The sequence below is a fragment of the Miscanthus floridulus genome, chromosome 16 (genome assembly GCF_019320115.1).
Source record: "Miscanthus floridulus cultivar M001 chromosome 16, ASM1932011v1, whole genome shotgun sequence".
Taxonomy (NCBI): Eukaryota; Viridiplantae; Streptophyta; class Magnoliopsida; order Poales; family Poaceae; genus Miscanthus; species Miscanthus floridulus.
In genome coordinates, this window is record NC_089595.1 from 17776563 (window position 1) to 17848651 (window position 72089).

Consider the following 72089-nt stretch of genomic DNA (forward strand, 5'->3'; position numbering starts at 1 on the left):
GTGCCCTGTCAGGGCGGCACTCGGCAAATATTTTTTTAAAAAAAAAACTTTGCCGAGTGCCAGGGTCAGGGCACTCGGCAAAGAGGCTAATTTTTTTGATTCTATATTCACAAACACAGCATATAAGAGATATATATAACATCTGTGACATCACAAACACAATATAGCACATATATATCACATCTATCTCATCACAAAGGTAATACCACATATATATCACATGTCGATCACATAAATATCTCACATACACGACATCACAATCATAATAGGTCCAATATCCATCGAAACAAGTCGATAGTTGATCACAGTGCATCACATGTCCATCAAACGGTGAAAAAGAGATACAAACTACCGGTGGGGAGGAAACTGATATGTGGAGATGTCTGGCTTTTAGGCATCCGACGTCACAACTTGCTCCAAACTTTCTCAATTTTTTACCACGGCCTCCACATGCAATAACAAGACACCTCGACAAGTTTCATGATTTTCGGACTTCGTTTGGATTTTATATAATTTAAATACACTTTTCCCACAAGTACATCGTCATGTTACGACAACAAGATGCTCATAATTTCATGCGAGTTCCTGGATACGGCCTCAACATACGCCAAACATCATGAATACTATTTTTTGAATGACCAAATTCCATTATTTCATGTACATGCAGTTCAAATTTGAAATAGTCGGAAAAATTCAACGAAAAAAAATAATTAAGAAAATATAGTAAAAAACTCAAAATTGTCCCAAATTTTGAAATTGAGTTTTAATTACTGTAGCAAGGCCCCAGAAAAATAGGGTGAAAAAAACAAAAAAAATTAATTTGCCGAGTGCCAACCTTCGCACTCGGAGGTCACAGGGCACTCGGCAAAGAATTTTTGCCGACGGCTAAAGTTTGTCGAGTGTCTGGTTCTCGGCAAAGGCAGATTTGCCGATGGCCTATCTTTGCCGAGTGCCTCTGGGTCCGGCTCTCGGCAAAGATTGCCTTTGCCGAGTGCCCGATAGAAAGCACTCGGCAAAGCTTTTTGCACTCGGCAAATCAGCCGTGTTTGGTAGTGCTTGTATGTCTAGGATTGTTGTTTAGGCCCTTTTGTTGTTTCGTAGGTTGGAGCACTAAAATGTTGTAGGTTAAACCAGAAACTTCTTTCGAAAGTAGCCTAGTATGGCCACTATCAGTGTTGTTTTTAGAAATTATAAAAAGGTAGGATGAATTAGAAATTAGAAAAGAAATTAGAAAGTGATAGAAATAGACTTTTTTAGAGAAGATTGAGAGGTAGTAGGATGTCTATAGAGGTGATATGACTTTTTTTAGAAATTAGAAAAGGATAAACCATGAATTATTTGCTTTCTTATGAGCTATATGTGGTTGTCAGCCATCGTGCCGTTCTATTGGTGTGGATGTGGTTGTCGGCCATCGTGCCGTTATATTTGATGCAGGTTTTGGAAACCTCCCCGTTCAGGGGAGGTGCTGCCAAAATTTTGACTTGACGCTACTATGTTCATTTTCTTGCAGGAGAGACTCACAAGGACCGTCCTTGACTCGTCACTTTGCCGGATAGCAAGGTGAGGCATCATACACGTCTCTTTTCGTTTGATGTTCGTATATCACGTAACCTAGTTAGGTGTCTCCAGTTCGAAAGAGATACGGTTGGAAATATGTGAATTTTTGCATATCTATAACCGTATCTGTTTCGAATTGTCCATGTTTTTTGGATAGCCTGAGGATGTTTAGCGGATTTAGTTTCCATGGTCAACTCCAATCCGAGATAGAGTTTCGGTAGCACCTCCCTGTTGTTCTCCGAATACACAATCTCCCTTTCGGGACGTGTATTTGGAGAACAACGGGGAGGTGCTGCCAAAATTCTATCTCAGATCGGAGTAGAGCATGGAAACTAAACCCACTACACATCCTCGGGTGGGATTATGACCTATCTTTACCTAATAGACATTATAGGAATGTGTAGATGCAACGTGATTTTATATATTACTCGCTGATATGCTAGAGGATGGGTGACCGTGAGTGAATGTACATGGGCCGCTCTAGTCAGAATTCGTTGACCAATGAATGGATTGACAAGACATATGCTTTCTTGGAATAGGCGTTTGCAATTGTCAAAGGAGCTAGATCGACTTGGTGTCCGTGTAGCAAATGTGGAAACATGCGTCGGCAAACCAAGCTAGACATGGGCAAACATCTTGTGAAGAACAGATTTACGTCAGACTACACCAGGTGGATCTACCATGGTGAAGCCGATCATGGGAGAGATGAGGTCTTGAGACAACGCATCGAGGAATATGATGATAATGCCGGGGTGGGAGACATGTTAAATGACTACCATGGAGAACACTTCGATGAAGCAAGTTGGGAGGAGGGGCCAGAGGCTACCGCAAAGGCGTATTTCGACATGTTGTCTGCGACACAGCAACCCCTTCACAGGCATACCAAGGTTTCTCAACTGGATGCCATTGCACGCCTAATGGCCGTGAAGTCTCAATTTACCTTGAGTCAAGACGCCTTCGATATTATGCTGGTAGTTTTTGGCAGCCTGCTCCCAGATGGTCACATCTTGCCAAAGAGCATGTATGAGGCACAAAAACTCCTTCGTGCACTTAAGATGCCATACGAGCAGATACATGCTTGTCCAAAGGGATGCATCTTATTTAGGAAAGAGTATGCGGAAGAAAAGTACTGTGTGAAGTGTGAATCGTCTAGGTTCCTAGAGGTAGACTCTGGTGATGGTCAGAAGAGACAGCTCGCAATCCCTATGAAGATCCTACGGTACCTTCCTTTCATATCGAGGATCCAACGTCTTTACATGACTGAGAAATCCACAAAACAGATGACATGACTAATAATTTATATTAATCACTTGTGTAGGAGTTGGATTAAGCTCAGTGGGGGTGATCACAACCGCAAGGTCAACGACATCCTTGGCCTTTTGTGTAGGGAACACTTCCCTGGCTTGGTGGCGTACGTCGGACAACAGTAGCCGGCCTACATGTGGGACCACTACGTCGCCGCCCCTGACGTCCCTGATCGTGATCGTAGGAGATTCACCAACATAGCGGAGCGGGTGAAGGGCGAGCCGTGGATAAGTATTCCTCGCACTACATTGCTCAATACATTACCTTCACTGGACATTCTTGAAATAATAACTTTATACATTGCCTCTATATGCAGGACTTCTATAGATGCCAGGAGGGATTCGAGGCCAAGGCGAAGTCCGTCTCTGAACAAGCCGCCAAGAAGCTCATGAAGGACATGCACTACGAGGTGCGCGTCTAGGCCATCATCGAGTTCTACGCTCAATACAGAACCATGAAGGTTAAAAAAGAGGAGGCAAGGACAATGAACCTGACCAAGGACCAATTCATGAGTGTAAGCAAAGAACGTTGATACCTACTTTATTTAAGATTAATTACGCTTAATTTCTTTTTTCATAAGTCACATGCTTGATGATGTAGGTGCCTCCATGGTGGTGCCGAGTGCATATCCGGTGCTAGGAAAAGATGGTGGATGAGTGGTTGCAGCCCGGGTGGTTGGAGCACCACCTTGCTTGTCGGGAGCGGCGTTTGTAGATGCCAGGTGCATCACACCATCAAGGCAGCCTGAGCCTTGATGAATATAGGGAAAAATGGGTACGCAACTTCATTTCTTTATTCTAATGCTCAATTCTGCATAATTTCTAATCATTTTGCATTTTTGCCATAGTCATTGTCACATGATGGCCAGTCTTGCTCCCAGCTCAAGGCATGGGTTCTATCCAAAAAGGGCAAGGCGACGGCCGACAGCGACTTCAACCCGGAGGACCCGCTTGAGGTGTACAACCATCCAAGCATCCACAGCCATGTCACCCAGTATACAGCGATGGCAAGGGAGATTCATGGGCCAGAGTTTGATCCAAGCTCCTAGGATATTGACGGAGAAATCATGATGATGGTGGGAGGAGGCAAGAAGCATGGTCGGTATTGGATTGGCGACAGCGTAATCGACATGGCCTCTACTCCTACTCTCTCCCAGGTCTGAGCAAGGAGCACGGACTTGAGCCCAGTGATACGTCCATGGCCGACCACTACACAGTTCCAGATAGAGGCTCTCTAGGTTCTTTCTCTTCCATTCATCATTTGTTGGTTCTTACATACTTTAGCTTTGCATTGTAACATTGCGATGAAATATTTTAGGCCTAGGTGGAAGTAGAAAAGAAGCAACGGGAGGAGATGGAGGCGAGGGTGGAGCGGTTAGAGGCTGAGCGGTAGAGGATGGAGGAAGAAAATCAGATGAGGATGGACCAGATGTTCCAATACATGTAGAATTTTGCTTTGAGCATGGGTCAATCTTTTCCACCGCCACAGATGCTATTCCCTTCACGTTAGCCACCCACAACTACTCCTGTGAGTCACTTGACACATTAGATTGAATACTTTAACTTAGACAAGTTCCTTAGTTAGCTCAAATGATATCAATATTGTCTCACACATGTCTTCTCCTATGTGTAGAATCAATCGGTGGCTTCGAATACTCAACCACAAGACCCGGATCAGCCGGGGATGCGACACGAGCGGGTGATGTACTGCTGACTTGGCTGCTTGCTTCCCTCGCTGGCGCATGGGTCACCTCGCTAGTTGTTTCGTTGCGCCCTGACACCGACTGAGCGCTGCCACACCATGTCCTGCCCCGCTTGGCTAGAGGCGCACCGGGTCACGCGCTGCACGCCACTAGCGGCCAAGCCCGACACTACGCCGTTGACTCCACTTGGCTGCTTGCGTGAAGGACGACAGCCTGACTCCACCATCACCTCCGTGTCACCCGCCCTGCGTTCCTTGTCTGGCGCCGCCCGCTGCGTCCGTCATGCCAAGCCTCGTCGGCTTGCTGCCGCGGCCGTGCAGACAGTCGTCTGGGGCATGTCCCGTTGTCCCCTTCGTGGTGTGTGTTGGCTTATTGCGTTGACTACCGCAGCAGGACCAAGCCAAGCCATGCTAGGCCCCCCTGCCTCCGCTGTCTCCATGGCTGTTGGGGTGGCTCCTCCTAATTCGCCGTGGCAGCAGTGCCTCATTTCAAATTGAGCACGTTTTCGACTTCGCTAGGTAGCCTGCAATCGTACCAACCCCACATCGTTGCCTGTAGCTCCATCATGTGCTCCAATTTTGAATCGCCGCTCGCCAGGTCCTTAAGACCGCACGAACGTGCGCTGTTGGCTAACCACATAGTCAGGGCATCCCAGGCCAATTCAGTGCACCCTCAGCTTAGCCGTACCCTCCTGAGCATCCCGCGCACCTTAGCCGTAGCTTTATAGCAGGCCAACCACCACCGTAGTGGCCATGCCATCATCGGGCGCTGTCGCCTTGTCGGTGCGCACATGGCCAGCTCAACTAGGGCCTTCTCTGGCCAGACCGTCACCTCTAGGACCTCTGTGGGTAGTACCTCGAGCTCGCTGGTTATTGAGTTTGCTTTGTTTGTGTGGTAACTCATGGGAACATATCCGCCATTGTAGGTCTGAGCTCACCACCAGGGAGGGAACTTGGGACTACGCCTCCGCTCGCCGTATCACCCCCTGTCGCCGCGCGTTGTCTTCAAGGTACTCATCGGCCCCTTAGCTAGGCCTGGGAGGCTCGGGTGGTGCCGGCGTAGTCGCTCGGTGCCCGCGTCGTCACGCCAGCGCGCACACGGCTGTCGAGGACTTCACCGCGGGGAAGAATGAGAAAGGGGAGTGTGCAGCTGTAAAACCGTAGACTGGTGAAATAGTGTCCTAGAGCTTGCTGCGAATTCATAGTAGTTCAGGGGTGTCCGTGCAATTCTACCATCGCGCGCGGGCCTTCCTTTGTTGTGGGCCGTTGGCCGGCTGGGCCACGCTCACACATGGGCCGTGCTGTGGTCTGCTGGCGCGCGTGGGCGGGAAGGCGGAGTGGGCCGAGCCAGCGCGTGTTGGGCTAGGAGTAGAATTCGGTTTTCTTAATTCCAGTAAATAAGAAATGTTTAATTATTTTAGTTATGAATTGAACTTTGATAAATCATAGTAAATTGCATAGTTGTCCAAAAATAGTGAAACTAATTTTGTTAGGTTCGCAAAAATATCATCTACTAGATAGTCCAGTTGGATTACAGTTAGGTGTGGCGAGTATTGGGTGATAAATTTAAAACTAGGGTACTAATATTAGGTGGATTAATACTTGTAGGAATATTTGTGGTTAATTGGTGATAGCTATGGACATGAAAATTTTACAGTAGACTTATTAGGTCATTAGGTACTTGCTGTAAATTTTGCAGCCATAGACTAGGATGTTAAATAAAATAGCTATTACTCTTGTTTTATCGTACCTCGATTAAATCGGTATTAGGAGTAGCAATACCTGTAGTTGCTATAAGAATGTAGGTTATGCTTCATACTTGTTAGTAGTGATGGTACGTAGCTTAGCCGTTTGTAGGTAGACCCCACTTAGTAGTTTAATAGATGTACTTTTGGGTTAAGAATTGCTGTTGTCATATTGTTAAACATTGCATCATCATTTCATGTAGAGCACGAACTGGTAGACTTCGTGCTCGTTGGCGAGCCGAAGATCGACGAGGTGATCGAGGAGTACGAGGAGGAGATCTTCGCACAGAAGGAAGCCCAGGAGCCTATTAGTGTTGATCCTGCTGACCCGGCGCTTGCCCAAGGCAAGCCTCGGCGCATAACCCCTATTTTTAATAATCACTGAATATATATATGATGTGCATTTACGTTACAGGAATTTTATGGAAACTACATGCATAAATATATTTACCTATGAGTCCTACTAGTACAGGTCGAGTAGCTACTATGCTCAAGATATCGGTAGCGTGAGTAACCTACCGTTACTCGCACGTAGGTGATAAAATGTGATCACTCATAATAAAATGATGGAAAGGTAAATGGTGACCGGGTAGGGAAATGGTTTGAGTATTGGTGGGTGTAAAGGGTTGTGTCCTGTGGCCAATAGGGCATAGCTCGGTTACACTTTGTCCCTGTCCATGTCGATTAAGGACCGGTTGTTGCATATGACTCTAGACAAGTCACAGATTTATTGTCCCGAGCGCATACTTGGGTATGGGTGCAGGGAAGACTTGTTGCTCTCTTGTCGTGGATCCGGCTCTTTCCGGACCGACTGATTGGAGGCAGAGATGATAGAGGTCCTTGCACCACACTAAGTTTAGGACTCAGGGGTGGGGGCTTGGAGTCCAAGTTTGGATGGGGACCTGGACACCCAGGACAGGAGAGTGGTGGGTTAGTCCTGCTTGTGCCTAGGGTACAAGTGGGGCGTGTGTTTTCGGGGCACCTAGCTGGGCATATTGATTCGCGAATCGTCGGACGATCTGGTATGGCTTGTCTGCGGTTTAGCACCGTAGTAAGAACTGAAAGTGGAAAAGGAGAAGAAACAGAACTGATTGCTCAACCCTTGCTTGAAAGTAGAACATGTGCTTATATAGATTGGCTAGATGAAAACTTAATACGGCTGATAATAATAATACATAAATAAGGACTCACTATTAGTATTGCTTTTTGCTAAAGAAAACCAGTAACCCATAAAGCCTATCATATCCCTTGGAGTCGGTAAATTGTGTACTCAGGGTTATTTACCCCTGTTGCAGGTAATGCTTGAAGAGTACCGTTGTGTGGAGGATCCTTCTGGTGGGCTCAGACGGAATCCTTGCCCCTACCGCTAGATGTTATTTTTAAATTCCGCTGCTTATCATCCCGCACTCTGGTATTTGGTATTGTAATAATGTACTTTTTAAGAAACTCAGATGTATGAAATGGACTTGTATTGTAACTCGTTCTCATTATTGGATCCTTAGGAAAAATGTGGATCTTTCGGGTTCTCCCTCGAGGTGTGCCCAACGAACACCGCTCGCTGTAGCTCGCTTTCGGGGTGCTTAGTGTCTGGTGGAAGACGAGCGCTCTGTAAGTATGCTATTTCGGGCGGTTCTGCCATAGTTGGTACCAGAGCCAATAATGGTTACGTGTTTCATCACTCTTTTTCAAAACTTAAAAATTTGACCAACAAAAGCTTTGTGAAAAGTAAGATGCGATTACATTATGTAAATAAGTATAAGCCCTAGCAATATGGTATATCTAGGATAGCGGCATTGGTTTTATCTAATCAATTTTCTCTAGGTACACTGACTTACGTTGTGTAAGAAACTGTTTAGTATACGGAAAGTGAGTGTGCGATGTGTCGAAATTTTTACGAAGGCCGCTATATTTCGGCTAGAGTGAACGTATAGGTCGAGCATGCATCATTAATGGCATCTTACTTGAACTAAAATCCCCCTTCATGTATAAGTGAGTAGTAAATTGGTAGGACTAACTAAATGAATGCTTTAATAATTGTGCTGCCATCTCTCTAATCCCTTGATTCTGATCGGGAGGGTGTTCTAATGGATGGTTCCTATCCATTATAGATGAACCTAAGGTTTGGACACGGGAGCACCAGTTTGGGGGCGGCTCACGAGGGCTAAGGTGACAGTGGCCGGGCCATTGAGCGCGGCAATGGGGGAGGTCAGGAGGTTCCACCTCTGGCTCCTCATCCTTTCTCGCCACCGCCACCGCCTCTGCCATTGAGTCCCACAGAGATTATGGTGGAGCTGTTGGCTGCTTGGTGGGAGTCAGCTGTTGCTCGCCAGGAAACAACCCGTGCCATGGACATTATGGCGCAGGCTGTCGCGGGACTCGCCCGCGGAGGCCACGGGGGTCACGGTGGGAACGAGGGTGGTGCCCGCCACCCTAAGGGACAGTCCTCTTATCAAGACTTCCTCAAGACTCACCCACCCACCTTTACCCCATCTGATGAGCCTCTAGAGGCGAAGCATTGGCTTCGCACTATGGAGCAGAAGTTTCGGCTGCTCAGAGTGACCGACGAGCAGAAGGTGTACTTTGTGGCGCAGCAACTTTTGGGGTCCGCAGGTGCTTGGTGGGAAACCTTCTAGGCCATGGAGCTGCCGGATCATTCGGCAACATGGCAGGAGTTCTCCACCACCTTCTGAGAGTTCTTTATCCCTACTGGTGTCATCAACCAGAAGGTGACGGAGTTTCTGGAGCTACGCCAGGGGAACAGCACAGTAATGGAATATGTGACCAAGTTTAATCACTTGGCTCAGTATGCTGGCAGTCAGGTGGATACTGATGATAGGAAGAGGGAACGTTTCTTTCATGGTCTAGCTCCCCTCCTTCAGGAAAAGCTCTACACGACGAACTATCAGACCTTTGGGGCTCTGATGAACGCCGCCATTGCTATTGAGGGTTTTCAGCGGGCATCTTAGGCTGATTGGAAGAGGAAGCGGGTGGCGGCTAGATCCTCCAGCCACCCTCACACACAGAAGATACAGGTTGTCTAGCGAGGGCCCTATCAACCATTCGGTGGACCTTTGTTCTAGTCACCCTAGCAGACATCGCAGACTTCCTCTACAACAGGGGCAGCCTCAGTAGTCTCTGGGATAGCAGGTCCCACCTCGTTAGGGGTTCAGGAACAAGCTTGGTGCTTGTTTCAAGTGTGGCAAGGATGGCCACTATGCCAGGGAGTGTCCCCAACATCAGCCAGTTCAGTCATCTCAGCCGTCCGCAAATTCCAGGCTTATCAAGAGGACCATCATCAAGAAGAAGGTGCCCAGCAGATCCGGCCAGGTGCACTTCACGGATGCTCAGCAGGTTGTGCAACAGGAGGTAGTTATGGCTGGTATGTTTACCATCGACTCCCATCTATCTTTGGTGTTGTTCGATTCTGGTGCATCGCATTCCTTTATGAGCATGGGGTTTGTAGAGCGGCACAACCTATCACTTATGGCTATACCGTATGCCTATAAGATCCGTACTATGGGTTCGCAAATGTTCATCAATACCCGCATGGATACAGTAAGTTTGGTATTAGCCACCCACACTTACCGTCTACAGTTCATGATAATGCCTGGGCAAGGCATTGATGCTATTCTTGGAATGAACTGGTTGCGGGTGTATGGGGTAGTATTGGATATACAAAGGAGAAGTGTGGAGTTCCGGCTTCCTTCTTCTGAGGATAGGATGTCTCTTATTGTACCCTCAGATCCAGTCTTACCTGTTGCTGCCCATGCTGAGGCCTCTCCTGATCTTACCTCCATCCCTGTGGTTTGTGAGTTCTCAGATGTTTTCCCTGAAGATCTTCTAGGGTTGCCACCAGACAGAGAGGTAGAATTCTCCATTGAGCTTGAGCCTGGTACTACCCCTATCTCTAGACACCCGTACCGCATAGCTCCAAGGGAACTAGCAGAAATGAAGAAGCAACTGGAAGAGTTGATGGACAAAGGTTTCATCCGCTCGAGTTCTTCACCATGGGGTTGCCCGGCTATTTTAGTAAAGAAGAAGGATGGTACCTTGTGGATGTGTGTGGATTACCGCTCTCTTAATGCGGTAACAGTTAAGAACAAGTATCCCTTGCCCCGTATAGATACTTTGTTTGATCAATTAGCTGGTGCCAAGGTGTTCTCGAAGATAGATCTCCGATCGGGCTATCATCAGATCAAGATCAGGCCACGTGATATACCAAAGACAGCTTTCTCTACTAGGTATAGGCTGTATGAGTACCTAGTAATGTCTTTTGGTCTCACCAATGCTCCTGCCTTCTTCATGTACCTGATGAATTTAGTTTTCATGCCGGAGCTGGATAAGTTTGTGGTGGTTTTCACTGATGACATCTTGATCTATTCCAAGAATGATGAAGAGTATACCCGACACCTCCGGATAGTACTAACTTGACTAAGGGAAGCTGTATGCTAAATTCAGCAAGTGCGAGTTTTGGTTAGATCGAGTGTAGTTTTTGGGGCATGTGTTGACCCCTAAAGGCGTTTCTGTAGATCCCAGCAAGATGCGAGATGTATTGGATTTGAAGTCTCCTAAGTCTATGCATCAGATTCATTAGTTCCTTGGTCTAGCTGGCTACTATTGATGTTTCATTCCTGATTTCTCCAAGATAGCCTAGCCCATGACCAAGCTGCTCTAGAAAGAAGCTAAGTTTGATTGGAACCCAGCTTGTGAAGAAGCTTTTCAATCTCTAAAGACTTTTCTAACCACTGCTCCTGTGTTGGCTCAACCAGATATTGATAGGCCCTTTGATGTATACTGTGATGCCTCGAAGATGGGGTTGGGGTGTGTGCTGATGCAAGATGGGCGTGTGATTGCTTATGCTTCACGCCAATCAAAGAAGCACGAGGTGAACTACCCCACTCATGACTTAGAGCTGGCTGTTGTGGTCCACGCTCTGAAGATTTGGAGGCATTATCTGTTGGGCAACAAAGTGCATATCTTTACAGACCATAAGAGCCTCAAGTATATTTTCACTCAGTCTGAGCTGAACATAAGGCAAAGGAGATGGTTAGAGGTGATAAAGGATTATAATTTAGAAGTCCATTATCACCCAGGAAAGGCCAATATTGTAGCTGATGCTTTGAGCCGTAAGTCACATCAGGTTGAGGAAATACCCTTGTCTCTCAACCACACAAAGGTGCTAGCCCATATTGCATTGACCTCGGAATTGCTAGAGCAGATTATTCGAGAATAGAAGGAAGACCCCGAAGAGATTCCTCACATCAGGAAGTTGATGACAGAAGGGTGTGGCCCTCATTTTAGCATTGATGAGCAGGGGGTCGTGAGATACAAGGATAGACTGGTGGTTCCGTCCAATGAAGAGCTGAAAAGAAAGATTTTGAATGAAGCCCATCATTCAAAGCTGTCTATCCATCCTGGCAGCAACAAGATATACCATGATCTACGCCAATTGTACTGGTGGTCCTACATGAAGCAAGATATCACCCAGTTTGTTGCGGAGTGTGACACTTGTGGTAGAGTCAAGGTAGATCATATGCGTGCTCCTGGATATCTACAGCCCTTGCCCATTCCTGTTTGGAAATGAGAGGATATTTCCCTGGATTTCATTGTGGGTTTACTCCGCACCTCCACGGGCTTTGATTCTATTTGGGTCATTGTGGACCGTCTTACCAAGTCTGCCCAATTTCTTCCAGTGGATACTAAATACACTGCCAGGAAGTATGCAGAGATATACTTTGATCAGATTGTGACCCTACATGGAGTTCCTCTTACTATCATCTCTGATATAGGGTCGGTCTTTGTCTCTCATTTCTAGGAGCAACTCCAGGAATGTCTGGGTACTTGTCTTCTCAGAAGCTCAGCATACCACCCACAAATTGATGGTCAAACTAAAAGGGTGAACCAGGTGCTCGAGGATATGTTGAGGGCTTGCACCATTTCTTTTCCTGAGAAGTGGGATAAGTGTTTGAAGTTAGCTGAATTTTCATATAATAATAGCTACCAAGAGAGTATCCGCATGGCACCATTTGAAGCTTTATATGGGCAGAAGTGTAGAACGCCACTGAACTGGGTTGAAGTAGGAGACCGTGGGTACTTCAGGCCTGATTTCATAAAGGAGGCTCGAGAGAAAGTAAGTATTATTCGTAGCCACTTGAAGGCAACTCAGAGTCGACAAAAGGCTTACGTAGACAAGCGAAGAAGGCCCTTGGAGTTTGCAGCTGGGGATTATGTGTATCTCAAAGTATCCCCTATGAGAGGGGTGTATCGGTTTGGTGTCCATGGCAAGTTAGCCCCTCGGTATGTGGGTCCATACAAGGTGTTGCAGTCGTGTGGCCCCGTTGCTTATCGTCTCCAGCTTCCTAAAATTCTCTTAGCGGTTCATAATGTGTTTCACGTATCACAATTGAAGAAATGCCTGCGGGTTCCTGAAGAAGCTAAGGAAATTGAAGAGCTTCTGCTCCAACCTGATCTGTCTTATGTTGAGCATCCTGTGAAAGTCTTGGATGAGAAGGAGAGAGTGACCAGGAACAGTGTGATAAAATTTTTCAAGGTGCAATGGCAAAATCATTCTGAGGCGGAAGCCACTTGGGAACAGGAGAGCTACATACTAAAGCATTACCCCCACCTCCTCTCTAGTTCTGTTAATTAGTTGCTGCGTCAAAATGTGTTCCCTGTCTCTTTCTCACACTAGGCACATGAAATCTCAGGTCGAGATTTTGTTTTAGGGGGGTAGATTTGTAACACCCTCGGTGTTACATTGCACTATTTTGCTAAACATCGCATGAGCATCATGGTTTTGTGCATATGTGTATAACATGAATGATAAAGCAATGTTCGGTCCTTGAAACATTTATATGAAACGAGAAAGCAAGTGTTATGTTTCGTGTCACATAACGTTGTTTATTATCCTAATCAAATTCTTGTTAAAACAAAAAGGGCTATAGAATGTTTTGTGAACGGCGATAAAACATGTGCGGTCGAGGACAGGGACAACTCACTAGTACATCCCGTAGGTCGGATTTGGAATTCGACGTGAAATCGTTCGATTCGACGTCGTTCGCGTAAGTTTCAGAAGAGGTCGACGAAGCCACTTTAGGTGAGCTTTGTGGAGCGATTGGCTTAGGAGGTAGTGCATTGTCTTGACTGCGGTTGATAGCTTGATGTACCCTCTTGCGCATCGAACCATTAGTTTAGCATTTGGAGCATTGCGTACAAGTTTTCTAACGGCTTTAGAAAGCATGCATGACACATGGCTTAGCCCTGGGCATGGTCACGACCACTGCTGGCTTGCCAGCGCCCACTGCCGCCACGCCGGTTACACCAACCGCCGTGCCTGTGCTCGCGCGTGGCCCTTGCGCTGTGCGCCAAGGCCGTCTGCCTCCACTGCTGGCCACGACCACCGCTGCTGCTCGCCTATCGCCGCGACTGGCTCACCCAGCACGCCAAGGCCTAGGCCACTCCTTCATGTCACTAGGGATGCGACCTGAGCGGGCGCTGTACTGCTGACTTGGTTGCTTGCTGCCCTCGTTGGCGTGCGGGTCACCTCGCCGGTTGTTTCGTTGTGCCCTGACGCCGACCGAGCGCTATCGTGCCATGTCCTGCCCCACTTGGCTGGAGGCGCACCGGGTCACGCGTTGCATGCTGCCAGCGGCCAAGCCCGGTAGTGCGTCGTTGACTCCACTTGGCTGCTTGCGCGAAGGACGATAGCCTGACTCCACCATCACCTCCACATCACCCACCTTGCGTTCCTTGTCTGGCACTACCCGCTGCGTCCGCCGTGCCAAGCCTCATCGGCTTGCAGCCACGGCCGTGCGGACAGTCGTCCAGGGCACGTCCCGCTGTCCCCTTTGTGGTGTGTGTTGGCTTATTGCGTTGACCACCACAGCAGGACCAAGCCAAGCCACACCAGGCCCCCTACCTCCACTGTCTCCATGGCCGCCGGGGTGGCTCCTCCAAATTCACCGTGGCAGCAGTGCCTCGTTTCAAATTGACCACGTTTTTGACTCCGCTAGGTAGCCTGCAATCGTACCGACCCCACATCGTCGCCTATAGCTCCGCCCTATGCTCCAATTTTGAATCGCCGCTTGCCAGGTCCTTAAGACCGCACAGACGCACGTCGTCGGCTAACCGCACAGTCAGGGCATCCCAGGCCAATTCAGTGCACCCTCAGCTTAGCAGTACCCTCCTAAGCATCCCGCGCACCTCAGCCGTAGCTTTACAGCAGGCCAACCACCATCGTCGCGGCCATGCCATCATCGGGTGCTGTCGCCTCGTCGGTGCGCACGTGGCCAGCTCAACTCGGGCCTTCTCTATCCAGACCGTCACCTCCAGGACCTCCGTGGGTAGTACCTCGAGCTCGCTGGCTATTGGGTTTGCTTCGTTTGTGTTGTAGCTCATGGGAACATATCCGCCATTGTAGGTCCGAGCTCACCGCCGAGGAAGGAACTTGGGACTGCGCCTCCGCTCGCCATATCACCCCCTGTCGCTGCGCGTTGTCTTCAAGGTACTTATCGGCCCCTTAGCTAGGCCTGGGAGGCTCGGGTGGCGCCGGCGTAGTCGCTCGGTGCCCGCGCTGTCGTGCCAGCGCGCGCATGGCTGCCGGGGACTTCATCGCCGGGAAGAATAAGAAAGGGGAGGGTGCAGCTGTAAAATCGTAGACTGGTGAAATAGTGTCCTAGAGCTCGCAGTGAATTCATAGTAGTTCGGGGGTGTCCGTGCAATTCTGCCATCGCGCGCGGGCCGTTGGCCGGCTGGGCCGCGCTCCCGCGTGGGCCGCGCTGTGGTCTACTGGCGCTCGCGGGCGGGAAGGCGGAGTGGGCCGAGCCAGCGCGTGTTGGGCCAGGAGTAGAATTCGGTTTTCTTAATTCCAGTAAATAAGAAATGTTTAATTATTTTAGTTATGAATTGAACTTCGATAAATCGTAGTAAATTGCGTAGTTATCCAAAAATAGTGAAACTAATTTTGTTAGTTTCGCAAAAATATCATCTACTAGATAGTCCAGTTGGATTACAGTTAGCTATGGCGAGTATTGGGTGATAAATTTAAAACTAGGGTACTAATATTAGGTGGATTAATACTTGTAGGAATATTTGTGGTTAATTGGTGATAGCTATGGACATGAAAATTTTACAGTAGACTTGTTAGGTCATTAGGTACTTGCTGTAAATTTTGCAGCCATAGACTAGGATGTTAAATAAAATAGCTATTACTCTTGTTTTATCGTACCTCGATTAAATCGGTATTAGGAGTAGCAATACCTGTAGTTGCTATAAGAATGTAGGTTATGCTTCATACTTGTTAGTAGTGACGGTACGTAGCTTAGCCTTTAGTTGGTAGACCCCACTTAGTAGTTTAACAGATGTACTTTTGGGTTAAGAATTGATGTTGTCATATTGTTAAACATTGCATTATCATTTCATATAGAGCATGAACTAGTAGACTTCGTGCCCGTCGGCGAGCCAGAGTACGACGAGGTGATCGAGGAGTACGAGGAGGAGATCTCCGCACAGGAGGAAGCCCAGGAGCCTGTTGGTGCTGACCCTGCTGACCCGGTGCCTGCCCAAGGCAAGCCCCGGCGTATAACCCCTATTTTTAATAATCACTGAATATATATATGATGTGCATTTATGTTACAGGCATTTTATGAAAACTACATGCATAAATATATTTATCTATGAGTCCTACTAGTACAGGTCGAGTAGCTGCTATGCTCAGGATATCGGTAGCGTGAGTAACCTGCCGTTACTCGCACGTAGGTGATAAAATGTGATCACTCATAATAAAATGATGGAAAGGTAAATGGTGACTGGGCAGGAAAATGGTTTGGGTATTGGTGGGTGTAAAGGATTGTGTCCTGCGGCCAACAGGGCATAGCTCGGTTATACTTTGTCCCTGTCCGTGTTGATTAAGGACCGGTCGTTGCATATGACTCTAGACAAGTCACAGATTTATTGTCCCGAGCGCATACTTGGGTATAGGCGCAGGGAAGACTTGTTGCTCTCTTGTCGTGGATCTGGCTCTTTCCGGACCGACTGATTGGAGGCGGAGATGGTGGAGGTCCTTGCACCACACTAAGTCCGGGACTCGGGGGTGGGGGCTTGGAGTCCAAGTTTGGACGGGGACCTGGACACCCGTGACAGGAGAGTGGTGGGTTAGTCCTGCTTGTGCCTGGGGTACAAGCAGGGCGTGTGTTTTCGGAGCACCCAGCTAGGCATATTGATTCGCGAATCGCCGAGCGATCCGGTACGGCTTGTCTGCGGTTTAGCACCGTAGTAAGAACTGAAAGTGGAAAAGGAGAAGAAACAGAACTGATTGCTCAACCCTTGCTTGAAAGTAGAACATGTGCTTATATAGATTGGCTAGATGAAAACTTAATACGGCTGATAATAATAATACATAAATAAAGACTCACTATTAGTATTGCTTTCTGCTAAAGAAAACCAGCAACCCATAAAGCCTATCATATCCCTTGGAGTCGGGAAAGTATTCCCACTAGTCGGGTAAATCTTGCGAGTACATTATGTACTCAGGGTTATTTACCCCTGTTGCAGGTAATACTTGAAGAGTACCGTTGTATGGAGGATCCTTCTGGTGGGCTCAGACGGAATCCTCGCCCCTACCGCTAGATGTTATTTTTAAATTCCGCTGCTTATCATCCCGCACTCTGGTATTTTATATTGTAATAATGTACTTTTTAAGAAACTCGTTCTCATTATTGGATCCTTGGAAAAAATGTGGATCTTTCGGGTTCTCCCTCGGGGTGTGCCCGACGTACACCGCTCACTGTAGCTCGCTTTCGGGGTGCTTAGTGTCTGGTGGAAGACGAGCGCTCCGTAAGTACGCTATTTCAGACGGTTCTGCCATAGTTATACTCGGCAAAGTCTTTGTCGAGTGTATTTGGAGCTTCGCCGAGTGTCTGGGGCACTCGGTAAAGTAACTGTTTCCCGTAGTGCTGGATAGTTAAAGGCGCATGCATGTTTTGTGGATCTACTCGTAACCAACGACGACTGGTAATCTCTGGAAGGTCCTAGTAGCTGCCTTTGACGATCGTCCATTCAGAGTGCTACTGCTTACTCCTAGTACACTGCATCACTGCATGCATATGCGGCGGTGCCGGCGCGCATGCTGCATGGGTGACCACAATAATGATGGCTCATGCATGTGTGCTGCTGCCCGCGGTTAGCTCTTGAAATCTTGATGCCATTGCCGAGCGGAGTGGTGATGAGGCTGATGGATCATGGATGGACGACACACGATATTGACCCGCCTAGCCTAGTGCTTCACAATGCCCTCCCTGGAGAAGTCTATTTTTGGTCTTCTTCAATCTGTTGCTAAAGACTCTGAGTTTGGTTTTAGCCACGCAACTCCAATCAAAAACTAGAAATCCCTGACCACCTACCTGTCACAAATTTATCCATCTAGACTAGATGAGATGGATTTGTATTTTAGCACAAAATGGTGATATAAATAAATAAAAAGCTTGATTATTATGAGCAATAAAACAGTAGGAACCACTACAAATAATATCCAAATTAAATTACTCAAAATCTAGCACCAGCAGACACGTTTTTTTAAAAAAATACATTAGTTTCATATTTTTAATTTAAAATGAATTACTTATGATCTTTTAGAAAATATAAAACCACCTTTGAAACTAGCAAGATGGCCAAATAAATTTAACCGGTATTGATTGTTAGTGGTTAAAGATTTCTAGTTTTGGAGCTGCATGGCCAAAATCAAACTCGGACAATAGTTGGAAGGCGAAAAATAAATTTCTCACTATATTTCAAAATTCTCAGTTGTTAAACGTACCGTGCCCCTGTTTTGCATTGCACATGACAAGGTTTTATAAGTAACTCAATAAAAAAAAAGGTTGTATATATAAGTAACAAATTTGTTTATTGATTCTTTAGACCCTACAAGCTGAACAAGCCAGGATTGCATGCTGCAGGGCAATGAGGCCAATTATATGTAGGAGATGAAGTTAGGTATTTTTTAGGTTACTGCCTGCATCTGCTCTTAGTCATGTTAATTTTTCCTCCCTATATGTGCTACGCTGTGTCATGCTGAGTAGTTGTTGACAAAATAAAGCTACTGCCGTATTCTTCTTCCTAGCTAGTGAACGTAAACTCTATTCCTTGCATTGATTAAAAAAAGTTTCCAAACAGGGATGAGGGGTATGTATACCTCGTTGCTGCATGTGTCCCCATACATATATATAGCCCAAAGATGTAGACCTGAAGTACTTGTAAGTAATAAGAAAAATAAAAATAAAGGTACCCGGTCTGAATAATTTAATTTCCAACAAGATTTATCCAGGTAACGAAAAGGCCTCCTTTTTGTAATCTAGTACTACACACCACCACGCCACCAGGCACCAGGCACTAGCACAAAGCTAACAGTTTCTTGCCAACGCACGCTTCAATCCAGTATGATTGTGATTAACTAAAAAGGGCAACCGATCATTTCGGTCACTTTGCTAGTGCGTGCTCAGCTCCACGTCACAATTCACAAACTGTGGACCTGCCTATTGTTGCCTTTTCGTAACTGGACCTGCCTATTGGCTATTGGCTTTTCGTTCTGAACCAACAAATATAAACTAACGAAATCGCAGGAAACTGAAGTTTTACAAGTGTCCAGCTCATATATGGGTGCAGATTTTTCAAGCTCAGTGCAGCTACCCTACTGTTGAGTGTTCACGAGGGACGTGCTACTCTACTGGCACTGGCATCAAGAAAGGAGCCAGCTACTAGAGACCTGTTGCTTTCACTACTGCTGGGAATCAGTTTCTCTCTGGCCATACTGCACCTGTGTCCTGTCCCTTTCTTCCTGCCTCACCTCACATTTGACATTTCTACTGAATACTGATACATGCATGGCAGAGTCAAATGGCCAGTACAACAGCTAACAGTCTGTTGTTGCTTATCTCAGCTGATTTAATAGTGTTATGTGACAGAGAATAAGTTCAAACAAGCTTGACCAGCCGAACACGCTGACTGCCATGTCCTTAATTACAGCCCACTGTATAGGATATATAGGAGTATAGTAGCTGTATTTGCTAACAGTAAGCGGCGTGTCCCTTGGAATACGCACCCTGAATATGCGCATCATGAGCCCTTAACCACAGGTTTCAATACAAAATCATTTCAATCCATGCACGCTCTTGCCTCTGTCGAGCTGTCTTCCTTGAGCTCAACACGCGGATCTACCCAATTGCTTGGTCAAGCAGGGTTCATCATACTGCCATGCATGGAACTGACCAACAGATAAAATGTGAAGTTTTCAAGATTGTGTCCCTAAGTCAAATTGATTTCTTCGAGTCTGAGCAAATTCATAGAAAGCTGTAGATTTGCTGAAATAGATGTTTACTGGTATGTTTTTCTATCTAGTTAGCGATGTTTGACTTTGGACGAAACCAAAACATCTCACATTTTGAAATGCGGGGAGTAGCTTCTATCCAGCTGATGTATATGCATGTTCACTCCACTGTTGCAAGCATACATTGATACATCGACATGGTAGGCTTTCGTCCTGACAGAAAAAAAATATAATAGGCACGGCGGTCGAACACGCCACATAATTAACACGATTAATAATGAACTTCATGTCTAAATTCCTGCCAAACCACGAACAATATAACAAGTTAACAACCCATGGACCTTGACCAAACTGAGATATCCTCAGAACCGAAAATGCGACCAAACTGATGAGTTGTCATGCAAGTTACTTCATGTCAGGTTTTTGACATTGTTTCACCTTTGCACTGGATTATTGAGACTCTCAGAGCTGAAGGCCTCACATTTTGACTGCCCAGGCACTACTCATTGCACAGCACGAGAGTGACCACGACGCATGATGATGCCATATGATTCTCGCGGCAAAAATCGCAACACCTTTCCTTGCAACCAAAGCCAAGGGCTCTCCTCCTTCCACCACCTTTTCACCCTGTCGTCCCTCCTCACATGGCGCCCATGTCGTCCAGTCCCTGTCGCCCTGTCTCCCTTATATACCCCGGCCACACACCCACACCGATCACCGCCTCCTCTCCACAACTGACAGCGAGCTCCGGCCGGCGCGCGCGGCTGGTGCAAATGCAACCAGATCAGTAAGCTAGCTAGTTGGATAGGTAGCTGGCCGACTAGCTCGGACGACGGCGGACGCCATTAATGGCGGCCGGGTGCAACTGCAAGGCGGCCATCGGGTGCGTGGACGCGCGCGCGCCGGTGCGGGCCAGCTACGTGAGCCTGTACAAGTGGCCCGAGTCCGACGCCGAGTTCGTCAAGTCGGTGGCCATGGCGCGGCGCCAGGGAGGAGGAGGAGGAGGGCAGGAGAGCCCCGCCAGCGGCGGCGGCGCTAGCGCGTCAGCGTACCACTACTACTACAACGGCAGCGGCAGCATGCGGAACAGCGGCGAGCTGCTGGCGCCGGTGGGGTACTGCAGGCCCCGAGTGGTGGACAGCTACTCGTGCCGGCAGATGTACCTCCGCAGCTACACCTTCTCCAAGAGGAAGGAGACGGTGCCGGAGCGCACCATGGCGTGCCTCGGCCGCGTCAGGGAGCGCGGCGCCGCCGTGTTCCCGCTGTTCCTCCCGCAGCGGAACGGAGGGTCGTCCACGGACGCCGGCTCGGTCGGCAGCGCCCGCAACCGCATTGCCGTTGCGCGCGGCGAGAGCAGAGTCGTCAGGGAGGACGACGACGTGCTGGGGCTCCGTGGCAGCAGCAACCAGCAGCAGCAGGGGAGGAAGCAGAGCAGGCGGCGGAGGAGGAGGAGGAAGAAGAAGGGGTGCGCCGTGGTGCGGAGGCTGCATGAGGCCTCCTGCGGCGCCGTGCGCGCCATCTTCCGCCGCCTCCTCGCTTGCACCACCAGCGTCGACGTCGCCGACGACACCGGTGCGCCGCCGCAGCCGTGAGCCGTCTCCTAGCTGAAGAAGAGAGATGGCCATGCATGTCACGTGCTGCGTTGCTGCCATCGGAGGTGCTCTGCGTCGTGCATGCTTTGTTCTGGCTTTTGTTAATTTTCGTGTGCATGCCTGGTTGCTACTAGTACGTAGTAACAGTAATTAAATTAAATTACTAGAGTACATTCCTCTCTCCAGCTGCAGTAGAGTAGCAGGCATTAAACACTAGTGAACATGCATGCGCGTGGACGCAGATTAAATCAGGGTCGAGTCGACCGTACGTACTGTAGTAAGTTAATATACTCAATCTGTGCTTGTGTTATTTATTTATTTGGTAATATATATGTGATACACTTGTTGTGCATGGTTATATTACATTAAGACCAGACTTGCTACATTTTTACTACTCGAACGAAACAATGTTACTAGTTGGCATGTGGCACCCATCAGAGATTGTGACACACGCTGACTGCGGAGCACCATTACTCACTAACAGTGTAGCACCAATAGCCATGTTGACTACTGCAAGCTTCATGAGAAGGACCGGAAGCTGCTAACCGTCAGAGAGGATTGTGACATCGATCGATCCACGCATTGCAATGCGAGTATTTACACATCTATATGTATGTATGTAGTATATTTACACATGTATGTATGTAGTATATGACATCGATTGATAATAATAAAGACAGGAACCGATGTGTTGGCATATATATGCGTGTGTCCGTACGTAACTTGTTGGCTAGCACGTACCAGCAGGCCGAGGATGGCACCACGCCGGCCGGCGTCCAGCAGCCGTCAACGCAGGAGACGCCAAGGTGGCGCGGACGTGTGCCGGCCGGCCGGCTGGCCGAGGCCGCTCCCTCGATCGCCCTGCAGGACCAAGATGAAGACACCGATCGACGACCATCTGCTTGCGTTGCTCGCTCGTGACGCACCAGCGACCATGACGCGTTCCGAGCCGGCACCGGCATCCTGCGCGGCAGGCAGCAGTGTGTGCGCCTCGTCGTATTGCACGTCTGCGAAAACACAGGGCGCGAGCTGCAAGCACGGCAAGGAGAGCCACGCGGCTACGGGGAGGGCCAACCGGGCACGGCAGTGCACGCGAGCGGATCCGGCCCGGAGACACATCGGTGCGACGATGTTTTGCGAGTGCTGAGTGCGACAGACAGTTAACGACAGACACATGTTCTGAAGCCACCATTGCAGTGACCTGTTCTGAAGCCACCAGAAGACGGTGCGTTTACTACAGAATGATGAGGTTGTTTGGTTATGGTCTATCAGAGGGAGTCGATAAACCATTGCCCCATTCTCCAGAATATACACCCAACTCTGAAGAAAAACTGAAACCTTCAAACAAAAAATTCACTACATGGGGCGCGGACAGCAGTAAAATGTGGGATGGTCTGAAACAAAAAGAAGGCGCAACCAACAAGGAGAAAGTTGAGCAGCAAGAGGAGTACAACAAGACCGTCCGAGACCTGGCCGTGATTTTGCCGAAGAAAAAATGAGAGGTACGTTTGCTGATTTGCAAAATTCTGCAATACTGGAATATACTGAACTGGAAATGGAAAAGATATGTCTCCTCATGAACCGTAAAGCTGAGCTCTTCATCATCGTTACTTGTGTTGTCTAAACTGCCTTCTGGTCTCCATTTGATAAACTGGCGTCTTTTGTTTCATCTTAAGTCACCTGAATCTATTGCTCACATGGCTCTGGGTTTTATGAAACAGTGGAAGAGGTTCCTCAAGAAGAAGGATGTACAGGTGATGGAAGACGTCATTCAGAAGCTCCAGTAGGGACTTCGAGCTGCAAAAGAAACTTGGCACTTGTTTGCCTACCTTTTGTCTTTTCGTTTCTCTTTTGCTGTTAGTGCGTTCTGTGAGGTGTTGGGTCTGTAATATTCTCATCTTAAACGTTGAATCTTGGCGCGTACTTTGCAAGCTGGCAAACTGGCATGGAACTTTCTTCTTTGTGGCTTCTTGTAACCTGAAAGCAAGGGCACTAAGCTTTGTTAGCTTTAAATGCAGAGTTGGAATTTGCAGATCCTATCCTGGTCTTATTTCTAGAATAATTTTGTGCATTGTGCTGCTAAGGTTTAGAAACTGCAATGCCATTCTTTACTCTCTCGAATTTCAAAAAAAAAAATCTTTACTCTCTATGTTTTCCTTTAATAATATAAGTTTAATATAGCCCTTTAAAAGTTAATATGTATACGTCTTCCTTTGCTATGCCTGTACATGCATGGTTAGTAGTAAGGGGCGGTACAGGAAAAATTCCATACCAAACTACCACTGTTGTTTTCTGTATTGTAACACCATTTCTGTCTTCATCAAAAACATTTTTTTTCAGATTTCGACATAACTGTTGTTACCTTTTTACGTATTATATACTTTTTTGATAAAAAAAAAGAAGAACATCATACTGATCGTTCTCGGATTTTGTATTATAGCATCGTCTCTGATCACTTTTATCTCTACTACCTATGTTGAATACTAGAAACTTTCGATACTAGAGTAGAATTTTTTTTTACTAATTTCGTAAAGAATATGTTAGTCCTATCCCGTAAAACACGGCCACACTACGTGCATTATCAATCACATATTTTATTACTTATCTATAAAACTGTGGTCCAAACCAAGAAAGCAACATAGTACAAGCAAGGGTAGAAACGGGATATACCATAAAACACCCTAAAGAATGGCATTGACTATCTACATGGCCAACACACACGCAAATCTCTTCCAACACCACTCCTTTGGTTGTAACCCTCCACACATGAGTGTGCACCCGTATGCGTGGGAGGGGGCGGCTCCCGAGCGGAAGCCCCGAGCCGCCGAGCACCTTTCGCCGCCCTAACTACGGCAACGTGCGCGCCACCCACGATCGATGCCGGGGCGGGGCGAGCTCCTCCGCGTTGTCCAGGGGGACGCGGAAGGAATTGAATGCCGCGCTCTGCCATGCCCGGTAGCAGCAGGAGCGCGAGTAGGGGCTGTTTGGATACTATCCTGGACAGACTGTCTGGCCTGGATGCTTCCTGGATGTTGCCTGTACCGCGTTTGCTTGCAGCCCTGTATCCTTGCTTGGTCCAGGCATTCCAGGCACACAAAAACGATCTCCTGGCCACAGGCAACGTTGCCTGCTTAGATTTCTTCACAGTTAACGAAGATCAAATTGTCAGGCAGATATTTCAAACCAAACAACGTGTCTGTGATATAGCCTGAGCAGGCAAACCATGATGACTCAACAGGCAACATCCAGGCAGTCATTTTTCTGAGGCAACAGCTCCAGGGTTCCATACAAACTAGCCCGTAATGCATCCCGACCCGCCCGCCCGCCTACCAACCAACACGCAACGCTTACTGCTGCCGCTGCCTGCTTGGGGGATTGGGAGTTGGAGCAGCAAGCACTACGCCATATTTGCACATCACTGCCGGATTTGTGAGAATCGGCAGTGATGTACCTTCATTGCCGGTTATAAGCTTAAAAATGAAAAAATGATTGGTGCTGGGCTAAAACCGGCAGTGAAGGACTAGATCACTGCCGGTTTGTGGCTTGAACCGGCAGTGTTTTGGCGGGCACTCATCACTGCCGGTTTAAGCCAAGAGCCGACAGTGATTGGGCACTATCACTGTCGATTCTAGCCAAAAACCGACGGTGATAAGCCTACAACACAAAAAGGCTGCAGCCGTCCTCTCCTTCCTCCTCTCTTCCATCCCGAGAACAGAGGCGCGCGTTTGGACCCTTCCCTCTATTGTTGCGGATGCTCTTCACCATGAAGCTAGTGCTTGGATTTTGAAAAATGGCTTGATCTTTTTGCTTTAAGGTTAGTAACAAACATCCACTCCTTTGATTTTGTTGCTTAATTAGCCTCGTTTTGATAGCTACATTTCTTGATTCTCATTCTAATTCTTTCTCCATTCTAGAGAGCACTTTTCCAATTGGACATTTGTGCAAGGTTCAAATTGTGGTGAATCCATCATCCAAAAGGTTGGTGTCTATGAACACATTTAAATTCCTAGCTAATTATTCCATGGTGGTCAAGATCATCATTGTTAGTATGTGATGCTATAATTAGTTCTTAGAAGTAGAGTAGAATAGTTGTTCTTCAATATTGTGCAATAATTGTTTTTACTACGATTTTCAATTTACAGGGCCGGGGCTACCAATTTCAATTTTTCAATAATTAGTGTACAATAATATTTTCCAAAAATAGTACTTTCGAGCTACAATTGTTGTTCATGAAGCTCGATTTCTTATTAATTCTTTATAATTACTATTTCAGTATTTTTTTGTGCAGAGATGGATCGAGAGTGGATGCATCTGTCCCGAATGGACAAGCGATACATGCATGGTGTCAGCCAGTTTATCACCGATGCCAAAGCCCATGCTGGGAATGGGAACCATGTCTTCTGCCCATGCAAAGATTGCAAGAATTATAGAAACTTTCATCAAATTGAGTCTATACGATCGCACTTGATTACCAGGGGGTTCATGCCAAACTATACGATATGGACTATGCATGGCGAGGTTGGTGTGAATGTTCTGCAGAAAAACGATGATGATGTGGACATGCCTGACGTAGCCATCCACGATGCTGACGAGGAACCCGGTGTCAACACGGAACCTATGGCCACAGTTAATAATGTGTTTAGGAACACGCTAGCTGACGACACCGAGGATAACGATGGCATTTCTCAGCTGTTACGTAATGTAGAGACCGGATGTCTTAGTGAAAGACAGCTGAGAAAGCTAGAGAAAATGAGACAAGATGACAAAACACCATTGTATAGGAATTGTCCAATGAGCAAACTGGAAGTCGACATTATGCTATTAGAGTTTAAATCGACAAACGGATTGAGCGATAAAGGCTTCGATCAGTTGTTAGGTATAATAAGGAAAATGCTCCCAGAAAAAAATGAGTTGCCAGAAAAGACATACTTGGCCAAGCAAATGATCTGCCCCATTGGCCTCAAAGTTGAAAAAATCCACGCGTGTTCCAATAATTGCATATTATACCGTGGAGAAAAATACAAAGACTTGGACAAGTGCCCCAAGTGTGAAGCTCCACGGTACAAGGAAGGGCCGTCAGATGAGGGTACCAAGACCAGAGGAGGTCCCGTAAAGGTCGTTTGGTATTTCCCTATAGCTCCCCGGGTGCATAGGTTGTTTGCATGTGCAAAGTCAGCCAAGCTGTTGCGCTGGCATGGCGAAGAGCGTAAGAAAGATACAATGATGAGGCACCCTGCCGATGGGCATGACTGGAGGACTGTCAATACTATGTTCTATAAGGACATCGGTGGAGAGGTAAGGCACCTTTGGTTTGCTTTGAGCACGATGGGATGAATCCTTTCGACCAGGTTAGAAGCAATCATAGCACCTGGTCAGTGACGCTCTGTATATACAACCTTCCACCTTGGGTCTGTATGAAGCGGTCGTACATCCAGATGCCACTACTGATCCAAGGGCCAAGACAGTCTAGGAATGACATCGATGTGTTTCTAGAACCAGTGATCGATGAACTAGTGGAGATGTTTGAAAAGGGTGTGCCGGATGTTTGGGACGAGTACAAAAATGAACATATCACGATCAAGGGAGTACTTATCGCTACAATCACCGACCTGCCAGGTCGAGGTTCGTTGTCTGGAGAGAAGACAAAAGGCTATACTGGATGTGTCGAGTGCTTGGACGACACCGATGCAGTAAATCTGCTAAATAACTCAAAGATAGTTTATATTGGACACCGTAGGTTCCTACCTAAGGATCACCCTTACCGCAAGAACAGAAAAGATTTCAACAATACTATTGAGAAACGCTTAGCTACAAAATATCGAGACGGGCCTACGATACTTCGAGAACTCAACAAACTGGAGGTTGTCCTTGGGAAGGGGGACAATGTAGTAGCAGCGCCTGATGGGAGCGTTTGAAAGAAAAAATCGGTTTTCTGGAAACTACCTTACTGGCCATTTCTGAGTGTACGCCACTGTCTTGATCCCATGCACATCACTAAAAACATATGCGCTAACACTCTTAACACCTTGATGGACACCGGGGGGCATCGAAGGATTCACTAGCCACACGCCTGGACATGCAACACTTGGGAATCAGGAAGGAGCTGCATCCCGTGGAGCTAGAGAATGGCCAGTTCAAACTTCCGGTTGTGTCATGGATATTGAAGAAGGAAGAAAAGCGTGCGCTTATTTCTTTCTTCAATGAACTCAAAGTCCTAATGGGCTACTGTGCGAACCCGAAGATGCTAGTGAACATGAGAGAACTCAAGTTCAACTATGGCCCTATGAAGGCCCATGACTGTCATGTCATTATGACTCAGCTGCTCCCTGTTGCCCTGCGTGGTATCCTCCCCCCAAAGGTCCGCGCCCCAATCATAAAGCTTTGCTTGTTCTTCAACGTGATCTCAAAAAAGGTCATTGATGTGTCCACGCTAGAGCAGCTACAACGGGACTTAGCCGAAACTCTCGTTAGGCTTGAGATGCATTTCCCACCGACTTACTTTGATATCTCATTATATCTGCTCATTTATCTTGTTGACCAAATTAGAGCCCTTGGCCAATGTACCTGCATCAGATGTTTCCTTTCGAAAGATTGATGAAAGTTTTTAGGAGGTATGTTAGGAACAGATTCAGGCCAGATGGGGTCATGGTTGAAGGATGGTCAATGGAGGAGGCCACTGAGTTCTGCACATATTATCTGGACATCAAAAGGGTCAGAGTCCCAGAATCTCGTCATGAGGGAAGACTACGTGGCAAAGGAACGATCGGAGAGAAATCTGTTACAGTAGACGACCCTGTTTCTTTCAGACAGGCACAGTTCGCTGTTCTCCAGCAAGCCAAGGGTGTGATGTCATACATTGATGAGCACAGGCAATCGCTGCAAACTCTGTATCCGAGCAGGTCACATGCTTGGCTGGATAAAAAACATAAGGAGGAATTTGTCAGCTAGTTACAACGTCGCTTGCTTGGAATAAAGTTGGGTAATCAACTGAATGCCTTAGCCAAGGGACCTTTGAGTACATATCTTAAGTACCAAGGGTATGAGATCAATGGATTCATATTTTACACAAAAAAGCAAGATGGAAAGAGCACATACCAAAATTGTGGTGTTCGTTTTGATGCTCACGACGAGAACGGCAATGTGCAGGCGACATACTATGGTTTCATAGAGGAGATATGGGAGCTAGCCTACGGTCCGTTGAAGGCAGCTCTTTTTCGCTGCCAATGGGTCCGGCTCGAGGAAATCAACACTGACAGCGAAGGGTTCACTACCGTTGATCTCACTAAGACCGCATACAGAGACAACCCCTTCGTCATTGCAAGAGATGTTATGCAAGTCTTCTATGCAAGGGACAACAAGACCAAAGGAAAGCTAAAAATAGTCCTAGAAGGGAAAAGGAAGATTATCGGTGTCGATGGAGTGACGGACGAAGAAGACTACAGGGGCTATCAAGAAATGCCTCCATTCAGAGCGAACGTACCCCTACCTATCCTTCAAGAGGGTGACGAACCTGCTTATGTATGAATTGATCACAATGAGGCCCTCATTGTTGATGCACCTATAGATAGTTAGATTATTGTTAACTATGTAATCATTATGCAGACGTTGTATCAGTAATTCGCACTAAATATTTAATTTATATTTTATGCGCATCTCTACAATTTAATTATTGACTATGTAATCAAATATTAAGATGATGTTCACAAACACTATTATTTGATAATTATAGACCATTAATTAATTATCATAGAATTAAATAATCAAGACACAAATTTTTATGTTATTTTAGAATATAAACTAACTGCATTATTTCTATTAATAAATAAATAAAGAAAAGCAAACTAAGCGAACTCCCTATCCTAGCTCAGCGGTTAAGGCCGCGCACTCTGTACTCTGAGACCCACGCTCGAATCCCAAGCGGGCCAAACTTTTTTGATTTTGCATTTATTATTTAGTAGTGCATTATAATGGGATAAAAGAAAAAAATAAAACCATTCTACCGAACTCCCTATCCTAACTCGGCGGTTAAGGCCGCACACTCTTGACCCCGTGACCCGCGCTCAAATCTCAGATGGGCCAAACTTTTTTATATTTTTTATAAAAAGGCTACGATGGCAGGCTCCAAACCGAAGTGTTTTTTTTATATTTTTTACTAAAAGTTGGCGGCAGGGCCCTTCACTGCCGGTTTTGGTTTTAAAACCGGTAGTGATAGCTTCTATCACTGTCGGTTGCTCAAACCGACACAGAAGGGTCCATTCACTATCGGTTTTTAAACTAAAACCAACAGTGATGTGTAGATGCTCCTCACATGTCAATAGTGCTCCCATGACCACAACAGTTGGACCACTGCTCCCACCTACCCCGATAACTTTAGTTCAGAAATAAAAATGTACCACGACTGCTAGCCCCTATAAAATGGCCCTCGGCCAGGAGCTAGCCTCTCCATGCATGTTGGTTTCAGCCATGCCTTATCAGCCATGATACAATGTTTTCCTCTCATAACAAACCACATATATCGTTATGCATCGTAGTCCACCAAAATGGTGCACACATGAGGTACTAGAAGAATGCTACTAAAGATAGAGCAACGCTGAAGATTGGAGATGCCACGAGGTTCACAGAGCCATCCGCTATGGTGCCGAGCTGAATCCGATGTGCTATGGACTGTACCGAGAAAAAGGCCATGTACACTAGAGGCATGGATTCATCGATGCCACCTTATCATCTCCAACTGGTATAGCTCGTAGACCACCTCGGTGCTGTTGTTTGAACCCTAGTTGGTGCAAGAAGAATGCTACTGAGGTGGTTAAATTATAATGTGTTGATACACATTGATGGTAACATTGACCTGTACGCAAATAGGTCTTTGTTATCGTATATGGAATTTTAGTGTAAGGTCTTTGTTATCGTATATGTAACTTATTTCTAATTTTTTGTAATTTTTTGATGTATTTCATTACTATCTAAATAAATATATCGTTCTTGTTAAAACTTTCCCACTGTAGTATCTAAATAAATATATCCTTTACATATATGCACCTTTACTATCGGTTCTATTTAGAAACCGACAGTGATAGCCACCTTCACTATCGGTTCTATTTAAAAACCAGCAGTGATGTCCATGCCCCCCTATATAAAACAAACTACCAGCCACATACATCGATCCCACCCACCCACGAACTCTCTTAGTCTCATTTCTCACGTTTCACTCTCACTTCTCAAGACTTCCACACTCTCTCTACGTGATTTGGTCATGGCTCCTGCATTTTTCAATGGTATTGATATGTTGTCTTCTCCAATATTCTATCTATATTCATTTGATCTATATTTATATTCATGTTTCTTTGCATTCTACATTTATATATATTCTTATTCCTTACATTCAATCTATATTTAATTATGTTGCCACATTTTACTTGGAAGAATTGTTTTGTGCATATATTTTATGATCATATTTTTTTTTTCATTTTATCGATCAGGTGGTATGAACAATGGACCTCCCCCACTACAAGAACTAGGTTTCCACCCCGGCGATGAGCCATTCGCTCCAAGTGTGGCCATTCCACGGTTCCCTGGTCCAGCGATTGTATGAAATATTTTCCAACATCTTTTATTTTTTGATGCTAACAAATAAGTGTAATTAGTTTAATATCATTGTTGCATGCATATATGTCGCAGACTATATCCCCAATAGATTGGCTGCGAACAGCACTTAGCTGGTTCTTTATCTTGGACATCGTCGAGAACACGACATCTAATGCAAGTAGTCGGCTATGGACGTGTGAACTTAGTTTTTTCATCCCTGTGAGGGGTTCAAATCATCGGAACCATATCCACGTGACGTGATAAGCGCCCAATTAAGTGCCGTGCGCATCTGTTTAGAGGCACTTCGACGTATTTGCTATGATGTGCCTGATTTCTCGCACTTTAAGGCACTTGCTTTGAATGCTGGAGATATCCCCGTCCCGCAAGCAAGCGAATGGTTTGCGAGCTACAACCATACGGATGTGGTAAAATGGCCACTTATACTTGAGTCGTGGTTATTTGTTATTTATTATTATAATAACATTCTCTTATTTTTTTCCTTTTTCTCCACATGCAGATTGCGCTACAGGACCTTACCTATGCTGCATGTGGCTTGTGGGCTGTTCTAGACCAAGCTACTGAGCAACTCGGGTATGATTGGGACTTCTGCAATGGAAACCTCAGCCAGCTCACTATAGAAGGACGCCAGTACTGCATAAGGATTACTAACAGGGGCAGTGGTCATTCAGTAGGTTACATCTATGGCCGACCATTCTTTCGGTATTGTGAGGCACGAGAGAGTGCACTCATACGGGCATTGGACTTCATCGATACAAGCGGATACATAATCCGAGACATCAATTACCATATATGGCTACAGAGGCATGTTAGTGTGCGTGGCCCGATCGATCCCGGCAGTGATTTCGATAGTAATTAATGTTTATTTAGCTATGTTTTTAAGGTCGTAGTTTAATTGGGTTCTAATTTTAATATGTACGGCTTTGTGTGTTTAATTATTGTCATGCATGTAGTTCGTGTAACATTTGTTGGGCAACTAGAAATATACATTCCGGTGTCGTATTGGTCTCAAAATTATTCTTAGGCTTGCACATGCCACGTGTGAAGGAAACACCAAGTTTGGGATTTTCCGGAGATGGTTTGCTACTTTCTGAGGTTTAATTGAATTTTCGCGCGACGACACCTATTAATTATAGGTTGAACTGAGTCTACCCACGAAAAGATCCGGAATGGTGCCAAACTTTTACACAGGCTCTAATGTGCCCTAGGGATAAGAATTTTATAGAGGTGGATGAAAAAATCTATTGGGTCCAAGATGAAATTCACCCTCTTTTGTCTCATTCAGCACAGAGAAAAATATAATAAATACAAAAATGATCAGAAAATCCTAAGATCCTGTGTGGTGTCTTAATTTGGGTGTACATGCTTGCCAAAAAAATTCAAGCCATTTCGACATAGGCGGAGTATACATGCTTCACAGAGGTACATGTGCCCTTTCATCGAACCAAGACTATACACATAGGTTATCAAGGTTTCTATGGTTCATAGGCATTTCGATGTCGTATTAGTCTCAAACTTTTTCTTAGGCTTGCACGTGCCACGTGTGAAGGAAACACCAAGTTTGGGATTTTCCGGATATGGTTTGCTACTTTCTGAGGTTTAATTGAATTTCCGCGCGACGACACCTCTTAATTATAGGTTGAACTGAGTCTGCCCACGAAAAGATCCGGAATGTTGCCAAACTTTTACACATGCTCTAATGTGCCCTAGGGATAAGAATTTTGTAGAGGTGGATGAAAAAATCTATTGGGTCCAAGATGAAATTAACCCTTTTTTGTCTCATTCAGCACACAGAAAAATATAATTAATAAAAAAATAATTAGAAAAACCTAGGATCCTGTGTGGGATCTTAATTTGGGTGTACAAGCTTGCCAAAAAAATTTCAAGCCATTTCGACATAGGATTACATATGCTTCTATTTATTCAGTATATAAAAGAATTTTTTAATATATATAAACATCACTGTCGGTTTCAAAAAACCAGCAGTGATGAGAAGAAACCGACAGTGATGCTTGTTATCACTGTCGGTTTATTTTGAAAACCGGCAGTGATATATAAAAAATTAAAAAAAAATTGTGCCAGCCCTCAGGTTTGAGCTCGGGTCTCGAGCTACAGAGTTCATACACTTAACCGCTGCGCTAGTATAGGATGTGTGTCAAGTTTATTTATTTTATCTTTTTGACCTTTAGACCGCTTAATAAATTATAAAATTAAACCAAAAAAATCGGGCCGCCCGGGATTCGAACACGGGTATCGAGGGCTAAGTTGCATGGTCTTAACCGTTGAGACAGTAGGAGGTATTCGAAAGAAGTGGAAAAGATAAGTTACTTATGCTGTAATCGCTACACGACAATCACTGTCGGTTTGAAGAATGGCCCGGCAGTGATGTACCCCATCACTATCGGTTTCTACTTACAACCGGCAGTGATGTACCCCCATCACTGTCGGTTTCTAATTAGAATCGGCAGTGATGAGGTCTGGTATAAAAGCCCGCCGCGGGTTGAAAATTTTCAACCCCGCGCCAACCGTTCCCAGCCCCGCGCTCCTCTTCTTCGATGCCGACGCCCGTGCACCGCCCCACGCCGGAGCACCCATCCACCGCCCCCACGCCGCCGTTCCCAGCCCCGCGCTCCTCTTCTTCGACACCGACGCCCGTGCACCGCCCCACGCCGGAGCACCTATCCACCGCCCCCACGCCGCCGTTCCTAGCCCCGCGCTCCTCTTCTTCGACGCCGACGCCCGTGCACCGCCACGCCGGAGCACCCATCCACCGCCCCCACGTCGCCGTTCCCAGCCCCGCGTTCCTCTTCTTCAACGCCGATGCCCGTGCACCGCCCCACGCCGGAGCACCCATCCACCGCCCCCCGCGTCACCGTTCCCAGCCCCGCGCTCCTCTTCTTCGACGCCGATGCCCATGCACCGCCCCACGCCAGAGCACTCCCCACGCCATCCACCGCCCGACGCCGGAGCACCGCCGAGGCCTTTAGGAGCACGCGCGGACAACTGCTTTCCCAACCCCACGGTGAGTGTGTGGCTCACTGCCCGCTAAGTGTTCGATGAAATGCCCCACGGTTGTTGTCTTCCCAATAGTAGCCGATTCCTATTCGATTGAGTTACATGCTGTTACTCCTTGGTTTAGCTATCCTTATATGTACATGGTGTTACATAAACCAGTTAGTTTTTCCCTGAAGAGATTATGCTACCTACTGATTTGTTGAGGACCTAGTAATCATGGCCCTAAACTATTTAAGAACCATTGGTGTTATTTGCATGTTGTCGCAACAAGTTATTCCCTCGAGTCACAGCTAAGTGACCTTTTGCGCTGTGTGCAGTCTAAGTATTTAAACATTGATCATCAACACCTCTTGACATAGTTAGATTGAATATGTGACAATGATATGAGCATATCTGTCTCGAATAGTAGTTGCATAATGTTATGATATCTCTGTACTTTGTAATTATTGCAAGCAATGGAAACTAGCAGTCAATGGAAACTTACCACATGCCTAATTTACTTAAATGTATAGGCAACCATGGCATGGTATGTAGTGCATGTTGGTCACATGCCTGGGATTTATCAAACCTGGGAAGATTGCTATGCTCAAGTCAATCGCTACCCTGGTAATTTGCACAAAAAATACAACACAAAAGCTGAAGCTTTGAAGGCCTACTATAGTCATCCGGCCTACCTTGCAAACCATGGGCAACCAGCCTACTATGGTCCAATGAATGCAAACCATGGCCATCCGCTGGCACTAGAGATCAAAGAGAAGCCACCCGCCGAAGATGTGAAGATTAGGAGAATTGCTCCTTGGTCTTGGAAAGATGTCATGCTTTTATTTATGGCTATGGTCATCGCTTTTCTTATTTGGAAGTTGATGTAGGCTTAGTTTCATAGAAGAGTAGGTGGACTTTGTTGTATGTGGTCAATCAAAGAATGAATTTGTTCTAGGTGAACATATGCTATTATTTGACTTTGTTGTATGTGGACTTATTATTAGACTTTGCATTAAACATATTATATATATATGAACATATGCTATTAGTAGTTGTCCGCGGCCAAAACTAACCATGATCGTGTCATAGCCATGACTCATCATCGCCTGTTACCCCATCGCCGAAGAACTGATCGGCAACAAGAAGCAGCTGATATCGCTGGGACGGGAGAGCCGCATAATCCGACAAACGGTGACGGTGTCAATCAGGTCGGTGAGAACGAGCAGCCATGGACCTAGTCCGGCCTGCTCAATCTGGGTCAAAATGACCAAGATGGCCAGGTAACTTTGGTATCATATCAGTATGTAGCCACACACGCTAATCAATTGAGAGGGTCATAGCTTACTTGGTGTCTCTAGCAGGAGCCTCCACTGGCCGAGGAGCCAGAGGGTTTGGGTAGCAGGAAGGCCAGATCCAAGCGAGGCGTGTCAAAGATTCCTATTGGTAGGAATGCACACTGGCACATTACTGAGTTTGATGAATTCGGGGATCCGCTCTCACTGCCTATAGCTTTGACCAAATACAAGACTATCCTTGGGTTACTTGTTAGGGACTTCATCCTGATTAAGTACATGAAGTGGATTGGGAAAGATGATGACCGGTGGAGGGTTCCCAAAAGTGAGAAGGATTACATATGGGATGTCAAGATCCTAGAGTATTTCACTTTCCTAGCCGAGTATGACAGGGAGTTAGTCAAGAAAAAAAGCAAAAGAAATCATGGGAACATGCTTCAAGAATTTCAAGGGGATATTGTACAAGAATTTTGTCCTCCAAAATAAAGAGCCAGATTTTGATGGTGGACAGTTTAGCAAGCAGAAGGACTTCTAGCAGGCTTTCAAGGAATACAGGTTATCCGAGAAGTACTTAGAACTGAGCAGGAAGAATAAGGAGAATTCACAGAAAGCGACGAATCCTCATCATCTCGGCTCTCGTGGCTACGCCAAAAAGATGTCAGAATTTGAAGCAGAACTTCAAAAGATGGATCACCTTGCTGAGGAAGGCGTTTAGGTTGAGACCATCGATTAGGAGCCCAGATTGGTATTATACCGTATGAGGAGAAATGTACGGCACACCGAGGATGGGAGCTTTAGCTCCTCAAATCAACCCATGAGCGAACTCATCTAGAGGATCTCCCAGGTAACTAAGGAGGTGAGGCAAGGGACTCGCACTTCTAATAGGGAGAAAGACGTGCTCACCCAAGCACTCGGAACCAAGGAGCACCCTGGTCGCACTAGAGGAACCGGTGTTGTTCCTTGGAAACTAGCATTCCCCCAAGAATCTAACACTTATCGGAGCCGCTCGAGGGGTAGAGCGGAACATGAGGTAGAGTATTAGAGGAGATTAAAAGAGATGGAAGATAGAATGGAAGCACGGATTGAGGTGACCGTTGAAGCGCGAGTCAAGCAAATTTTGCTGTCTAAGGGGTCAGTAGTACCATAAAACTCTACTCCTAGTGCCTTTAGCTCATAGTTTAGGGGTCACAACAGCTGCGGATCGACCCCGCTCGACGAAGAAGAGGCAAATGTGCCTCATCTGATGGACGACATCACTGAACCCATCAATGTCAGGTTGTACATCTGTCAGGAATGGACAAAGGACAAGGTGGTGCTCGGCCAGGCCTGGCCTGCGGGAGACAGGACAATTAATGGCCGCCCAATTCCACTGGGGTACACTCGCATCACCATTGACAGAATACTTGATAAGAAGTATAACAAGATACCCATTGAGTACCCCGTAGCAGAAGACAGGCCGAAACTTGGTCAAAACAAGGGCTCTCAAGTGGCCTGGCGCAAGCGCTTCATTAAGCTTGACCATCAATTGTCCTCTGATGATGAGGACGACTGCGAGTCTTCGCCCACCCGTGATGATCACTCACCATCTCCCAACAGAGATCACTCCCCTCCTCATTCAGAGCCATCACCCCCGAGAAGACAGAGGTCTCCTTCTATTCCTCCTCGTCCGACTCCATCTTCATCAGCCCTGAGAAAAGAGACTCCTCCTCCTCCTCCTCCTCCTCCATCTTCATCAGCGCCGGCAAAATAGAATTCTCGTCGTCATCCTCCTCCACCTCAGCCCAAAACAAGATCAAGGACATCCTCGCAGTCGCAGAAAAGGTCCTTAGATTCGGTCGCTAATGCTCCCAAAGTGGACCAACAGAAAAGAAAAAGGCCATTCAGTGGCAGCGTTACCACCTTGATGAAAGAAAAATTTACAGCACACATCTCGAAGGAAGATTGTGTTAGTTTCTTCAATCTATGTGCCTCACTGCCTCCGTTTTTGTTGAAGTCCAAATTCGAAAGGCAAACACAGAATAAATACGCTATAACAAGAGATGAAGAAATACACAATAAAGATTTAAGGAACATTATGAAGTTAGTTGAAGACAACCCTGATTTAACCATAAAGAGGCTGCGAACATCTATTATGATGTACAAGGTGAAAGGATCAAGATGCCCAAGAGGGGGGGGGGTGAATTGGGCTAATTCTAAATTTTCTTGCAATAGTCAAATCCTACGGATAGCCCAATTAACCCCTTGTGCCTAGAAAAGTGTTTATATCAAACTAATGCACAACAACCTCGCAACCTAAGTTCCAAACTTACTCTAGCAAGCAATTCTATGGATGTAAAAACAAGTATTGAATTGCTCAAAGTAAATGCTCAAAGTAAGTGCTCAAAGTAAATAGAGAGAGAAAGGAACACGGCGATGTTTTGCCGAGGTATCGGAGAGTCGCCACTCCCCACTAGTCCTCGTTGGAGCACCCGCGCAAGGGTGTAGCTCCCCCTTGATCCACGCAAGGATCAAGTGCTCTTTACGGGTTGATTCTTCGACACTCCGTCGCGGCGAATCACCCAAAGCCGCTCACAACTTGAGTTGGGTCACCCACAAGCTCCGCCGGGTGAACACCAAACTCCCAATCACCACCAAGCCGTCTAGGTGATGGCGATCACCAAGAGTAACAAGCACGAACTCTCACTTGACCACGCGAAGCCTAATGAGAAGATGGATGCACACTTTGCTACTCTTGATTTGCTAGTGAGGCTACTCTCTTGGATTCTCAAATCACAAACACCTCACTAGGACCTTGCTCTTCTTGGCACTCACAAACGTGTTTCTCAGCTGTTGGAATGAGCAAAAGATACTCCACTCACGAGTGGACCTTCTATTTATAAGCCAGCCTGAAAAACGAACCGTTATGAGCTTCTGCGGGACGACCGGACGCTCCGATCGTGATGACCGGACTGCTCCGGTCAGTTCAACCCGCGAACCAGTATTAAAGAGTCGACCGGACGCTGGCAGGGTCCGGTCAGCACTGACCGGACGCGTCCGGTCACATAAAACCCTTACTGGAACCTTACTGGACTCGACCGGACGCTGAACCCTCAGGGTCCGGTCAGCACTGACCGGACGCGTCCGGTCACTCTTTCCCAAGTCTGGACCCTTACTGGAGTCGACCGGACGCTGGCCCTCAGCGTCCGGTCACATGACCTTCCAGCGTCCGGTCACACCAGACTTGTTCACTTCAGTCAAATGAACTGACCGGACCCTGCGGCCAGCGTCCGGTTGCACCGGAGCCAGCGTCCGGTCAGTGTTTGACCCTCCATTCACTTCCAACTTCCGAACATATGTGAATGAAGTTTGCTCCAAAGGATCTTAGGCATTCATAGGAGCTACCTAGAGCTAGTTTTAACAAGTGTGCACCACACCTAACTCACTAGACTCAACTAGGTCAAGCTACCCGTTCATACCCCCCTTCATAGTACGGCCAAAGGAAAAACAAAGTCCTAAACTACTCTAAGTGTCTCTCCAACTCCAATTGACACTTAGAACTAGTTATCCTTAACCTTGTCGTCCGTCCTTTGAAAACCGAAACGATTTCCATCGTAGGGGCATGATAACCTCGATTGCCCAATTGATCTCCATTACCATGACCTAACTTAATTGCCTCTGCAAAACACACGTTAGTCATAGTAACTTTGTATTGACATTAATCACCGAAATCCAACTAGGGGCCTAGATGCTTTCAATCTCCCCCTTTTTGGTGATTGATGACAATACCACCTCGAGTATGTTATGGAGTGAGGTTTTTGACGGGCTTGGTTCATATAAGCTTTTGTCAATAAGAACAAAAGAGTTAGTCAAGCTTATATGACCCAAGCCAACACAATGTACTCAAAGGATATGAATTAAGCATGAGTACAAATAACAAAGCTCATTTGCTTCGAAATATAAGCGCGGAAGCAATAGCAAATGAGCATTACCCAAGTGATATGACATATAGATAAAGCAAAGTAGAAGTCACACATGTCAAATATCACAACCACGTAGATAGCACTATCACATATATATAATAGTATGCATGAAAGTAAACACACGAATGCATAAGTAATAGTGTATCACACAAATAAAACTCCAAATGTATATAATAAGCTAATACTAGATAACTAGCTCCCCCTAAAACTCGCTCCCCCTAAGTCTACATACTCAAACCCTCTCCCCCTTTGGCGTCAAACACCAAAAACTAAGGGTCGGTCGGCGGGGCTGCAGCGGACGAGTCGGGCGCTGAAGTACGTGGAGCAAGATGGAACTGGGCGCCATCATCGTCTGACCCTGAGCTTTGAACTGACTGACCCTCTGAAGCAGGAAGTGTCGCTGAAGCGGTCTGGGTCTGAGCTGGGGCTGGTGCTGCCTGTGAAGCTGCAAGTATGTCTGTCGTAGGATCTGACGAGGCGACAGATGAGGGGAGCCTCTGAGTAGTCATGATAGCTGGAGCTGCTGTAGACGGACCGGCAGCATGCATGTGAGGCGGAGTAGGCATGCCGGTCAACTCACTGAATGATGCTCCAAGACTCCTGGAGACTGACGACTCAGGCACGAATAGTGAGGAAGTCTGCTCTGGTGAGAAACCCGTGTGATAAGGAGTGAACTACGGGGCTACACCAGGTGAGGCTAACCACTGGGACACCTGTACAGGAGGTGAAGGAAACTGAGCTGGAGGCTGTCCCTGACTCTGAAGCCCACTGGGCTGTACTGCTGGAGTCGTCGAAGTGGTGGGAGGCTGTGGCAGTGGGACCCCAATAGCTGTCACTACATGCTGCATGAATCCCATGAGCTGCTGCTGCATAAGTAACTGCTAGTGCTGAAGAAGCTGCTGCTGCCGCTGAAACTCGTCCTGACGAGCCTGAAACTGTGCGAAGTTGGCAGCTGTCTCCTGTGCCTATCGTTTCTGATCCTGCTGCATCCGCTCAAGAATAGCAATGAGAGCGGGGTCTGTCTGTGGAGCAGGTGGAGCAGAACTGGAGCTACCTGCCTCTGCATCGTGTCTGCGTGGAGGCATCTGAGGTATAGGCTGGTAGTCGTCGTCAGAGCTGTCACTGTACTCACTCACCTCCTGCTGTGCCTCTAGCTCCTCCTCCTCAGTGGCTGCAATCCCTCTGATGATCTCATCCTGCTGAGCTGCAGACTCTGGCACGTCGGGGCGACGACTAGGCTGACTGGGTGCCTGAGGAGTGGCGTGTCTGATCCTCTGTGACAGGTTGTAAGCCGGGAACTCTGTAGTGGCACCTGTATACTCATCCATCATGCCAGGGGGCTTATCAAGCACAACCCTGCGGATGAGGAACGTGATCCAGTGAGCATAGGGAAGCTGCCTGCGACCCTTGAATCCCTCAGCTATAGTATCCTCCATCTCTGAAAGAAGGAGGTCCCAGATGTCAAACACTGTCATCTGCATGATGGCATTGAGAAGCCAGAGCTGTAAGCGAGTTAGGCCCTCCCTGTATCCCAACCTGGGAAGCAGTGTTCTCCTGATGATGGCCTCTAGTATCCTCGCTGTAGGAGTCAAGTCACTAGGGTTCCTGCTCGACCCCTCTCCAAACGGCTCCTTGAAGCAATGCCGCACTAAATCTGTAGGGGGCACCTGCCCTCCATGAGGACGCCTGGGAGGCTCCTGATGTCCATAGCACACCTCATGCATCTTTACAGGCTGCTCCTGTAGTCTCAGTATCTCCCTGACTCTGCCACTAGTCACTCTGTAGTCTTTGCCTTTGAAAGCAAAGTGAATGAATCTGTGATGAGGATCAATGTAGAGCGAGGCATAAAACTGACGGACCCAAGAAGGTACATATATGCCCGTCCGTCCAATCAAATCTGTCAGTCCTGGCAAATATGACAAGTATTGCCGAATGCCCTCTCCGGCTGCTGCCACAATGGACTCTATCTGACAGACCCTCTGTGATCTGAACACTGCCCCACTGTTAAGATATGCATTGTAGAAATCCTCATGCAGTGGCGTGTAGAACCCCTCAGCTGCTCTCTCATCCCTCCTCGGAGGAAACCAAACCTCAAACTCAACAAACCGCAGCTGCTGAACCTGCCTGGCTGTAGCGGCCCTCAAGTCGAGGTGAACCACTGGAGGCGGACCCTGTGGTCTGGGCGGAGGGCGAGAACCCCTGCGCTGTGTAACTGGCCTAGGTGGAACTGCAGCACTGGTACGACTCGAGCGGCGTAGCTGAGGTGCTGGCTCGGTCTCCTGACTCTCCTGAGTCTCCTGGGCTGGCTGAGGCTCTGCTGGTGGGGGCTGCTGCTGTGCTGACGGACCCTCCTCAATGGCGACCCGTCGTCCTGCAAACGTGGCAGTCCCAGCTGGACTACCGTGACGACGCTCAACCTCCTCAATCGCAGCTCTGAGTGCTGGTGAAACCGGCTGATCTGCAATGACAACTCCGCTGCGGGCACCTCCTCTCTCGGCACGCTCTGCAGCCTCTGCAACAGCTGCTGCTCTCGCTGTCTCTGCGTCGGGGTACTTCCGCTTCTTGGATGTCACCTGCTTGGTTGCCTTGCCCTTCGATCCGGCTGGCTGGCGAGGCGGGGGCCTCCGATCATCATCACCTGGGCCACCACCAACATTCTTGGTGCGAGCCATCTGAACTGACAAGATGGTGAACTGACGCTGATGAAGATCAACTGTCAACCTGCCGCTTTCGAGGCTTGGCCTCGATCCTTACTCGCGAGCTTGGCTCCGAGTTAACTGCCAACTGCCAGACGAAACACAACGGAACCGACTCGCTGCACGATAGAATAGATGGATATACAAATAAATACCATATATCTAATAGATGCGAAATCCTAATAGAGAAAGCAATGTAGATGCGAAATTGAATCGAGTGGCTTTCTACCTGACGAACGGCGATCCGAGAAGAGATAAGATATCACGTGGGGGATACTCGGAACCGGGCTAGGGTTAGGTCAAACGCCCTGAATGCAATGGGGAATTAGAGCATTTAGAATTGATCTAGGTCACAATTGGAGATCAAGATTGAAACGCAAAAACTCGCCTTACCAAACAATGGGAGGATAGGGCAAGATCACTTGGCGAAGATTTTCAGCCTTGGCACCGATGGAACGACGAGCTTGGGCGCGAGAAGGCCGGCGAGGAGCTGAGCAGGCGGTGGCGCGTTGGATGAGCCGCGAGGCTTGGTGGCGCGCTAGGCCGGGGCGCGAGGCTCGGCTGCGGGCACGGGGAGGCTACGGCGGCAGCGGCTGGGCAGGGGCACGGAGGCGCGGGCGCGAGGTGAGGCGCGAGGAGGCGGCGGCGCAACCGTGCGGCGGCTTGGCGAGGCAGCGGCGGCGCGGCTTGGTGGCTTGGGCTAGGGCATGGCGGCGGCTCGGGCTTAGGTCAAGGAAGAAGAAAAGGTTCGGATAAATAACCCCCAAAACGCGACAGAAAAGGAAACGGGAAAAGAGTCCTTAAGACGCGCGAGATCCACTGACCGGACGCTCCGGTGGTAGCGACCGGACGCTACCACCCAGCGTCCAGTCGATTCCAGAGAGGTCCAAATCCTCTGGAATCGGGACCGGACGCGTCCGGTGGTCCATGACCGGACGCAGGCAGGGTCCGGTCAGAACAACTTGATCATCCTTCGATCGACCGAACGCTGAACCCTTCCTGACCGGACGCACAGACACAGCGTCCGGTCACTCCTTCAACAGCAGTTCACATCCTGTGAACTGACCGGACGCTGGACAGCAGCGTCCGGTGCAGCGTCCGGTGCACCTTTTCCAGCAATCCTTCAACATTCCTTCGCGCTACCTATTCCCAATCAAGTCCCAACTTGAATAAGATCCAAATAAACACCAATTGGGACTGATGTGAGTGACCTCTCTCAAACCCTCATAATCTTTCAAAATATTTTGCCTTAGGCTATAATTCTTTTTTTAAAAAAAATAGGCAATAAGAGGGCAAATGGAACAAAACGACAAAACAACATTCATGCATATGTAATACTTGTAAGTAAATCTAGTTGCTTGTCAAGTTTGATCCAAGGTTAAGCTTCTTCACACGCTTTTCGGCGGTTATCTTAACCATGTTAGACAAGCCCTATATGCATTGCCACAAATTAAACATGTTGTATATTACAATGAATGCAAGGGACAACACAAGCTCAACTTTTAGTGAAGTTACTAAAATCAAGTACATTGAGCTCATTCCGCAATCTACAAAATGTAGCTTCATCTAGCGGTTTAGTGAAGATATCCGCTAATTGATCTTCGGATCTTACACCTTCTAGTGATATATCATTTTTAGCTACATGATCTCTTAGAAAATGATGGCGGATATCTATATGCTTGGTGCGAGAGTGTTGAACCGGAATTATTTGCAAGTTTTACCGCACTTTCATTGTCGCACAGAAGAGGTACTTTCTCTAGAACTACTCCATAGTCTAGTAAAGTTTGTTTCATGTATAATATTTGTGCACAACAAGCACCCGCGGCAATGTATTCCGCTTCGGCGGTGGACAAAGCCACACTATTTTGTTTCTTGGAGGACCAAGACACAAGAGATCTACCAAGCAAATGGCACCCTCCGGATGTGCTCTTTCTATCAACTTTGCATCCGGCGTAATCCGAATCGGAATAGCCAATTAATTCAAATAAAGCTCCTTTGGGATACCAAAGGCCAATGCTTGGTGTGTGCTTAAGATACCTAAGGATTCTTTTTACGGCAATTAAATGTGTTTCCTTAGGACTAGCTTGAAATCTAGCACACATACACACACTAAACATGATGTCGGGCCTAGATGCAGTTAAATATAACAAGCTACCAATCATGGAACGGTAGAGAGTTTGATCAACCGAGTTACCTCCCTCATCTAGGTCGAGATGTCCATTGGTAGGCATTGGGGTCTTGATTGGCTTACATTCATCCATCTTGAATCTCTTGAGAAGATCTTTTGTGTATTTCTCTTGAGAGATGAAGATGCCTTCTTTCATTTGCTTTACTTGAAAACCAAGAAAGAATGTAAGCTCACCAATCATTGACATCTCGAACTCCTTGGACATCAATTCACCAAATTCTTTGCATGAGTCTTCATTTGATGATCCAAAGATGATATCATCAACATATACTTGACAAATGAAGATATGCCCATCAAGCTTCTTGGTGAATAGTGTGGTGTCGACCTTCCCAATGGTGAAGCCCTTCTCAATAAGGAAATCCCGAAGCGCTCATACCAAGCTCTTAGGGCTTGCTTAAGCCCATATAGTGCCTTGGACAACCTATAAACATGATTAGGATATCTAGGGTCTTCAAACCCGGGAGGTTGATCAACATAGACTAGTTCATTAATAAAGCCATTTAAGAATGCACTTTTCACATCCATTTGATATAGTTTCATTTCATGATGTGATGCATATGCAAGAAGGATACGGATGGCTTCTAATCTTGCAACCGGTGCAAAGGTTTCTCCAAAATCTAAACCTTCAACTTGAGAGAACCCCTTTGCTACTAGTCTTGCCTTGTTCCTCACAACAACACCTTGATCATCTTGCTTGTTGCGGAACACCCACTTCGTTCCAATGACTCTTGCACCTTTTGGTCGCTCTTCAAGATTCCAAACTTCATTGCGAGTGAAGTTGTTCAACTCTTCATGCATGGCATTGATCCAATCCGGATCTTTGAGAGCTTCTTCTACCTTGGTAGGCTCATAGCAAGAGACAAAAGAGTGATGAGCAATAAATGAGGTAAGTTTTTGAGATTCGAGTCATCACCCCCTTTGTTGGACTCCCTATGATGAGATCTTGTGGATGATCTTGTAGGAGAGGTGTATTTCTTCTATTGACCACTTGACGAGGAGGTTGTGGAGCATCAACATCTTGTGCTTGTACCACCATTTGCTCATGGGAGATATGAGTATCTTCATTTTCTACTCTCCCAACTTTATCACCATCTTGTGGTACATTTGATGAAGAAGGTTGGTTAATGACTTGTACATCATCTTCATCATCTTTTGGCTTGATGTCTCCCACCGGAATATTCTTCATAGCCTCCCTCAATGGTTCATCACCTACATCATCAAGATTCTCATGTGCTCCTTGGGAGCCGTTAGATTCATCAAATTCCACATCATATGTTTCTTCAACCAAGCCGGTGGCATGATTAAATACTCTATATGCTTTGGACTTCAATGAGTAACCAACAAGAAAACCTATATCACAACGCCTTTGAAACTTCCCTAGGTGTTGCCGCTTCTTGTAGATGTAGCACTTGCAACCAAACACCCTAAAGAAGGAGACGTCCGGCTTCTTCCCATTGAGCAACTCATATGGTGTCTTGACAAGGAACTTTTGAAGAAATAGGCGGTTGGATGCATAACATGCGGTGTTGATTGCTTCCGCCCATAGAGCTTCGGGAGTGTTGTACTCATCTAGCATTGTCCTTGCAAGAGTGATCAAAGTCCGGTTCTTCCTCTCAACTACACCATTTTGTTGAGGAGTATAGGTTGCGGAGACTTCATGTTTGATTCCAACTTCATCACAATAAGCTTCTATGTTTGTGTTGTCAAACTCTTTGCCATTGTCACTTCTTATCTTCTTTAGCTTCACTTCAAATTCATTTTGAGCTCTCTTGGCAAACTTCTTGAAACAAGATGCAACTTCGGATTTGTCATGAAGGAAGAACACCCATGTATATCTTGAATAGTCATCCACAATCACAAGACAATAGAGATTTCCTCCCAAACTCTTGTATGTTGTTGGTCCAAATAAATCCATGTGTAGGAGTTCTAGCACTCTTGTGGTTGACATGAAAGCTTTGGTTGGATGAGTGTTTGCAACTTGCTTGCCGGCTTGACATGCACTACAAAGCTTGTCCTTTTCAAACTTCACATCCTTCAACCCTCTCACCAAATCATTCTTCATAAGCTTCTTGAGTGAGCTCATTCCAACATGAGCAAGTCTTCTATGCCATAGCCACCCAAGTGTTGTTTTGGTGAATAGGCAAGTCTTCAAGTTTGCATCTTCGGAGGTGAAGTCAACTAGATATAAGTTGTTGTATCTAAATCCATTGAATATCACTTGATTGTCATCTAACTTGGATACAACAACCTCCTTCTCGGTGAATAAGCATTGAAAGCCAAGATCACACAATTGCCCAACGGATAGCAAGTTGAAGCTCAATGAAGCAACATAGAGCACATTGGAGATGGAATGATCATTTGATATTGCCACTTTGCCCAATCCTTTAACCTTGCCCTTTGAATTATCTCCAAATGTTATTTTTTCTTGTCCATCTACCTCTTCATCTAGTGAGGTGAACATACGAGGATCACCGGTCATATGTTGAGTGCAACCACTATCAATAACCCAATGACTTCCACCGGTCTTGTAGTTCACCTACACACAAGAGATTCAAGCTTTAGGGATCCAAGCTTGTTGAGGGCCCTTCACCTTCTCAACAAGTGACTTAGCCACCCAAATTTTCTTAGGCCTACTCTTGTTGGGGGGACCTAAGAACATGACTTTCATCTTTCCACTCGAATCTTTTCTAAGCATGTAGTGAGCATTGAAGGCAAAGGGTCTAGCATGCTTGGGCAAGGGTTGTGGTGGTGGAGTTTGGCACTCATGAGCAAAGTGGCCTTCTTGTCCACATTCAAAACATCTCTTTGGCTTTGGCTTTGGCCTTGATTGTTGGTGTTGAGCTTGAGCCTTCTTCTTCTCTACACTTGCCATATATCCAATGCCACTTCTATCCATCTTCATGACGGTATTCATGAGTAGCTCACTTTGGAGATGCTTGCCTCTAGCAAACTTACTCAATCCCACCTTGAGATGCTCTTTCTCCATCTTGAGCTTCTTGTTCTCTTCCTTGAGAAGATCATTGTTCTTCTCCTCCTTGAGTTTCTTGATTTCTTCTTTTAACTTCTCATTCTCAAGGATCACCTCTTTGTCATGATCAAGAGTTTCTAGCACAAAGGTGTTGTGACTTTTCATCTCTTCAAGATCTTTCATGAGCTTCTCATTGTTACTCTTGAGCTTGACATACTCATCATAGTCATTGCACTCAACCACTTGCTTGCCCTTGCTACTAGATCCATGCTCAATGCTTTCATCAATTAAATCATCACATGAGGTAGCTATATCAATCTTAACAACATGGTTAGTAGCATCATGTGGCTCATTTGGTAAGAATTCTTGTGCAATAATAAGGGTATCATAATTGATCTTTAGAGTTGCATATTCATCTTTTAGCTTATTGTGACTAGTGATAAGCTCATTGTGCACCCACTCAAGTTTATCATTTTTATCTTTAAGCTCTTTCTTAGAAGATTTGAGCTCCTTGAGTTTGGATGATATAGAATCATTTGTTTCTTTGAGCTCATCATTAGCCTTTTCTAATGTATCACACTTAGCTAAGAGTGAATCATTTTTAGCATCAAGTTTTTCATTTGTAGCTCTACTCTTTCTAATGATCTTAGTATATTTTCTTAGTATTTTGACAAGATCATCATAAGTAGGTGAAGTCATCATCATCGCTATCACTATCATCATCACTAGCATGTTCATCATCACTACTATCATCACTCTTAGTTACCTTGCGTTCACCTTTGGCCATAAGGCATAGGTGTGTTGAGGATGATGGCGATAGTGGTGGTGAAGATGCAAGATTCAATAGCAATGGCGGCCACCTTTTCATCGTCACTCTCATCATCGGATGATCCACTTGATGAATCAATGTCCGTGAGCCAATCACCGACAATATAGGCCTTGCCACTCTTCTTCTTCTTGTAGAACTCCCTCTTTTTGCCATCTCTCTTCTTGTATGGCTTGTTCTTCTTCTTTTCATCTTCATCACTTGAATCATCTTTCTTGCCCTTGTTCTTGAACTTGTCTTTCTTGGGCTTTGTGCATTGATGAGCTAGATGACCAAGTTCGCCACAATTGTAGCAATCCATCTCGGAGATTGGCTTTCTTCTTGAGCTAGTGAAGAACTTCTTCTTCTTGCCATCAAACTTGATGCCACTCTTGTTTAGCTTTTTTAGCATCTTGGTGGTCTTCTTCACCATGAGGGCAAGGCTTTCTTCATCATCTTCATCACTTGAGCTCTCATACTCAAGTCTTGCTTTGCCCTTGTCTTGGCTAGCTTTGAATGCTAGGTCCTTCTCTTTCTTCTTTGTAGAGGATGAGCCATCTTGTGGTGTGATGTGCATGTACATCTCATGAGCATTGATCTTTCCCAAGATTTGTAGTCGGTGTAGCGGCGGAAAGATCACCTTGATGTAGCACGGTCACAATGTGCCCATATTTATCAATGGGGAGGACACTCAAGATTTTTCTCACAACATCGGATGGTGACATTTGAGTAAGTCCAAGCCCATTGACTTCCTCTACAAGAACATTTAATCGAGAATACATCTCATTAGCACTTTCTTTGGGAAACATCTCAAAAGAATTTAGCTTTTTAATCACAAGATGATAGCGTTCCTCACGCTCACTCTTGGTTCCCTCATGGAGCGCACAAACGTCCGACCATAGAGCATGGGCGTCTTTGTGGTTCCTTACACGATTGAACACCTCTTTGCAAAGGCCTCTAAAAATGGTGTTGCGAGCCTTTGCATTCCATTTCTCATAATTCACTTCATCGCCTTGAAGTTGTGCGGCATTCCTAGGTGCGGGGAACCCTTGAGAGGCGGCTCTAAGAATTCCAACATCTAGAGCTTCTAAGTATGCCTCCATGCGGATTTTCCAATATGGAAAATCATCTCCCTCAAAGATAGGAGGAGGTCCATCCCCGTGAGACATCTTGCTCTAAGCGATTAAGCTTAAAAACGTGAGCACGAGGCTCTGATACCAATTGAAAGGATCAAGATGCCCAAGAGGGGGGGGGGGTGAATTGGGCTAATTCTAAATTTTCTTGCAATAGTCAAATCCTACGGATAGCCCAATTAACCCCTTGTGCCTAGAAAAGTGTTTATATCAAACTAATGCACAACAACCTCGCAACCTAAGTTCCAAACTTACTCTAGCAAGCAATTCTATGGATGTAAAAACAAGTATTGAATTGCTCAAAGTAAATGCTCAAAGTAAGTGCTCAAAGTAAATAGAGAGAGAAAGGAACGCGGCGATGTTTTGCCGAGGTATCGGAGAGTCGCCACTCCCCACTAGTCCTCAGTTGGAGCACCCGCGCAAGGGTGTAGCTCCCCCTTGATCCGCGCAAGGATCAAGTGCTCTTTACGGGTTGATTCTTCGACACTCCGTCGCGGCGAATCACCCAAAAGCCGCTCACAACTTGAGTTGGGTCACCCACAAGCTCCGCCGGGTGAACACCAAACTCCCAATCACCACCAAGCCATCTAGGTGATGGCGATCACCAAGAGTAACAAGCACGAACTCTCACTTGACCACGCGAAGCCTAATGAGAAGATGGATGCACACTTTGCTACTCTTGATTTGCTAGTGAGGCTACTCTCTTGGATTCTCAAATCACAAACACCTCACTAGGACCTTGCTCTTCTTGGCACTCACAAACGTGTTTCTCAGCTGTTGGAATGAGCAAAAGATACTCCACTCACGAGTGGACCTTCTATTTATAAGCCAGCCTGAAAAACGAACCGTTATGAGCTTCTGCGAGACGACCGGACGCTCCGATCGTGATGACCGGACGCTCCGGTCAGTTCAACCCGTGAACCAGTATTAAAGAGTCGACCGGACACTGGCAGGGTCCGGTCAGCACTGACCGGACGCGTCCGGTCACATAAAACCCTTACTGGAACCTTACTGGACTCGACCGGACGCTGAACCCTCAGGGTCCGGTCAGCACTGACCGGACGCGTCCGGTCACTCTTTCCCAAGTCTGGACCCTTACTGGAGTCGACCGGACGCTGGCCCTCAGCGTCCGGTCACATGACCTTCCAGCGTCCGGTCAACCAGACTTGTTCACTTCAGTCAAATGAACTGACCGGACCCTGCGGCCAGCGTCCGGTTGCACCGGAGCCAGCGTCCGGTCAGTGTTTGACCCTCCATTCACTTCCAACTTCCGAACATATGTGAATGAAGTTTGCTCCAAAGGATCTTAGGCATTCATAGGAGCTACCTAGAGCTAGTTTTAATAAGTGTGCACCACACCTAACTCACTAGACTCAACTAGGTCAAGCTACCCGTTCATACCCCCCTTCATAGTACGGCCAAAGGAAAAACAAAGTCCTAAACTACTCTAAGTGTCTCTCCAACTCCAATTGACACTTAGAACTAGTTATCCTTAACCTTGTCGTCCGTCCTTTGAAAACCGAAACGATTTCCATCGTAGGGGCATGATAACCTCGATTGCCCAATTGATCTCCATTACCATGACCTAACTTAATTGCCTCTGCAAAACACACGTTAGTCATAGTAACTTTGTATTGACATTAATCACCGAAATCCAACTAGGGGCCTAGATGCTTTCACAAGGGACGGGAACACTGGCAATGAAGTATGAAAGGGGCAATCTTTTGGTTTCCGATCACGAGTATAAAAATCTAACAACATATATGTGCCAGTTACATGAATATTACATGGCTCAAGCAACAAAGACAGACGACTTTGGTTTTGAGGTTATTATCCGTTCACCACATGTTTTCTAATATCCTGAAGAAGAGAAGTTCAATGTCGAGTGGGAGTGCTTGTTCCAGCTATACCAGAAACGCTCTCTCGATGTTCAAATATTGACGCTGTGGACTATATAAGTATCCTACACGCACGATATTACAAATAACTACTCTCTCGAGACACAAATTATTAACTTTTGAGCACTTCCCATGATTTTATGTAGGTGTATAGCAAAATTTTGCATTCTAAAAAGCAAATGAGATTACATAGGCTTCTTGGGCCCCATGCGAGTCAATGAGAGGACATGTCTAGGCCTCTATGGATGTGACATGGAAGACCTGAAACAGAGATTGATTGCTGTTTTCGACGAATTCACGACGAAGAAGAAAACCCACATACTGCTAGCCTACAACTGCGAGTATGTGTTCTAGGCTTTTAATTTTATGCTTCTTTTTTCGTTAAGATTATTCGATAATTAGGATTCTGTGATTGCAGCAACCATTTCGTCTTCATTTGTGTTAATCTTGCCAAAAATCTGCTCGAGGTGTGGGACACGAAGAAAAAACCATTTCATCATCTAGATGCACTGGTGGCAGTGTTGAATTAGTAAGCGATCCTAATAACTATTATTTTCTAATCACACATACCGCTTTCTAATGTTTCTCCTTTCAATGTTGCTCAATGTCCGAAGAAGACACATCGGTGGGACGCCGGTCCCATTCAAGGTTGTCGAAATGGAGGGGAAGTACCTATCACAGCCGGTGGGAAACAATGAATGCGGGTTTTATGTATTGTGGGCAATGCTTCGCTACATCGGCGGGAAATCGGAAGAAGCCGATAAGTTGGTGTGTATAATCCCCATTTCATTTATGTCTGTTAATAATTCAACAAAATGATTTACTATTCCTCTTTGGATATCATCTTTTTTGAACGATAGCGCAAGAAATAGAAGCACCAAAGACTGCTAGACATGGAGATCGTCGCACTACAATCGGAGCTGGCAACATTCATCTTAGCCGAGGTATTGGAAAAAGATGGAGTATTTTCCATTGCACAATCCATGAAGTATAAGGACCAGTATGGCCTAGAGTGGCTCACCAGATTATTGTAAGAAGTCTGAGAAGCATGTGTGAAGTCCAAGAACATTTCTTTTTTATTTTGAGGGATCGAGATGTGGATAAGAACATTTGAATTGTAATCGTAACATTTGTAATGTTTAATATTGATGGACCTGTCGTCTACGTAGCGTATATAAAGTGAAACCCAATTCCACGAATAATTATAAATTAAAATAAATTAAAAAACTATAAAATACGAACGGGCCATCACCGCCGGTTAGCAACAAATCGGCAGTGTTTTCGTAACCATCACTGCCGGTTAGAAGCAAACCGATAGTGTTGGCTTGCTCAACACTACCGGCTTGAACCATGAACCGATACAGATAGTTATGAGAACACTGTTGGTTTGATCCATGAACTGACAGTGATATTTACTATAACACTGCCGGTTTAATCCATGAACCGACAGTGTAGGCTTGCTCAACACTGCTGGCTTGAGCCAAGAACCGACACTCTTGAAGCAACCTTCGATGTCGGTTGGCACTACAAACCGGCAGTTTTGTTCAACTAGACACTGTTGGGTGGAGCCAGGAACCAACACTGTTTCCTATAGATCAGTGTTGGTTTTTAAGCACCGGCAGTGATGTCAACCCTCCATCACTGCCGGTGTGCCACTGTCGGTTCAAAATCCGGCAATGAAGTGGGTTTTTGAACTGGCAGTGATGTCTAGATCTGGGGTAGTGAAGCCAGCCCCGGCCGCCGTGTCGCCCCCGGAACTGGAGCAGCCAAGCACGCCGTCTGTAGCGTAGCGTGACGATGGTGAGATCCGGTGGAGTGAGGCGGAGCACGCGTGTCAGTGGATCGAGACATCGAGTGGCACGAGGCCATCGAGCGGCGGAGTGCGTGCTGGGTAGGCCAAACGACATCGAGAGCGTTGGGAGGTACTGACCGGTAGTCGTAGGCGCAGGGGCTGGCCACCAACGAGCAGTTGGCGAGGGACGCAGGAGGTGCACATGTCGTGGACCACACGATGGGCACCCACAACTTGGACTCGGCGGGGCGGAACATGCGCGCCAGCTAGCGTCGGAGCAGCGCCGGCGCCGTAGCACTTGACCCAACTCCTAAGGTGAGGTCGCTGCGAGCGGTGTCGGATCAGCCACCAGCACGAACGGCTGCACGGGGGTGCCCACGAGGAACCACACCAAGTACTGTCCCGTGTGCTGGTGTACGCCCCCGACGAGAGGGCCATGGCGAACGCGCTGGGACCTGAACACCTGATGATGTATGCGTGGTGGTGCACGTTGTTAGATTGATCCCACCAGGCCCAGCGACCAATTGGGCCTTGATCTGCGTCCTGATCAAAGGCGTCCAACCCTAACTATGGTTGGTGGGCCTCCGTCGTACAGCGCTATAAAAAAGGAGGTAAGGGCTAGGGCACAAGAAATGAGTTTCACCTGAGGCACCAGACACCCCACCTACAAACCCTAAGCCGATCTAAAGAGGGGGCGTTACCCGCGACAGGAAGCACCGCCACCGCCTTCACCTCGCCTCTGCACCACCGCCCTGCGACTGCGCCTCCACCGCGTCACCGTTGAGACTTCACCGCATCACCACCGCACCTCCACCGCACATCAGCGATGGTCAGCTCGTCTTCTACGAAGGCGGACGATGGTTTGCCACCCCGCATCTCTCTCCCTCTCTCTATTTCTCGCACTAAATCACGTTTTAGGGGTTACTACTTCATTCAAATGTCAGTTCTACATGCTAGATCTATCATGTCAAGTCTATCACATGTGAGGACGTCGTCCCTCATGCGCGCGGTGGACACACCCGGGAATGAGCTCCCAGCCGCGGCCACACCGGCTTCCTCCCATGCTGCCGGTGCGGCTAGAGCCGCCCACTGCCACCATGGCCACCACGAGCAGCGCTAGTAGCAGGTGGCCAAGCGATGCCATTTCTTGTAAGCTGGGCCTTGTTCGCTTGGCTTGTAAGCTGTACTTTTTCAGTCAACGAATAGTATTTTTCTCTCACAACAAATTAGCCAACAGTACTTTCAGCCATGGCTTATCAGCCAAGCGAACGGGGTGTTGATCCTTCCTTCTTGACTCCCCCCTTCTCCGATGGCAACACGAGGTTCTGCTACACACTAGTAGTAGTAGGAGGAGGAGGAGCAGCAGGAGCAGGAGCAGCTATTTGGCCTCGGTGCTCGGTTGTTCATTACTCCTCGATCCAAGCCAAAGAAGAGGTAGGCGGAGCAGAGCTTCCGTCACGGCGAGGGGAGGGAGACACCGTCTTTTTCTTCTTTTATTATTATTTTTATAAAGAAAAAAAACAAATGCCGCTGGCGCTGCGCACGGTCGTGTTGTGCCTTGTGCGCACATCGTTGGCATGCGAAATCTGTTCTGTGCTGTGGTAAAAAAAGGCCGCAACGTTCGGATCAACAACGAACTGTAGATACCACCCTTCCCGTGCCATCTTGTGTGCGTCCAGGCATGTCCATAGGTGAAAGGCCCCCTGTCATGTTTGCGTCGTGACAGACACAGACCCTTTTGGTGAGTGGCACAGCCGACCAATGACGCGGCTACACATTCGCTGCGACTACAGGCTACAGCAGCCTACTACTCCTACACAGTACTGTACATACCTCGCTCGCTGCCCGCGTCATCGGGAGTGTTCGGCTGGCCTGAAAAATAAGCCAAAATATTGTTCCGGCTAGATTGTTGTGAGAGAAAAATATTGTTATGGCTAGAAGACACTGTTTATGTGAACAGGTCCACTACCCCAGATCTGGACATCACTGTCGGTTCAAAAACCCACTTCACTGCCGGATTTTGAACCGATAGTGGCGTACCGGCAGTGATGGGGGGTTGATATCACTGCCGGTCCTTAAAAACTGACACTGATCTACAGAAAACAGTGTCGGTTCCTGGCTCCACCCGACAGTGTCTAGTTGTACAACACTGCCAGTTTGTAGTGCCAACCGACAGTGAAGATTGCTTCAAGAGTGTTGGTTCTTGGCTCAAGCCAGCAGTGTTGAGCAAGCCTACACTGTCGGTTCATGGATCAAACCGACAGTGTTGTTGTAAATATCAATGTCGGTTCATGGATCAAACCGGCAGTGTTCTTGTAACTATCAGTGTTGGTTCATGGTTCAAACCGGCAGTGTTGAGCAAGCCAACACTGTCGGTTTGCTTCTAACCGGCAGTGATGATTACGACAACACTACCGGTTTGTTGCTAACCGATGGTGATGGTCCGTTCGTATTTTATTATTTTATAATTTATTTTAATTTATAATTTTTCGTGGAATCGGGTTTCGCTTTATATACGCTACGTAGATGACATGTCCATCAATATTAAACATTACAAATGTTACTATTATAATTCAAATGTTCTTATCCATGTCTCGATTCCTCAAAATAAAAAAGAAATGTTCTTGGACTTCACACATGCTTCTCGGACTTCTTACAATAATCTGGCAAGCCGTTCTGGGCCATACTGGTCCTTGTACTTCACAGATTGTGCAATGGAAAATACTCCATCTTTTTCCATACCTTAGCTAAGATGAATTTTGCCAGCTCTGATTGTAGTGCGACGATCTCCATGTCTAGCAGCCTTTCGTGCTTATATTTCTTGTGCTGTCATTCAAAAAGATGATATCCAAAGAGGAATAGTAAATCATTTTGTTGAATTATTAACAGACATAAATGAAATGGGGATTATACACACCAACTTATCGGCTTCTTCCGATTTCCCGCCGATATAGCGAAGCATTGTCCACATTACATAAAACCCGCATTCATTGTTTCCCGCCGGCTGTGATAGGTACTTCCCCTCCATTTCGACAACCTTAAATAGGACCGGCGTCCCACCGATATGTCTTCTTCGGACACTGAGCAACATTAAAAGGAGAAATATTAGAAAGCGGTATGTGTGATTAGAAAATAATAGTTATTAGGATCGCTTACTAATTCAGCACTGCCACCAGTGCATCCAGATGATGAAATGGTTTTTTCTTCGAGTCCCACACCTCAAGTAGATTTTTGGCAAGATTAACACAAATGAAGACGAAATGGTTGCTGCAATCACAGAATCCTAATTATCGAATAATCTTAACGAAAAAAGAAGCATAAAATTAAAAGCCGAGAACACATACTCGCAGTTGTAAACTAGCAGTATGTGGGTTTTCTTCTTCATCGTGAATTTGTCAAAAACAACAATCAATCTCTATTTTAGGTCTTCCACGTCACATCCATAGAGGCCTAGACATGTCCTCTCATTGACTCGCATGGGCTCGAAGAAGCCTATGTAATCCCATTTGCTTTTTAGAATGCAAAATTTTGCTATACACCTACATAAAATCATGGGAAGTGCTCAAAAGTTAACAATTTGTGTCTCAAGAGAGTAGTTAATTGTAATATCGTGCGTGTAGGGTACTTACATAGTCCACAACGTCAACATTTGAACATCAAGAGAGCATTTCTGGTATAGCTGGAACAAGCACTCCCACTCGACATCGAGCTTCTCTTCTTTAGGATATTGGAAAACATGTGGCGAACGGATAATAACCTCAAAACCAAAGTCGTCCGTTTCTGTTGCTTGAGCCATGTAATATTCATGTAACTGGCGCATATATGTTGTTAGATTTTTATACTCATGTTCGGGAACCAAAAGATTTCCCCTTTCATACTTCATTGCCGCTGTCCACTTTGGGAGCATTAGCGACCGAATCCACGGACCTTTTCTGCGAATGCGAGGATATCCTTGATCTTGTTTTGGACTGAGGTGGAGGAGGAGGAGGATGACGACGAGAATTCTATTTTCCCAGCGCCGACGAAGACGGAGGAGGAGGAGGTGGAGGAGGAGGAGTCTCTTTTCTCGGGGCTGATGAAGATGGAGTCGGACGAGGAGGAATAGGAGACCTCTGTCTTCTCAGGGGTGATGGCTCTGGATGAGGAGGGAAGTGATCTCTGTTGGGAGATGGTGAGTGATCATCGCGGGTGGGCGAAGACTCATAGTTGTCCTCATCATCAGAGGACAATTGATGGTCAAGCTTAATGAAGCGCTTGCGCCAGGCCACTTGAGAGCCCTTGTTTTGACCAAGTTTCGGCCTGTCTTTCGCTACGGGGTACTCAATGGGTATCTTGTTATACTTCTTATCAAGTATTCTATCAATGGTGACGCGAGCGTACCCCAGTGGAATTGGGCGGCCATTAATTGTCCTGTCTCCCGTAGGCCAGGCCTGGCCGAGCGCCACCTTGTCCTTTGTCCATTCTAGACGGATGTACAACCTGACATTGACGGGTTCAGTGATGTCGTCCACCGGATGAGGCACATTCGCCTCTTCTTCGTCGAGCGGGGTCGATCCACAGCTGCTGCGACCCCTAAACTGTAGGCTAAAGGCACTTGGAGTAGGGTTTTGTGGTACTACTGACCCCTTAGATAACAAAATTTGCTCGACTCGCGCTTCAACGGTCGCCTCAATCCGTGCTTCCATTCTGTCTTCCATCTCTTTTAGTCTCCTCAAATACTCTGCCTCATGTTCCGCTCTACCCCTCGAGCGGCTCCGGTAAGTGTTAGATTCTTGGGGGAATGCTAGTTTCCAAGGAACAACACCGGTTCCTCTAGTGCGACCAGGGTGCTCCTTGGTTTCGAGTGCTTGGGTGAGCATGTCTTTCTCCCTATTAGAAGTGCGAGTCCCTTGCCTCACATCCTCAGTTACCTAGGAGATCCTCTGGATGAGTTTGCTCATGGGTTGATTTGAGGAGCTAAAGCTCCCGTCCTCGGTGTGCCGTACATTTCTCCCCATACAGTATAATACCGATCTAGGCTCCCAATCGGCGGTCTCAACCTGAACGCCTTCCTCAGCAAGGCAATCCATCTTTTGAAGTTCTACTTGAAATTCTGGCATCTTTTTGGCGTAGCCACGAGAGCCGAGATGATGAGGATTCGTCGCTTTCTACGAATTCTCCTTATTCTTCCTGCTCAGTTCTAAGTACTCCTTGGATAACCTGTATTCCTTGAAAGCCTGCCAGAAGTCCTTCTGCTTGCTAAACTATCCACCATTGAAATCTAGCTCTTTATTTTGGAGGACAAAATTCTTGTACAATGTCCCCTTGAAATTCTTGAAGCATGTTCCCATGATTTCTTTTGCTTTTTTCTTGACTAACTCCCTGTCATACTCGGCTGGGAAAGTGAAATACTCTCGGATCTGGACATCCCATATGTAATCCTTCTCCCTTTCAGGAACCCTCCACCGGTCATCATCTTTCCCAATCCACTTCCTGTACTTAATCGGGATGAAGTCCCTAACAAGTAACCCAAGGATAGTCTTGTATTTGGTCAAAGCTATAGGCGGTGAGAGTGGATCCCCGAATTCATCGAACTCAGTAATGTGCCAGTGTGCATTCCTACCAACAGGAATCTTTGACATGCCTCACTTGGATCTGGCCTTCCTGCTACCTGAATCCTCTATCTCCTCGGCCGGCGGAGGCTCCTGCTAGAGACACCAAGTAAGCTATGACCCTCTCAATTGTTTAGCATGTGTGGCTACATACTGACATGATACCAAAGTTACCTGGCCATCTTGGTCATTTTGACCCAGATCGAGCAGGCCGGATGGGGTCCATGGCTGCTCGTTCTCACCAACCTAATTGACACCATCACCATTGGTTAGATCATGCGGCTCTCCCGTCTCAGCGATATCAGCCACTTCTTGTTGCCGATCAGTTCTTCGGCGACGGGGTAACAAGCGACGATGAGTCATGGCTGTGACATGATCGTGGTTAGTTTTGGTCGCGGACAACTACTAATAGCATATGTTCATATATATATAATATGTTTAATGCAAAGTCTAATAATAAGTCCACATACAACAAAGTCAAATAATAACATATGTTCACCTAGAACAAATTCATTGTTTGATTGACCACATACAACAAAGTCCACCTACTCTTCTACGAAACTAAGCCTACATCAACTTCCAAATAAGAAAAGCAATGACCATAGCCATAAATAAAAGCATGACATCTTTCTAAGACCAAGGAGCAATTCTCCTAATCTTCACATCTCCGGTGGGTGGCTTCTCTTCGATCTCTAGTGCCAGCGGATGGCCATGCTTTGCATTTATTGGACGATAGTAGGCCGGTTGCCCATGGTTTGCAAGGTAGGCCGGATGACTATAGTAGGCCCTCAAAGCTTCAGCTTCTGTGTTGTATTTTTTGTGCAAATTACCAGGGTAGCAATTGACTTGAGCATAGCAATCTTCCCAGGTTCGATAAATCCTAGGCATGTGACCAACATGCACTACATACCATGCCATGGTTGCCTATACATTTAAGTAAATTAGGCATGTGGTAAGTTTCCATTGACTGCTAGTTTCCATTGCTTGTAATAATTACAAAGTACAGAGATATCATAACATTATGCAACTACTATTCGAGACAGATACTGCTCATATCATTGTCACATATTCAATCTAACTATGTCAAGAGGTGTTGATGATCAATATTTAAATACTTAGACTGCACATAGCGCAAAAGGTCACTTAGCTGTGACTTCGAGGGAATAACTTGTTGCGACAACATGCAAATAACACCAATGGTTCTTAAACAGTTTAGGGCCATGATTACTAGGTCCTCAACAAATCAGTAGGTAGCATAATCTCTTCAGGGAAAAACTAACTGGTTTATGTAACAGCATGTACATATAAGGATAGCTAAACCAAGGAGTAACAGCATGTAACTCAATCGAATAGGAATCGACTGCTATTGGGAAGACAACAACCATGGGGCATTTCATCGAACACTTAGTGGGCAGTGAGCCACGCACTCACCGTGGGGGTGGGAAAGCAGCTGTCCGCGCACGCTCCTGAAGGCCTCAGCGGTGCTCCGGCGTGGGGCGGTGGACGGCATGGGGAGTGCTCCGGCGTGGGGCGGTGCACGGGCGTCGGCGTCGAAGAAGAGGAGCATGGGGCTGGGAACGGCGGCGCGGGGGGCGGTGGATGGGTGCTCCAGCGTGGGGCGGTGCACGGGTGTCGACGTCAAAGAAGAGGAGCTTGGGGCTGGGAACGGCGGCGCGGGGGGCGGTGGACAGGTGCTCCGGCGTGAGGCGGTGCACGGGCGTCGGCATCGAAGAAGAGGAGCGCGAGGCTAGGAACGGTTGGCACGGGGTTGAAAATTTTCAATACCAGACCTCATCACTGCCGGTTCTAATTAGAAACTGACAGTGATGGGGGTACATCACTACCGGTTGTAAGTAGAAACCGACAGTGATGGGGGTACATCACTGCCGGTTGTAAGTAGAAACCAACAGTGATGGGGGTACATCACTGCCGGGCCATTCTTTAAACCGACAATGATTGTCGTGTAGTGGTTACAACATAAGTAACTTATCTTTTCCACTTCTTTCGAATACCTCCTACTGTCTAAATGGTTAAGACCCTGCAACTTAGCCCCTGATACCTGTGTTCAAATCCCGGGCGATCCGATTTTTTTGGTTTAATTTTATAATTTATTAAGTGGTCTAAAGGTCAAAAAGATAAAATAAATAAACTTGGCACACATCCTATACTAGCGCAGAGGTTAAGTGTTTGAACTCTGTAGCCTGAGACCCGAGCTCAAACCCGAGGGCTGACACAACTTTTTTTAATTTTTTTATATATCACTGCCAGTTTTCAAAATAAACCGACAGTGATAACAAGCATCACTGTCGGTTTCTTCTCATCACTGCCGGTTTTTTGAAACCGACAGTGATGTTTATATATATTAAAAAAATTCTTTTATATACTGAGTAAATGGAAGCATATGTAATCCTATGTCAAAATGGCTTAAAATTTTTTTGGCAAGCTTGTACACCCAAATTAAGATCCCACACAGGATCTTAGGTTTTTCTAATCATTTTTTATTAATTATATTTTTTTGTGTGATGAATGAGACAAAAGAGGGTAAATTTCATCTTGGACTCAATAGATTTTTTCATCCACGTCCACAAAATTCTTATCCCTAGGGCACATTAGAGCCTATGTAAAAGTTTGGCATCATTCTAGATCTTTTCGTGGGTAGACTCAGTTCAACCTATAATTAATAGGTGTCGTCGCGCGGAAATTTAATTAAACCTCAGAAAGTAGCAAACCATCTCCGGAAAATCCCAAACTTGGTGTTTCCTTCACACGTGGCACGTGCAAGCCTAATAAAAAGTTTGAGACCAATACGACACCGAATACCTATGAACCACAGAAACCTTGATAACCTATGTGTATAGTCATGGTTCGACGGAGGGCACATGTACCTCTGTGAAGCATGCATACTCCGCCTATATCAAAATGACTTGAAATTTTTTTGGCAAGCATGTACACCCAAATTAAGACCCCACACAGGATCTTAGGATTTTCTGATCATTTTTGTATTTATTATATTTTTCTCTGTGCTGAATGAGACAAAAGAGGGTGAATTTCATCTTGGACCCAATAGATTTTTTCATCCACCTCCACAAAATTCTTATCCCTAGGGCACATTAGAGCCTGTGTAAAAGTTTGGCACCATTTTGGATTTTTTCGTGGGTAGACTCAGTTCAACCTATAATTAATAGGTGTCGTCGCGCGGAAATTCAATTAAACCTCAGAAAGTAGCAAACCATCTCCGGAAAATCCCAAACTTGGTGTTTTCTTCACACATGGCACGTGCAAGCCGAAGAAAAAGTTTGAGACCAATACGACACCGAAATACCTATGAACCACAGAAACCTTGATAACATATGTGTATAGTCATGGTTCGATGAAGGTCACATGTACCTCTGTGAAGCATGTATACTCCGCCTATGTCGAAATGGCTTGAAATTTTTTTGGCAAGCATGTACTCCCAATTAAGACCCCACACAAGATCTTAGGATTTTCTGATCATTTTTGTATTTATTTTATTTTTCTCTGTGCTGAATGAGAGAAAAGAGGGTGAATTTCATCTTGGACCCATTAGATTTTTTCATCCACCTTCACAAAATTCTTATCCCTAGGGCACATTGGAGCCTGTGTAAAAGTTTGGCACCATTCTGGATTTTTTCGTGGGTAGACTCAGTTCAACCTATAATTAATAGGTGTCGTCGCGCAGAAATTCAATTAAACCTCAGAAAGTAGCAAACCATCTCCGGAAAATCCCAAACTTGGTGTTTCCTTCACACGTGGCACATGCAAGCCTAAGAATAATTTTGAGACCAATACAACACCGGAATGTATATTTCTAGTTACCCAACAAATGTTACACGAATTACATGCATGACAATAATTAAACACACAAAGCCGTACATATTAAAATTAGAACCCAATTAAACTACGACCTTGAAAACATAGCTAAATAAACATTAATTACTATCGGAATCACTGTCGGGATCGATCGGGCCATGCACACTAACATGCCTCTGTAGCCATATATGGTAATTGATGTCACGGATTATGTATCCGCTTGTATCGATGAAGTCCAATGCCCGTATGAGTGCACTCTCTCGTGCCTCACAATACCGAAAGAATGGTCGGCCATAGATGTAACCTACTGAACGACCACTGCCCCTGTTAGTAATCCTTATGCAGTACTGGCGTCCTTCTATAGTGAGCTGGCTGAGGTTTCCATTGCAGAAGTCCCAATCGTACCCGAGTTGCTCAGTAGCTTGTCTAGAACGGCCCACAAGCCACATGCAGCATAGGTAAGGATCCTGTAGCGCAATCTGCATGCGGAGAAAAAGAAAAAAATTAGAGAATGTTATTACAATAATAAACAACAAATAACCACGACTCAGGTATAAGTGACTATTTTACCACATCCGTATGGTTGTAGCTCGCAAACCATTCGCTTGCTTGCGGGACGGGGATATCACCAGCATTCAAAGCAAGTGCCTTGAAGTGCGAGAAATCAGGCACATCATAGCAAATACGTCGAAGTGCCTCTAAACAGATGCGCACGGCACTTAATTAGGCGCTTATCACGTCCGGGCTCTGTATTCCCGTCCTGTGGATATGGTTCCGATGATTTGAACCCCTCACAGGATGAAAAAACTGAGTTCACACGTCCATAGCCGACCACTTGCATTAGATGCCGTGTTCTCGACGATGTCCGAGATAAAGAACTAGCTAAGTGCTGTTCACAGCCAATCTATTGGGGATATAGTCTGCGACATATATGCATGCAACAATGATATTAAACTAATTACACTTATTTGTTAGCATCAAAAAACAAAAGATGTTGGAAAATATTTCATACAATAGCTGGAACAGGAACCGTGGAATGACCACATTAGGAGCGAATGGCTCATCGCCAGGGTGGAAACCTGGTTCTTGTGGTGGGGGAGGTCCGTTGTTCATACCACCTGATCGATAAAATGAAAAAATATGAACATAAAATATATGCATAAAAAAATTCTTCCAAGTAAAATGTGGCAACATAATTAAATATAGATCGAATGCAAGGAATAAGAATATATATAAATGTAGAATGCAAAGAAACATGAATATAAATATAGATCAAATGAATATAGATAGAATATTGGAGAAGACAACATATCAATACCATTGAAAAATGCAGGAGCCATGACCAAATCACGTAGAGAGAGAGTGGATGTCTTGAGAAGTGAGAGTGAAACATGAGAAATGAGACTGAGAGAGTTCGTGGGTGGGTGGGATCGATGTATGTGGCTTGGCAGTTTGTTTTATATAGGGGGGCATGGACATCACTGCCGGTTTTTAAATAGAACCGACAGTGAAGGTGGCTATCACTGCCGGTTTCTAAATAGAACCGACAGTGAAGGTGCATATATGTAAAGGATATATTTATTTAGATACTACAGTGGGAAAGTTTTAACAAGAACGATATATTTATTTAGATAGTAATGAAATACATCAAAAAATTACAAAAAATTAGAAATAAGTTACATATACGATAACAAAGACCTTACACTAAAATTCCATATACGATAACAAAGACCTATTTGCGTACAGGTCAATGTTACCATCAATGTGTATCAACACATTATAATTTAACCATCCTCAGTAGCATTCTTCTTGCACCAACTAGGGTTCAAACAACAGCACCGAGGTGGTCTACGAGCTATATCGGTTGGAGATGATAAGGTGGCATCGATGAATCCATGCCTCTGTTGTACATGTCTTTTTCTCGGTACAGTCCAGAGCACATCGGATTCAGCTCGGCACCACAGCGGATGGCTCTGTGAACCTCGTGGCATCTCCAATCTTTGGTGTTGCTCTATCTTCAGTAGCATTCTTCTAGTACCTCATGTGTGCACCATTTTGGTGGACTACGATGCATAACGATATCTATGGTTTGTTGTGAGAGAAAAACATTGTATCATGCTGATAAGGCCTGGCTGAAACTAACATGCATGGAGAGGCTAGCTCCTGGCCGAGGGCCATTTTATAGGGGCTAGCGGTCGTGGTACATTTTTATTTCTGAACTAAAGTTGTCAGGGTAGGTGGGAGCAGTGGTCCAACTGTTGTTGTCATGGGAGCACTGTTGGCATGTGAGGAGCATCTACACATCACTGTCGATTTTAGTTTAAAAACCGACAGTGAATGAACCCTTCTATGTCGGTTTGAGCAACCGACAGTGATAGAAGCTATCACTACCGGTTTTAAAACCAAAACCGGCAGTGAAGGGCCCTGCCGCCAACTTTTAGTAAAAAATATAAAAAAACATTATCGGTTTGGAGCCCACCATCGCAACCTTTTTGTAAAAAATATAAAAAAATTTGGCCCACCTGAGATTCGAGCGTGGGTCACGAGGGTTGAGAGTGCGCGGCCTTAACTGCTGAGTTAGGATAGGGAGTTCGGTAGAATGGTTTTATTTTTTCTTTTATCCCATTGTAATGCACTACTAAATAATAAATGCAAAATCAAAAAAGTTTGGCCCGCCTGGGATTCGAGCGTGGGTCTCAGAGTACAGAGTGCGCGACCTTAACCGCTGAGCTAGGATATGGAGTTCGCTTAGTTTGCTTTTCTTTATTTATTTATTAATAGAAATAATGCAGTTAGTTTATATTCTAAAATAACATAAAAATTTGTGTCTTGATTATTTAATTCTATGATAATTAATTAATGGTCTATAATTATCAAATAATAGTGTTTGTGAACATCATCTTAATATTTGATTATATAGTCAATAATTAAATTGTAGAGATGCACACAAAATATAAATTAAATATTCAGTGCGAATTACTGATACAACATCTGCATAATGATTACATAGTTAACAATAATCTAACTATCTATAGGTGCATCAACAATGAGGGCCTCATTGTGATCAATTCGTACATAAGCAGGTTCGTCACCCTCTTGAAGGATAGGTAGGGGTACTTTGCCCTCGAATGGAGGCATTTCCTGATAGCCCCTGTAGTCTTCTTCATCCGTCACTCCATCGACACTGACAATCTTCCTTTTTCCTTCTAGGACTACTTTTAGCCTTCCTTTTGTCTTGTTAGTCCCTTGCATAGAAGACTTGCATAACATCTCTTGCAAGGACGAAGGGGTCGTCTCTGTATGCGGTCTTAGTGAGATCAACGGTAGTGAACCCTTCGCTGTCAGTGTTGATTTCCTCGAGCCGGACCCACTGGCAGCGAAAAAGAGCTGCCTTCAACAGACCATAGGCTAGCTCCCATATCTCCTCTATGAAACCATAGTATGTCGCCTGCACGTTGCCGTTCTCGTCGTGAGCATCAAAACGAACACCACAATTTTGGTATGTGCTCTTTCCATCTTGCTTTTTTGTGTAAAATGTGAATCCATTGATCTCATACCCTTGGTACTTAAGATATGTACTCAAAGGTCCCTTGGCTAAGGCATCCAGTTGATTACCCAACTTTATTCCAAGCAAGCGACATCGCAACCAGCTGACAAATTCCTCCTTATGTTTTTTATCCAGCCAAGCCTGTGACCTTGCTCGGATACAGAGTTTGTAGCGATTGCCTGCGCTCGTAAATGTATGACATCACACCCTCGGCTTGCTAGAGAACAGCGAACTATGCCTGTCTGAAAGAAACAGGGTCGTCTACTATAACAGATTTCTCCCCGATCGTTCCTTTGCCACATAGTCTTCCCTCATGATGAGATTTTGGGACTCCGACCCTTTTGATGTCCAGATAATATGTGCAGAACTCAATGGCCTCCTCCATTGACCATCCTTTCAACCATGCCCCTTTCTAGCCTGAATCTGTTCCTAACATACCTCCTGAAAACTTTCATCAATCTTTCGAAAGGAAACATCTGATGCAGGTACATTGGGCCAAGGGCTCTAATTTGGTCAACAAGATGAATGAGCAGATGCAATGAGATATCAAAGTAAGTTGGCGGGAAATGCATCTCAAGCCTAACGAGAGTTTCAGCTATGTCCCGCTGCAGCTGCTCTAGCGTGGACACATCAATGACCTTTTTTGAGATCGCGTTGAAGAACGAGCAAAGCTTTATGATTGGGGCGCGGACCTTTGGAGGGAGGATACCACACAGGGCAACAGGGAGCAGCTGAGTCATAATAACATGACAGCCATGGGCCTTCATAGGGCCATAGTTGAACTTGAGTTCTCTCATGTTCACTAGCCTCTTTGGGTTCGCACAGTAGCCCATTGGGACTTTGAGTTCATTGAAGAAAGAAATAAGCGCACGCTTTTCTTCCTTCTTCAATGTCCATGACGCAACCGAAAGTTTGAACTGGCCATTCTCTAGCTCCATGGGATGTAGCTCCTTCCTGATTCCCAAGTGTTGCATGTCCAGGCATGTGGCTAGTGAATCCTTCGATGTCCCCCCGGTGTCCATCAAGGTGTTAAGAGTGTTAGCGCACACATTTTTAGTGATGTGCATGGGATCAAGACAGTGGCATACACTCAGAAATGGCCAGTAAGGTAGTTTCTAGAAAACCGATTTTTTTCTTCCAAACACTCCCATCAGGCGCTGCTACTGCATTGTCTCCCATCTCAAGGACAACCTCTAGTTTGTTGAGTTCTCAAAGTATTGCAGGCCCGTCTCGATATTTTGGAGCTAAGCATTTCTCAATAGTACCGTTGAAATCTTTTCTGTTCCTACGGTAAGGGTGATCCTTAGGTAGGAACCTACGGTGTCCCATATAAACTATCTTTGAGTTATTTGGTAGATTTACTGCATCAGTGTCATCCAAGCACTCGACACATCTAGTATAGCCTTTTGTCTTCTCTCCGGATAATGAACCTCGACCTGGCAGGTCGGTGATTGTAGCGATAAGTACTCCCTTGATCATGACATGTTCCTTTTTGTACTCGTCCCAAACATCCGGCACACCCTTTTCAAACATCTCCACTAGTTCATCGATCACTGGTTCCAAAAACACAACGATGTCTTTCCCAGGCTGTCTTGGCCCTTGGATCAGTAGTGGCATCTAGATGTATGACCGCTTCATACAGACCCAAGGTAGAAGGTTGTATATACAGAGCGTCACTGGCCAGGTGCTATGATTGCTTCTAACCTGGTCGAAAGGATTCATCCCATCTGTGCTCAAAGCAAACCAAAGGTGCCTTACCTCTCCATTGATGTCCTTATAGAACATAGTATTGACAGTCCTCCAGTCATGCCCATCGGCGGGGTGCCTCATCATTGTATCTTTCTTACGCTCTTCGCCATGCCAGCGCAACAGCTTAGCTGACTTTGCACATGCAAATAGCCTATGCACCTGGGGAGCTATAGGGAAATACCAAACGACCTTTACGGGACCTCCTCTGGTCTTGGTACCCTCATCTGACGGCCCTTCCTTGTACCATGGAGCTTCACACTTGGGTCACTTGTCCAAGTCTTTGTATTTTTCTCCATGGTATAATATGCAATCAATGGAACACACGTGGATTTTTTCAACCTCGAGGCCGATGGGGCAGATCATTTGCTTGGCCATGTATGTCTTTTCTGGCAACTCGTTTTTTTCTGGGAGCATTTTCCTTATTATACCTAACAACTGATCGAAGCCTTTATCGCTCAATTCGTTTGTCGATTTGAACTCTAACAGCATGATGTTGACTTCCAGTTTGCTCAGTGGACAATTCCTAAACAATGGTGTTTTGCCATCTTGTCTCATTTTCTCTAGCTTTCTCAGCTGTCTTTCACTAAGACATCCGGTCTCTACATTACGTAGTAGCTAAGAAATGCCATCGTTATCCTCGGTGTCGTCAGCTAGTGTGTTCCTAAACACATTATTAACTGTGGCCATAGGTTCCATGTTGACACCGGGTTCCTCGTCAGCATCGTGGATGGCTACGTCAGGCATGTCCACATCATCATTTTTTTCCTACAGAACATTCACACCAACCTCACCATGCATAGTCCATATCGTATAGTTTGGCATGAACCCCCTAGTAATCAAGTGCGATCATATAGACTCAATTTGACGAAAGTTCCTATGATTCTTGCAATCTTTGCATGGGCAGAAGATAGGGTTCCCATTCCCAGCATGGGCTTTGGCATCGATGATAAACTGGCTGACGCCATGCATGTATCGCTTGTCCATTCGGGACAAATGCATCCACTCTCGATCCATCTTTGCACAAAAAAATACTGAGATAGTAATTACAAAGAATTAATAAGAAATCGAGCTTCATGAACAACAATTGTAGCTCGAAAGTACCATTTTTGGAAAACATTATTGTACACTAATTATTGAAAAATTGAAATTGGTAGTCCCGGCCCTGTAAATTGAAAATCATAGTAAAAAACAATTATTGCACAATATTGAAGAACAACTATTCTACTCTACTTCTAAGAACTAATTATAGCATCACATACTAACAATGATGATCTTGACCACCATGGAATAATTAGCTAGGAATTTAAATGTGTTCATAGACACCAACCTTTTGGATGATGGATTCACCACAATTTGAGCCTTGCACAACTGTCCAATTGGAAAAGTGCTCTCTAGAATGGAGAAAGAACTAGAATGGGAATCAAGCAATGTAGACATCAAAACGAAGCTAATTAAGCAACAAAATCAAAGGAGTGGATGTTTGTTACTAACCTTAAAGCAAAAAGATCAAGCCATTCTTCAAAATCCAAGCACTAGCTTCATGGTGAAGAGCAGCCGCAACAATAGAGGGAAGGGTCCAAACGCGCGCCTCTGTTCTCGGGATGGAAGAGAGGAGGAAGGAGAGGACGACTGCAGCCTTTTTGTGTTGTAGGCTTATCACCGTTGGTTCTTGGCTAGAACCGACAGTTATAGTGCCCAATCACTGTCGGCTATTGGCTTTAACCGATAGTGATGAGTGCCCGCCAAAACACTACTGGTTCAAGCCACAAACCGACAGTGATATGGTCCTTCACTGCCGGTTTTAGCCCAGCACCAATCATTTTTTCATTTTCAACCGGCAGTGAAGGTACATCACTGCCGATTCTCACAAATCCGATAGTGATGAGGCCAGCAGTGATGTGCAAATCTGGCATAGTGGTCGGCACCCCTTGGTGATGTGCCGTGTCGTGATCTGTGCATGGTGTCAAGTGAGCAAGGATCGGGTCATCACTTCCTTAGTGGCGCGCTACATCGGCGCCCGGGTGTAGTGAAAAATGAGCAAGGGTCTTCACATCTGAGTCAACGGGTGCGAAGGGTAAGGAAGTTAGTCGAACCAACTAGGATCTGTTTAGGTAGTTGGAATGTAGGGTCGCTTACAAGTAAGTTAAGGGAATTAGTTGATACTACGACTAGGAGGCGTGTAAATATATTATGTGTTCAAGAGACTAAATGGAAGGGTCAGAAGGCGAAGGAGGTGGACAATACAGGTTTCAAGCTTTGGTACACAGGGACAGTCACGAATAGAAATGGAGTAGGAGTTTTGATTGATAAGAGCCTCAAGAATGGTGTGGTGGGAGTGAGAAGGCAAGGAGATAGGATTATCTTAGTCAGCTAGTCGTTAGTGATATGGTCTTGAACGTAATTAGTGCGTATGCCCCCCAAGTAGGCCTCGACGAGAGTGCTAAGAGACAGTTCTGGGAAGACTTAGATGGCCTGATTAGAGCTGTACCTAATAATGAGAAGCTTTTTATAGGAGATATTAATGGGCATGTAGATACTATAAGCGCAGGTTTCGAGGCAGTTCATGGAGGTTTTGGGTATGGTAGTAGGAATCAGGAGGGGGAGGAAGTTCTGGACTTCGCGATAGCTTTTGACATGATGATAGCCAACACTTTCTTTAGAAAGAGAGAATCTCATCTAGTGACCTTCAGTAGCGGACAACACTTTAGCCAGATTGACTTTGTCCTCGTAAGAAGAAAGGACAAACGAGCATGCTTGGTGTGGGGGTATTAACCCGTATACCCTTACGGGTAGGCTTGGGCCGGCTCGAACCAGGGGGTCTGGCCCACTAGAAGACGACGCGTGGCCCAGCCAATCTGTTCGGAGTCCTGTGCAAGGAATCAAGGCAGATTTGAAGATCAAGCAAGATCCTGGTCGGTTAGAATAGGAATCCTTATCCGGTCTCCTATGGCAATTGTAACTGGTTAGGATTAGTTTCCGGATCTGTAACCCTGCCCCCTGGACTATATAAGGTGGGCAGGGGACCCCTCTAAAAATCATCTCTCATTGACATACAGCAATACAATCAGACGCCCGAACCTGGATAAAACCTCATGTCTGTCTTGCGTCACCATATTATTTGTAGCTTGCGCATCTGTCTGCCTATAAATTACTACCTTGGGCATACCCCTAGGTAGACTACTGACCATATTTCGTCGACAGTGGCGTGCCAGGTAGGGGGTGTGCGTACTGCTCTCCAAGCGAACAAGATGGTCATCATCCCCGGTTCCATGGCTACGCCGAACAGCCTCACGTTCACCATCGGACAGATCACCTGGACCACTGGCTCTGACGACTTCATCGCCATGACCACGGAGGAGGCGCGAATTCAATCTGCATTGACCACTGCTTCACCTGCATCAGCTACGGCTCCGACCATGGTGGATCTGGCTCTGGCCATGTCAGCATCGTCTTCAGCCACACCGACAACCCGTCATCCGCTTCCTCGCTACAAAGGGAGGCAGATCGACAACACCGACGTGCTCGACTCCATCGATCGGGTCGACACCAAACTTGCTGAAACCCTAGCTCTGGTAAGTTCGATTCAAAGTCAACCTAATGAGCAGGTAACCACTACCCATAATAGATCTACCCGACTAGCTCGGGCCAGTCGTCCTACACGACTCGGTACGGATCTCGTGGTCACATCTACTCCTGAAGGGCGCTCCGTTCGTCATCGGCCAGCCCCTGCGACGGGTCTCCGGCTCTCTGAGTACGAAGCCTCGATGGAGAACTACCAGGCCTAGCCCTATGGCCTACGCAACTTCGTCAACATGGTCTAGATTGAGGATTATCAAGAAGGATCGGTCCACACAGTTCAAGAGGGTGGCTCAAGATCCTCGTCCGGCATCGCATCTAATGGCTCTGTCCACACCGAGCTCCAGCATCATGACAATGAAGGCGTTGAATATGATCTGGATATCCTAGACCATGCCCCAGGGTTCCCACGATTCCCATCCTTCCCACCAAGGTGAGGAGACTTGATCAATGTTGTCAGTAATGACGAACCACCGGCAGTTGGCGAAACAGAACAAGAAAGGCTAGCACGCGAAGCACGCAATATTGACCGGTTTAATCGCCGACAAATCGAAGTCGAGGCAGAAGAGGAGGCACGACGCATAAGGGTCCAGCCACGTGACCTTAATAATGCCTTTGACAGGGTGGGGGACAAGCAGGTCTTCAGGACTCTAAGTGCCAACATAGCCATTGCTATGGTGACAATGCAACGACTACCCAATACCCCAGAAACCCAGGCAATTCATGATGATATACAAGCTTACTTGACGGCTGCTATGGCCCAGACCGCAGAGATTGTAAATCAAGCCCGGGGTCCATCCATCTCAGTCGAATCAAGCCACAGCCGCCAGTACTCAAGTCGCTCACAGCCACCCAACCAACGTGGCTCGTGTAACAACGACCCATCAGACAACCGTCAAGGCGGAAACGGTGGCCATGATGGTGGTCGGGACGATAGCCGCCGCAACTACCAGGACGATAGCTACCGAGACAACCGTGACAATCGCCATGATAACCGCGGTCGTAGGGTTAACCAGGGTGGCAACCAGGATCGCCGTGATGGCAATAACGATCTCCGCCATTACCTCGGAGAACGCAATCTGCGCGATTGCATTAACCAAAGAGCCAACGATCGTGCATCCCACGAAAGCTATCGCCGTATGGAATATGATACTACCCATGGCCCTCCGAGTTTGAAGCAGTTTACTCCACACCTTCGCCAAGTCATATGGCCCAAGAACTTCAAGCTCGAAAAACTTCAAAAGTA

The 72089-nt window shown here is 46.2% G+C and overlaps 1 protein-coding gene across 1 annotated transcript; it reads left to right on the forward strand.

The window, feature by feature from the left end:
• The first annotated feature begins 20363 nt into the window (after positions 1-20363).
• On the forward strand, positions 20364-21559 carry LOC136514380 (uncharacterized). Its single transcript, XM_066508347.1, has one exon. The coding sequence runs from the start codon at positions 20475-20477 to the stop codon at positions 21216-21218; it is 744 nt and encodes a 247-aa protein (XP_066364444.1). The 5' UTR covers positions 20364-20474; the 3' UTR covers positions 21219-21559.
• The last annotated feature ends 50530 nt before the right edge of the window (positions 21560-72089 follow it).

Bases quoted from the DNA above. Each gene is read 5' to 3' on its own strand.
- LOC136514380 (XM_066508347.1), top strand. From the start codon at position 20,475: ATGGCGGCCGGGTGCAACTGCAAGGCGGCCATCGGGTGCGTGGACGCG.